Here is a 70481-nt window from a genome sequence, read left to right as displayed (position 1 = left end):
CAAAATAAGCATGGCAATGGAATTTAAAAAACCTGCTATTTCATAGACTATTTCCTCCGGGCTTTCTTTCTCCGAGCACTACTCTTCTCAAATGGCGTTGAACCTTCCGTACATCGTCGTTCACGTCTTGTTTTTTCTCAACCTTTTCTTCTTCTCGGACGCCATTGTTGAACAGCTCAACGTCCGGGAAGAGGAATCGGTAGCGCTTCTCTCTTTCAAGGCATCTCTTGCTAACCCTAGCGTTCTTTCCTCATGGAAGAACTCGACTCAACACTGCTCTTCGAAATGGCTTGGAGTCTCGTGCCGGTTCGGCCGAGTCGACTCGCTCGCGCTCCCAAGTCGCTCCTTGACCGGTCGGCTATCTCGCGCCTTGTTTTCTCTCTCCTCCCTCACCGTCCTCGACCTCTCGGGAAACTTTTTCGCTGGAAATATTCCACCCGAGATTGGAAACCTCAAGAGCCTCGTCTGCTTGGACTTGAGCAACAATCTTCTCTCAGGTTCTGTTCCGTTGTCTCTCTTTGAAAAGTTACAGTCTTTGAGTTCCCTAGATTTGTCGAACAACTCGTTCTCTGGTCCTATTCCGTCCGAAATACGAAACTTGAAGAACTTAACGGAGCTTTACATTGGCATGAACCGTTTCTCTGGCCCTTTGCCTAGAGAAATCGGAGAGCTCTCTCTGCTTGAGACGTTGTACGGACCTTCGTGTTTCATCTCAGGGCCTTTGCCTGTGGAATTGTTTGGTCTTAGACAGCTTCGGAAGCTTGATCTCTCTTATAACCCTCTCAAGAGTTCCATACCGAAGAGTATTGGGAAGTTGCAGAGCTTGAATATTTTGATTCTGGCCTCCACTGGGCTGACCGGTTCTGTACCTCCTGAGCTGGGAAATTGCAGAAGCTTGATTATTCTGATGCTTTCGTTCAATTCACTATCCGGGTCCTTGCCAGAAGAGCTCTCTCAGCTTCCAGTGGTGTCGTTTTCTGCGGAAGAGAATCAGCTTTCGGGGCCATTGCCGTCCTGGTTCGGGAAGTTGAAACAGGTGGAATCGATTCTAGTGGCGAGTAACCGGTTTTCGGGGGAAATCCCGGTTGAAATTGGAGAGTGTTCTACGCTCAAACAGCTGAGCTTGAGCCATAACTTGTTGTCCGGTCAAATCCCAAAGGAGCTCTGCGAGGCTGTTTCGCTTCAGGAGATTGATCTTTCGGGGAACTTCCTTGCCGGGACAATGGAGGGTACTTTTGTCAAGTGTGCTAATCTCACTCAAATGGTGCTGGCGAATAACCAGATTGGTGGTCCGATACCCGACTACTTCTCGGAGCTCAATCTGATGGTGATCAACCTTGATTCAAACAACTTAACGGGTACGATTCCTCTGGACTTTTGGAGGTCGCCGGCTCTGATGGAATTCTCAGCCGCAAACAATCATTTGGGAGGCTCTCTTTCCAAAGATATCGGCAGAGCAGTTCAGTTGGTTCGGCTTGTTCTGAGTAACAATCGGTTGGAAGGAAATGTCCCTGAAGAGATTGGGTCTCTCTCCAATCTTTCGGTCCTCAACTTGAATTCGAATCTTCTCGAAGGAGCTATTCCGGCGGAGCTTGGAACGTGTGTGTCTCTTACCACATTGGACTTGGGATTCAACAATCTCAGCGGCTCTATCCCAGATAGTCTCTCTGGCTTGGCTCAGCTGCAATGTCTGGTTCTCTCTCACAATGATCTGTCCGGTCCGATTCCTTCGAGCCCGTCTCTCTACTTTCGCCAAGCTACTATTCCTGATCTGAGCTTTGTGCAACACCGCGGAGTCTTTGACCTCTCTCACAACAGGCTGTCTGGGATTATACCCGAGGAGTTGGGTAACTGTACGGTTGTGGTGGATCTTCTGATGAGCAACAACATGCTCTCCGGTGAGATTCCGAGAACGCTCTCTCGCATGGCCAATATCACAATTCTTGACTTGTCGGGCAATTTGCTTACTGGCTCTATTCCTCCCGAGCTCGGTGGTTTGCATGAACTTCAAGGGCTTTATCTTGGGAACAACAAGCTCAATGGCAGCCTCCCTGAAAGTTTGGGGGGTTTGAGGAGTTTGGTAAAGCTGAATTTGACCGGGAACGAGCTTACTGGCTCAGTCCCAGCGAGTTTCGGGAGCCTGAGAGAGCTGACACACTTGGATCTGAGCTCTAACGAGCTCGACGGCGAGCTTCCTCGGTCACTTTTGAGCATGTTGAGCCTCGTCGGGCTTTACGCTCAGCAGAACAGGCTTTCAGGGAAGATCGACAAGCTCTTCTCGAATCCTATATCGTGGAAGATCGAAGCGATGAACTTGAGCTGCAATGCGTTGGAAGGGGAATTGCCTGAATCTCTGGGCAACCTCTCGTACTTGACCGTCTTGGATCTTCACGGGAACAAGTTCACGGGCGAAATCCCCGTCGAGCTCGGGAATCTGGTGGAGCTGGAATACTTCGACATCTCGGGGAACAATCTGTCGGGACCCATCCCGGGCAACATCTGCGGGCTGCACAATCTGCTCTACCTGAACTTAGCCGACAACGGATTCGAAGGAGCCACTCCCACAACCGGGATCTGCCATAGGCTCTCGGAAGCTCCGCTCTCCAAAAACAAGAAAGAGGCCTTCCTCAACTCCTGGGGGCTCATAGCGATCGCGGTGACGAGCATTCTGGTCGCACTGTTCGCGGCCTTCACGCCGCTGGTGAGACGCGCCGCCGCCAGACGAAGCGACGACGAGCTGAGCAGCGACTTCCTGGAGCCGAAGAGCCTCTTCTTAGTGAGCAGCAGCGAGAGGCGGTCGAAGGAGCCGCTGAGCATCAACGTGGCGACGTTCGAGCAGCCCCTCCTGAAGCTGACTCTGGCGGACATCGTGCGGGCCACCGACAACTTCTGCAAGAGCAACATCATCGGGGACGGCGGGTTCGGGACGGTGTTCATGGCGAGGCTGGCGGACCAAAAGACGGTAGCGGTGAAGAAGCTGAGCGCGGCCAAGACCCAGGGCCAGAGGGAGTTTGTGGCGGAGATGGAGACTCTCGGGAAGGTGAAGCACCCAAACCTGGTGCCTCTGCTGGGCTACTGCTCCGTCGGCGAGGAGAAGCTTCTGGTGTACGAGTACATGCCCAACGGGAGCCTCGACATGTGGCTCCGCAACCGCAGCGGGGCCCTCGAGCCTCTCCGGTGGGAGAGGCGGCTCGGGATAGCGCGCGGGGCGGCGCGCGGCCTAGCGTTCCTCCACCACGGGTTCACGCCGCACGTGATCCACCGCGACGTCAAGGCCAGCAACATCCTCCTGGACGAGGCCTTCGAGGCGCGCGTGGCGGACTTCGGCCTCGCGCGCCTCATCAGCGCCTGCGAGAGCCACGTCAGCACGGACATCGCCGGCACGTTCGGGTACATCCCGCCGGAGTACGGGCAGAGCGGGCGCGCCACCGCGAAGGGGGACGTGTACGGCTTCGGGGTCATCCTCCTCGAGCTCGTCACCGGAAAGGAGCCCACGGGGCCCCACTTCAAGGACGCCGAGGGAGGCAACCTCGTCGGCTGGGCCCTCCGCAAAGTCGCCGACGGGCGCGCCCTCGACGCCCTCGACCCCTTTGCGGCAGGCTCCCAGGCAGCCATGCTGGCCGTGCTCGACCTCGCCTGCCTCTGCGTCGCCGACAATCCCGCCAACCGCCCCACTATGTGCCAAGTGCTGCTCAAGCTCTTCCAGGGGGATCTAAGATATGCGGGCGAGCCTTGAAATCACCACTTCTAATTTTAATTTTTATAACCTCTGTACTACTACTAATGTGACGTTACTTCTAGGCAGCTGAGATCCCTTTGTATATTATTATCTAAGAAAGAATGAGCTTGTAGGAGGAGAGGACTGGACTACTGTTTTAGTCATTATTATATAATCAAAATCAAGTCTTTTAGTTTACTCGCTGTTTGAGAGACCATCAACAATTTACTCACGGGCGTATGATTTGTAGCCAATAACTAGTCGTGCTTTTAGAATCATTTCAATTCATGGAGTGAATACAAGTTTTTTCGCAATCTTTGATTAATCAAACCATACGTTAGACTCTTTAGAGCGTTCGCAATGCATCTTCAAAATGAAGATACAGATAGATAGAGATGGTGATGCACTCCATTTTCAAACTCATCTTCATTCTCCATATTTGAATATGATTTGAATAGTGTATTATCTTCATATTTCATATTTGAAGATCCACTATTTTATCTCTATAATTTATTTTAATATCCAAAATTTTTAAAAATTATAAAATTAGTCCCAAATTTAATTTTAACTATAATTTAATATTTTATATGTATTATGTACTTATTTATAAATTAGTGCATTCTAAAAGACAAATTAGTGTTTTATGTTTTTCTGCATAATTACTTGTTAATTTAAACAAAATAAGTCTGAAATTCAATAAACAAAAAAGCTAAAAAGTTTGAAATTCAACAAACAAAAGAGCTAAAAATTTTGAAATTCAATAATCAAAACATATAAGAATTCCAAAATTCAACAAACAAAAGAGCTAAAAGGTCTGAAATTCAATAAACCAAACATATAAGAAGTTTGAAATCCAGTAAACAAAAGAGCTTAAAAAGTCTAAAATTCAATAAACAAAACATATAAAAAGTCTGAAATTCAGTAACTAGAAGAGCTAAAATGGTCATAAATTTAATTAAAAAAAAAACACAGCTAAAAAGTCTGAAATCCTCAATTTCGAGGGATCATAATTCTCTAACATAAATGCCGTCACAATAGCATCCGATGCGAAAGTGAGAGAATTCATTAGTCTTCCAGCCCATACGTACGCAGCTTCAAGTATCAAATCATATAACAATTCATTAATACAAAAAGCTTCGTACATAGGGATTGTTGAAGTTTAGAGAGAGAAGATAAAGAAAGAGAGAATCGGAGAAGAGAGAGAGTGTTCCGAGACTTTGAATATTTCTTGTATTTAATATTAATTTGTATCACCTATTTATACATAAGGTGGGTACAAGAGAGAGTGTAATAAATACATGTGTAAAAACTACTTCTAGGAAAGAGAGAATAATAAATATACACAGAGAGCAAGACATCGGAAATAGCATGAGAAATAAATGCGACGATTTCCCATGAGGAATGAGTTCCAAGGAGAGGACTTCCGAGGCAAGCTCGACGTGGAAGGGCGAGCTGACAAGCTCGACGCGGAAGGGTGAGCTGATGAGTTCGACGCGGAAGGGCGAGCTGACGAGCTCGATTTCAACACTCCCCCTCAAGCTTGACTGTATATGTTGAGGAGGTCAAGCTTGCTACATAGCTCGGAAAAGGTTGCTCGCGGAAGGGCTTTGGTGAGAATGTCGGCGAGCTGATGACCTGACGGAATGTATTCCATATCGATTATTTTTTCTTCAATCTTTTCACTGATGAAGTATCGGTCGATCTCGATATGTTTTGTTCTGTCATGATGGACTGGATTTTTGGCTATGCTGAGAGCAGCTTGATTATCGCAAAAGAGCTTGATTGGACCTTCGGTGATGATCTTGAGATCGTCGAGAACTCTCTTCAGCCAGATGCCTTCACATACTCCACTTGCTAAGGACCTGAGCTCGGCTTCAGCACTACTTCTTGAGACAACAGACTGCTTCTTGCTTCGCCATGTAACAAGATTTCCCCAGACGTATGTGCACATGCCTGAAGTTGATCGTCTGTCTGGAACATGTCCGGCCCAGTCTGCATCTGTGAACACTTCGACACCTCGACTTCGTCTTTTCTTGAAGGAGAGACCAGTACCTGGGGCAGATTTGAGGTATCAGAGAATCCTCATGACTGCGTCCATGTGAGTTTCCGAGGGATTACTCATGAATCGACTTACCATACTCACTGCGAATCCAATATCTGGTCTCGTGTGAGTTAGGTAGATGAGTTTTCCTACGAGCTGCTGAAATCTTTCTTTGTCGGTGGCGGCCTCGTTGGTGCGAGCTAGAAGTTTCACATTGGCATCCATCGGAGTGTCAACTGGTTTGCAGCCAAGCATGCCAGTTTCTTTGAGGAGATCCAACGTGTACTTGCGCTGGGAAACAGAGATGCCCTTTTCTGATCGAGCTACCTCCATGCCGAGGAAGTATCGTAGGCTGCCGAGGTCCTTGACTTCGAACTCAGATGACAAAGTTTGCTTCAGCCTCCTGATCTCTTCCAGGTCGTCTCCGGTGATGACTATATCGTCCACATACACACTAAGAATGGTGTGCTTGCCGTGTGTGGAGATTTTTTAGAAGAGTGTTGGATCGGCTTGACTCTGCTCGTAGTCACAACGTTTGAGCACGTTGGTGAATTTTCCGAACCATGCTCGAGGGGACTGTTTTAGTCCATATAGTGACTTCTTGAGTTTGCAGACTTTGTTGGCTCCTTGATCTTTGTCAAATCCTGGTGGGAGTTGCATGTAAAATTCCTCTTCCAGTTCGCCGTTTAGAAAAGCATTCTTCACATCGAGCTGGATGAGAGGCCAATCTAAGTTGGCTGCTAGTGAAAGGAGGATTCTGATGGTATTGAACTTTGCAACTGGAGTGAATGTTTCTTGATAGTCAATGCCATACGCCTGCGTGTATCCTTTTGCGACAAGTCGGGCTTTGTATCTCTCCACTGTCCCATCTGGATTGTGTTTGATGGTGAATAGCCATCTACATCCAACAGTTCGCTTGCCTGGTGGTAGCTCGACGATATCCCACGTATCATTCATTTCGAGGGCTTGGATCTCAGCATGACTTGCGTCTCGCCACTCGGAACTTTGAAGGGCTTCCTCGATGGAGTTCGGTACTTTTCCTTCATCTAACTTCGCCACATAGGCTTGGTAGCTCGTAGATAAATTCTCATAGTACACGTAATCTGCCATAATGTATTGAGCACACGACCGAGGAGGTTTTCTCAATGCAATGGGTAAGTCTGGAGATTCGATGTTACCTTGTTCAATAGTGTCGTGGTTCAGGTTCGGAGAGACATCTTGGTCGCGAGCTTGTACCGGACTCTGGGTGATATTTAGTTCGCATGGAGAGGGTTCAGAGGCTTGCGAGCTGGGAATTTCTTGAACAGGTGAGCTAGGACTTTCTGGAATATGTGAGGTCGGATTTTGAGGCGAGCTGGGCGAGCTGGGAATTTCTGAGACAGGTGAGGTCGGATTTTGAGAGGTCGAATTTTGAGGCGAGCTGAATTCTGGGTTTATGATGAGCCAATTTGGGAAGTCATTTTCGTCATTCTCCCCCTGACGAGCTGAATTGGCGAAGTAAGGACTGAACTCATAAAAAGATACATCCATTGAGACTATGAATTTTTGTGATCGGGGTTCATAGCATTTGTAGCCTTTCTGGGTTGCTGAATAGCCAAGGAAGATGCATTTGAGCGATTTTGGTTCAAGTTTACCTTGGCCATAAGAATGGGTGAAGACTGAACAGCCGAACACTTTTGCAGGTAGGGTTGAGATGAGTCGACAGTGAGGGTATGTCTTTAGAAGGACTTGAGATGAGATTTTATAGCCAAGGACACGAGATGACATTCTGTTTATGAGGTAGGTGGCTGTGAGGACAGCTTCTCCCAAAAAATGAGATGGGACGTTTGAGGAGAACATGATGGCTCGGGCGACCTCGAGAATGTGTCGATTTTTCCGCTCGGCTACCCCATTTTGTTGCGGGGTATGAACGCACGAGCTGGAGTGAATTATGCCATGTGTTTTGAAGAAATCGCCGAGCTCAGAATTAAAGTAATCTCGAGCGTTGTCAGTGTAGATAATTTGAATGGATGTGTCGAACTGTGTTTGGATCATTTTGTGAAAGGTTTTGAATAGATTGGATGTTTCAGATTTTTGTTTCATCATGTATATACAACTGAGTCTAGTGTGGTCGTCAACAAAGAGAAGGAACCATCGAACTCCAGTGATATTGGGAACTTTTGAGGGCCCCCATATATCACTGTGAATTGTGGCAAAAGTGCGAGATGGTTTGTACGAGGTGGGGTGATACGAGCTTCGAGAATGTTTGGCGAACTCACACATGTCACACTGAATGGTATTGATATTTTTATTGATAAACAAAGAAGGAAACATTCGTTTGAGATACATGAAATTTGGATGCCCTAGTCTAAGGTGATTGAGCATGATCTCTTTGTACTGGGGTGAATGTTGGGCGAGCTGACACATGGCGGGCTGATCTGGCTTGATGACATAGAGTCCGGTGCTTAGCTCGGCATTACCAATCTGTCTCCCCGTGACCTGTTCCTGAAACACACATGAACTTCCATCAAAAATAGTTCGGCACTTGTAGTCTTGGTTGATCTTATGCACAGATAATAGATTGCATTGTAGTTGAGACACAAAGAACACCGAGTCTAGCCTCATGGACTTCGTCAAGACAACGGTACCAATACCAGTGACTTGAGTTTTGGCTCCGTTGGCGATGGTGACTGATATGCTTTTATTGCAAGCGGAGTAAGTTGTGAACAGATTTCTATTACCAGTCATGTGATCAGTAGCACCGGAGTCGACAATCCATGCTGTGGGATTCTCTGAGCTTACATTGAGGGCTCTAGGAGAGTTACCTAGAGGGCCAATGCCCGAGTGTTCTCCACTGAGTTGGACTTGTAGAAGAAGCTTCTGGAGAATAGCGAGCTGGTCGTTGCTGAATGGAGATGTCGAGGTCGAGGTCGAGGCAGCGGACGAGGTGGATACTGTTGGAATTGATCTAGGGTTTAAGAAAAAGATTAAACGCTTCGGGAAGCGGCGGAATTTTAAAAAATTTCTTTTCAAGTAAAAACAGTTTTTACTAACCTAGACAAAGAAGCAAGTACATGTAATTAAAAATCAATATGAGCTAAGAGTTTACTAACCTTTCTTGAAGCTTGAACTTTGAAGAAGCTTTTGGAAAGTTCGCAACGCTCGTCTCCCCTCGCAGCACGTCTCTCTTTCTTTCCTCGGCACCTCGAGCAACCACGAAAGTTTCTATCACTAAATCACTCGAAAAGAAGGAATCAGTGAGTGGGCACTTTTAAACGCTACGACTTAAGAACGAGTCTCGAAGTCGCAGAGCTAAACACTAGGTCGAGTGAGGACCTAGGTGCCAAGACAAGAAAAAATCGAAAATAAACTAGAGAGAGAGAGAGAGGATTTTCGGCCACAAGTTCTAGAGAGAGAGTCTCTCAAATCTCTTAAACTTGGATGAATGAAAAGTGAGGAAATGAGGCTCCTATTTATAGGAGAGGTCTCACCTTCAATAAGGTAGTTTCCTCTTCTATAGAATATCACATATTCATGAGCAATTTCCACTTTTTTCCCTTTGAGACACTCGGCCAACTCAAGTCTTCTAGAAGCCTTGATTTGTTTCCTATTTTGTTCAAGGCTTGCCTTTTCTCTCATGTGGCCGATTCCTTATGCATCCCATATGCAAAATTTGTTTCCTCTTTTTCTTTTGGCAAGTATCTTGATATATTTATGCACAAAATATTCTCTTTCTCTTGGGTATTTTGGGCGCCCATCTCTCATCTAGAAGGAGCTTCTAGAAGCTTCTTCATTTATTCATGACAACATGAGAAAAGCCCATTAAGAATTTTCAATAAAATTCTTACGAAATGAAATTAATTCACAAGGCCCAATAATCAAGTTATGGCCGAGTGACATTAAGTCACCAAATGAACTTGTCAAAAAATTTATTGACATTCATTTCATCCTTTGTCTCAAAAGACAAAAATACCCTTTTGACTATTTTCGTTCTTGTTTTGACTTAGCTTCCAGTTTAACTATTCCTATCGATGTGATTCGTGACAGTGACCTCATGGACCCAAATGAACAAAGCTTGAGCTAAACACTTGGACTCAAAAGTTCACAAACCTTTTCCAAGTTTAGCTTAATGCCAACTGACTCCACTAAAGAGCTGACACTGAAAATCTCTCGGTTCAAATGAATTTATTTTCTACTCAAGAATTCACCTAATTGTAATGAGCGGATCCACTGAATTATCTATGTTTACCCTTCATGAATGTCATCAGCTAGTCGGGATTTACTAAATTACCATTTTACCCTTCTAGCTGTTATTTCCTCAACTCCTTTGTCGCTTGTGAATAAGTTAGAAACAATGTATTGACGAGGAGCTAACAAGTCACATTGTTTCATCCAAAAGAGTCAGGACTCAATTTGGACACTGGCCAGTTCATTTATTCACACTCCAAGGAACAAAGCATGAGGTGACATACATTGCATTTCAGCAATCTTGTACATGAATTCCATATCTATGAGAACTTCACAAAGTTACTCATGACAGACTCACAACTTAGTACTTCACCAATAGGCCTTGTTCGGAATCACATAGTGAGTCCGAACTTTGACTTTCTCAAATGAGAATACTAAGGTGTGAAATGGCATGTCTCATTTCAGGATTAAGGTAAGCATGATGCAATTCATACATAGTGACTTCGAGACATAAGAGGTTAAATGGTTTGTTCTTATATTGTCTCTAGAAGTGCACTGGTCAATTCAGTACCTTCGGAAGATACCTAGAAGAACTATAGAGTCCCCAACTCTCAATGCCTTATAACCAGACATCATAGATTCTTCTAACAATCATACTGAGGTCAATAGTCCTTTGACCCTAAGATTGCGAATATATCGTTTTAAGCAAACTACGAAGAGTTTGTTCATGCAAATCTACATTTGTCTCTTCGTAAGTTGTTAAGTTTGTTTATGGACTAAAAGACTAAGGTTTTATCATAAAGCTTCAAACAAAGAAAGAATGAATGAACGTTTCAACTTTATTAATGAATAAGCAATTACAAGCAAGAGTCTTCGTAAGACTATATGACATCAAATGTACATAAATAGACACTACTACTCTTCTTGTGGGCACCATTGACAACAGATACTAAGTTTCCGACTGAGTTAGGATCCTTAGTATCTTGGGTAGACTTCGATCTCGGTGGTTTCCCATGCAGTTTCCAGCAGGTTTCTCGGAGGTGTCCAGGTCGTCTGCAATGATCGCAGTAGGGGCGAGGTTTGCGAGGTTTCTTTGTTGAGACGCGGGCTGCAAGAACTTTGTCTCCATGTGTGGTGAGGGCGGACGAGTCTGAGGATGAGCCCGGAAGTGAGCTCGATTTGATAACTCCCAGCATGAGTTTCCTCCTGCTTTCCTCATGTCTGACCGCGGAGAAGGCTTCACGGAGAGATGGTAGTGGTTTTGTACTAAGTATCCGACCTCTGACCTCATCAAGGTCTTGGTTGAGGCCGGATAGTAGTTTAAACACACGTTTGGTCTCCACTATCCTGCAGTAGATTTTTGAGTCTTCGGAGCTGGTCCACTGGTGCTGTTCGTAGAGATCGATCTTCTGCCACAGATGTGTGAGCGAGCTGAAGAACTGAGTAACAGACATCTCTCCTTGACGTAGGTCGTGGAGAGTGTTCTCAGTTTCAAACAGCTCAGACATATCTTTTGAGTTGGAGAAGATTTCTCTAGCTGCTTGCCAGATTTCTGCTGTCGTTCGGTAAATGAGGAAGGTTTCTCCGATTTCGGGGAGCATAGAGTTTATGAGCCAGGACATCACCATGCTGTTTTCGGCCTTCCAACTCTTGAACGTCGGATCTTCGATCACAGGAGATGTGGCCACGCCTGTGAGGTAGTCATCTTTACCTCGTCCCGATATGAACAGGAGCACAGATTGGGACCACTGTAGGAAGTTGTGGCCATTGAGTTTGTGGCTCGTGATATGTTGGGAGAAGGATTCAGATTGCGACTGAGTGGGCGTGGTCTGAGTGGTGTTCATGATGGTTGATTTTCCCTGCTCTGATACCATGTTGAAGTTTAGAGAGAGAAGATAAAGAAAGAGAGAATCGGAGAAGAGAGAGAGAGAGTGTTCCTAGACTTTGAATATTTCTTGTATTTAATATTAATTTGTATCACCTATTTATACATAAGGTGGGTACAAGAGAGAGTGTAATAAATACATGTGTAAAAACTACTTCTAGGAAAGAGAGAATAATAAATATAAACAGAGAGCAAGACATCGGAAATAGCATGAGAAATAAATGCGACAATTTCCCATGAGGAATGAGTTCCAAGGAGAGGACTTCCGAGGCAAGCTCGACGCGGAATGGCGAGCTAACGAGTTCGACGCGGAAGGGCGAGCTGATGAGTTCGACGCGGAAGGGCGAGCTGACGAGCTCGATTTCAACAGGGATTAATAGCTCTGATCGAGTTATGTGTTTCAATAGTGCCCGACGTTCGAAACATGATTCATTAGCATATTTTCATTTTGTACCTTTGTTCACCAGAATATTGTCAAATAAACAGCATAGATTCAGGCTTGAACCTGTTAAGAAATTAGACAATTTAAATTGGATCAAAATATGTAAAATCTGTGCGAGACAAGATATAAGTTCGAAATGGTATTCAAAAGTTCAAAATTGTAAGATATTAAGTTTAAAATGTTAACAACTACTTCGGAGTTAAAAGTTCGAAGTAAAAGTTCGAAATGTTTGAGATTACTACTAAAATCTTCGAAGCTAAAGATCGAGACTTCGAAGTTTTTTTCTGAGAAAATTTGACGAACAAAAAAAAATTATCATTTTTTTAAAATTAAAGCGTAGAAATGATTGAAACGTACCAATTTTTCTCTCTCAAACGCCAAACAGCGTCGTAAGGTTCTACTTGATACAAGAACTAACATAAGAAGCTTTATACTTTAGAGCAAGAGCAGAGAAAGATGAAGTAGGACAACGGAGAGATTGGGACGCCGTGGGACAAGGAAGACGAAGTGGGTTGAACAAGAAACTTTCTAATTTTCGAGGTTTTGTGCCTTTGATTTTCAGAATGGGTTTGGGAGAGAAGAAGCGTGAGATTGGGTGTAGGAGAGAATAAGAGAGAAAGAGAAAAAAAAGTTTCAAGAAGAGAATAAATAAGTAAGTGTATTTTTGACAATTCAGAGGTCCTAAGTCTTGGTTTTCCTAATGAGTCCAAAGTATAACTTCGTTTCCAAATGTGTTACATGAAGCTTGGAAACTCAAGTTTCCCTTTCAAAAATCTATTGCCTAAGTTTTTTATTCTAAAAATATTAATTTTATTCGTTTTCTGACGTTGAGCGATTTTTTAATATTATTTATGTATCATGAGTCTTTTTTACATACTTATTGATTTATAAAAATTATTTGCCGGTTGACCCATTTGATTTAATGAAATGTGCACCCACTTCATGCTTTTATTGAGCCTCCATAGTTACTTCGATGACTGACTTTACAAACCACCACGAGTCTTTGGAAAACTTTTTAGGCGGTACTCATTTGATAAAAACTATATACCAAACACACTTAACACTTTGAAATTCTCAATACGAGCTTCCGAAAAGAAGATGCATCTTATTAGTATATGTAGTTTTCGATAAATGTATTTAAAACTCTTTTCAACTGCATAGTCTCATACCTACATATCCTCGAAATCATTAAATCTAACATTTTTCTAATGATGTGGGATTGAACAATTTACCCAAAATTTTCATTGTGGATCACGAGGCTGTGACATATTAATACTAGGATTTATCTAAAATGAGAAGAAATAGTTACTACACACACGCACTTAATTTTCAATTTAGTGTACGGTATAATTTCATGTTTATCATTTAAATTTCAAAATATTTCCATCAACAAAATTAATCATATAAAATTATTGGATTTATCTAAACCTTTCCATAAAGTAAGTCTTTTGTTTAATAGATTTTTGCAATTTAAACTTTTGAAACTTTTTTTTAATACTTTGTATTTTTAAAACATAGGGCTCGAGAATCCCTTCCTTCCCACCCATATCAGCATTTCTAATCCGTTCATTTTTATTTTAAACTTTTTTTTAAACAATATCAATAACATAATATTGCTCAAACTCAGTACAAAATCGTCAGGAGCAGCCTTCTCAGCACATGGGGAAACAAACTCCGACCATGTAAACCTTCTTTTTAAATTGACACATGCAAGGATTCAATTACCGCATCTTTTTCACGCGTATATCACGCTGGTATCCACAACCTTCAAGCCCGAGGTAGAGGTTTTAACATAATTTGGAAATGTCTTAACTTTTCGTAAATTTTGCAAATATTACCAAAAAAAAAAAAAAATCGCAAGTACCTTCATTATTTTTGAAAATGCCGCCAATACTGCAATCATTTTAGCAAATACCAAAAATACAACAATGATCTTAACAAATATCGCATGTATTATTCATATTAATTAATTTTTTATGTAATATTTCGCAATATACATTTGTCAAATACCACGGTACATCACGAAAATAAGAGGTAAATCAATAAAATGGAAGCCACGGTATGGTAACAACTAACTATTTATTACGTGACATAATTTTATTTTGATATATTTATATATTTAGTTGTGTATCTTGATTGATTTCAAGACATTGAATTAGACTAATATAGCAGTTAACACATCTATAAATTAATCATTCATTATTTTAGAAACATAAAAAATATTATATCAAATAAAGGGCTGGCTAGGTATCTAGTCCAAATTGATCACCTCTTTTAAAATTCTAGCCCTACTATCACTTAAATTAGGTGACTAACCCAATCCACTAACAAACAATAGTATATTTCTATCTTACCCATCATCAAATACACACGAAACACACGCCAAACACAATTTCTTTACGCACACGAATACTCAAAACCTCTCCGTCTTCTACATGAGAAACTGAAAAACCAAATTCCATCCTATCCGTCGATTTCGAATCCTTAATCTCTCCGATATTACCTCCGACCTCTTTTTCTGCCACCAAATTTATGATTTCGCCACTTCCGAAGCCGATGAAGACGTCTCTGTTCTCAGACTCGGAAAAATGATAAGTAAATATTATTAACAATTCGATTAACCCATAGAACACCATAACCGAAACCCTAGCCCCATCTCCGATCAATTCTCTGTTAGATTAATCATAAAATATGTTATATCAATATTGCTGAAATAATGTTTGTCCTTGATTGTTCACTCAAATAAGTAGTAAATCATATTTACTGTTAGGTTAACTAGTCCTCATCTTTGATATTTTTCCTGTTAGATTAACTAGAAAATGTGCTAGCAATTCTGTTGAAAGTGTTTGTCCTGGAATTTTTTTAACAAATATGTAGTAAATCGGATTTACTGTTATATTTATCATAGAAACGAATTATTTACTCAATGGTTAATATGATTTACATCTATTCCAAATAAAAACCCGTCGTCGAATATCCTGGTTGCAAATCGCAAGGTAATCATGAAAGACGAATCGATTAAAAAAAGATGATTCAAACGTCTGGAAGAAATTGGAAATCGCAAATCGCCGGAAGAAATTGGAAATCGCCGCCGTGAGATTGCAAATCGTCTCTTGTCTTCTCGTGCCGAGCTCTGGAAGAAAAATCCAATGAAATGGAATGATCAGAGGAACTGAGCGAGCTGAGCAGAGGAGTTAGTTAAAACAGTTTATATGAAGGGCAATTTTGAAGGTATGAGAAATATGAGCTATTTCCCTAAATAAATAGATAGTGTAACTATAATTTAGAAATCCCCTCTATAATTAGGCTAGTTGTTTACAAATCTAATAAAAAAAAAGACTTAAAAACGTAAAACAAAATGTATATGTTTTTTTTCCCTAAGTATAAATAAGGGTGTTCTAGAAATATGGTCAAAAGAAAACTTTCTTTTTTGATTTTAGTCTATGTTTGCCAAACTTTATGAATATAGCCAAACAGACTGATAAACAAAAAAAAAAAAATATCTGATTTGCCCTTATCTATTAACAAATTCGTCACTTTCTCTCTCCTAATTTGATAAATTTTTTTTTCATCAAACACAATGGGTCAATTTTTAAAGATCTCGGCGCCACGAATCTGTAGGATTTGGAATCACTAAATTTTGAGTTCGTATGAGATAGATATGAATTTTTGAAATTTTGATTAAAAAAAAATGTTTGAAAAAAAGTATGAATGAGAGAGAAATGACGAATTAAAAAATAAGAGAGATAAAATGATGAATCTAAAAAAAACGTTATATTTATTTAAGGACAAAATATGTAATTTTAACTCATTTTACCTTTAGTGCCATCTAATATATTAACTATTTTTTTAAAACTTTACAAACGTGGGCTAAATCCCAAAACTTAATTTAAGGTGGTCTAGTTAGCTACAAAATTCTATAAATAATTTCAATAATGGATGAAAATAAAATTATATAAAGAACCAAATTTCTCGTTAAATTTAAATTCATTCTGTCAACTTTTCGCTCCATTTCCCTCTCACCGAACAAAGGCCGAAGAATTCACCATAAGAAAACAGTTCGCCATTTTGGCGTCCAGAACTCTAGTCTTATAATCTTTAGCCCTCTTCTAATCTCTGTATTCCGATCTCAACATTTTGGGTCTTTATAGTGTTTGCTTCCAACAGGTATTTCTTCTCGTCACGATTTCCCGACTATGTTCTTTATTACATTCTTGATTTTATGTTTCGTGGCCTCTATGGAAAAAGAGCCGAACTCTGAGACGTCAAAAGAAAGTACTGCGAGTCATCTTAAACCTCGGAAATAGACGCAGTGAAATTAGTTTATTCGAAAAATCTCATCTGGGTATTAGATTAATTTTTTAAAAGGAAATCTGGGGTTTATTTAGATACAAAGGTGATAACAGCACAAAAATGCCTTTGGGAAAAGGGTTTTTAGTTCAATTAATCAGTATGTTACCGGTTGTTTCGTTTTTATTTTCAGATCGTGACGCTTTTTACTCTACTGAATAATAAACTCTTATTTGAGATATTACCGAACATAAATCCAATCATTTACGGACTTGTGTTCTTCGTTGTCATGGTTCAATTGCTCGTATCATAGGTAATTTACGGACTTCGTATATGCTACATTTGATTGTGACAGTAAAGAAGTGAAGCGCATAAACAACTAACAATGTCAAGCCGCGTGAGTCGGGCTCAACTAGCTGTTGCAAATGAGAATCTTCACATCCACCATAAAAGTATTTCCGCTGTTTTTTTTTTCTTTTCGTTTATTCAAAATTTCTATGGTCGATATCAATTTATGTGAAATTATCGTCTGTTTTACATTGACCTAAAGTGTTTTCAATTTTCTTAGAGCCAGCCATTGATTTAGATATCAAAAGCTTGAAAACTGCGACGAAGAAAAGCGGAGCGGGTCGTAAAGCTCTCGGCGACATTACAAACAAATCATCCGTACGTCAAAGTGTTTCTTCTTCGAAGAAGAATTTTGTGCTGAAGGAAGAATTTAATTTGGCCGAGGAAAGGTTTTTGCACGATCACAACAAGTGCATCGAGGAACGACGAACAGCTATGAATAGTTTTATGTTGGACTTGGTGCTTCCTGGACGAGGTATAGTCACTAGTTTCTTAATCGGTACTGTCAATTATGATGGTTGGTTCAATGCTTGAGTTTATAAGGGTTCTTTCTCTGAATCAATAAGATGGTGTAATTTGGGTGCAAGAAGATGCTAATCGAGATAAAATGAGCCTGGTATATATTTCAATATGACAATGACATGAACTACATTAAATCAATTATGTTCAGTAACTCGAATCCAAAATGTTTGAAATTGATTTTTCTCTTCTATGGTATTTCTTATACCTAGATGGATCTTGTCTTCTTACTGTTATGCGTGTAGTATCTCTCATTTTTTTTTCTTCTGATAAATTACAGATGATGTATCTCTGGCTCCAAATCCTGGATTCAATGAAGTACGGTGATTCTTTCTATACAAACAAGTGAAGTTAATGCAAAAGATTATTTGCACACTGTGTCTAATTTCCATGACACTCTTTTCTCGAATTTTATAAGTTAATGCAAAAGATTATTTGCACACTGTGTCTAATTTCCATGACACTCTTTTCTCGAATTTTATGGTATAAATTGTATGTTATCCCTGGTACAGGTCGATCTTGATGGATATCCGGAACCAGAAGAGGTGGTCCTCTCCGAGATCTTTGCCTCCTCAGAATCTTTTTGGGACTCCCCATTTCTCTTGGATTCTCCACCATCCTCTCCCTCTGCATGGCAGTTTGAGGAACCAGATTTTACATTGAGGCTAATCGAAGAAGATGATGACAATCTTGCCTAATCATGTAAGGGAATACAACTGTGGTACTATTCTAGTTGATTACGTTTTGTATAGCCTTTCTTTTTGTTGGATATTGTAGGAGGATTTCATGGAATAATTCGATCCATGTTTGTTTGAGCGAATTTGTATATCAGTGTATGACGATACTAACGTTGATTATATTCTGTTCAACTTCATATTTTCTATCCCCTTGTTACATCTTATTATTTGCGTTACAGGCATTGTTCCAGGACTCACAAGACCAATTTGTATGTCCATAATTAATGTTGATAAGTTTGATGATCATCAGTGTTGCTCTCTAGTCTCTGCTGGTGGCCAAACCGTTGACATGTGAATACGCTAGTCTGAACTAACTAGGGTAAAAATGAGCCAATTTGTAGAATTTTAATTCAATAGGATATACATGAAAACGACCCTTTTGGAGGTTCCTTCATTTTTAAGCTGCACCTGAACCTCTTTTCACATTTTCTGCATTGTTAGTTTCGAAAATTTACCAACTTTTTTTACTTCCCTCGTTTTTTTTTTCACTATCAACAAAACACACTGATATACTCGTGACTTGATCAACTATCTCATGAGGATTCACATAGTACGTCTTATCATTATGTTTTTTTTTTCCAATGTGAACGCAGTTCCGTTGAAAAGTTTGGCATGTTTTTTAGTCTTGCGCCACCAACAATATAATGATGTTGCAACTTGCAAGGAAAATGGTCGGTTGGTAAGTATAAATTTTATGTGTTTTTATAATTTAATAATCACATGGACTTCTGTAACGTGTCTATTAACGAATTATATTTATAATTTTCAGATTGAGATGCACCTATCTATTTCGTAACAAATTGTAACTTTAATTGTTCAGCAAAAATGCAAAACACTTAAATTTAGTCCTGGATTAGGCAGATCAAAGTATTTGGAGAAGAATCAAAGAGAGACTGAACTTACCCTTCAATTCAACTGGTTGGACATTAAAAAAAGGGTCCAGTGACTATCTAGCCATATCAAATGTTATAAATTTTGAAATAGCCAACGTTTCGTTAATTTTTTGTAAATAGCCACGTAAATCTATTTACGCTATAAAAATAAAAAAAAACGCAGAGTAAATATCTAATAAATATGACTATTTACGAAATATTTACAATAGATTTTGGCTATTTACGAAAAATTTACAAAACGTTGGCTAAAACGCAAACGTTTATGTGGCTTATATCGCTAAATTTTTGTTAAAAAAAGGCAACTTTTCCAGTGGTAACAGACCCACTGAATCCACTATGTGCAAGTATAGACACAGATAGGTTATAATATGCGTCACTTTGGAAGATGACAACACATTCAGAAATGGGCTTTTGAATTATATCTTGACAAATCTAACCACCTCCATATAGAAACAGGTTTACATTATTTGCTTTTGAGTGCTTTAGAACACCACCAATGTCATCAGTTCATGCTATTGTGACCTTACAAAAATTAAGCTTTAGTGTTACCAGTCATAATCTTGAAGCTGTTTTGTTTCTGTTACCAGTAGGAAGAAAAGCCTTAATTGGAAATCAAAATACAAAGGAAACCACATTCTCATAAACTCTGCAGAACTTATGATACTTAATTCACATTAGCAATTGTGTAAGTAAAAATGTAAATACTACGAAGCCGGCACAAGAAGCTTACTTAGTTAAGGATAAATTAGGAAGTGTTATGTAGTGCTGAAATTGGATTAAATTACTTGCCTTCAAGTTGAATTAGCAGTGAATCAGAAGAATGCCCGGCTACCGTAGAACACCCTTGATCCATCCTTCTTCTTCTCAATCTCTAATTTGTTGCTGTTGTCGTTGTTAACCATGTCATTGTTATTGGAATCTTTGCTTGCCTCTGATTGATTGAGCTCCATTGGAAGCTTCATCTTCGCCAGAGACTCGGTGAACTGTTGCATACTTCTCATGTACATGTCCACTATTTGCTGCTGCATCGCCGACTGTTCGGCCTCGAGCTGAGCTGAGAAGACTTGGCCGAACTGTGCCGACCCGTCTCTGCTCTCGTTGCTTCTTTCTTTGTCGCTCTCGTCTTTCTTATTGCTCGAGGAACCCGAGTCCCTTTGCTCTCTGCTGCCTTCTCTCCCCTTCTTTGAAGTCGGGGTGTCGGTTTCGGCCGTGTTCGAGAAGGACTCCGTGGCCGCACGGTTCTTCTCGACGGAATCGGCCGAGTTTCTGTCCTCGGTTGTGGTGGAGCTAAAGAAGCCGGAATTCTGAGGGGAGACGGTTTGATCACCACCGTGGGTCTCGTCAGAGGAGTTGGCAGTCATTTCGCAGTCGTAAAAAGGGTTCGGAAGGGAGCCTAGACGAAGGAACGAGGCCACTCCCTCGGAACCGGCCTCTGACATGCCAAAGTACTCGGAAACCATTTTCCGATTCTCACTCACTGTGCTGATATCCGGGAACTCGATCCTCGAGTACTCGACCGGGTCCAAACTCGCCTCCGAAGCCTTGCGATCCAGCAGCACGACCTCCGAGGTGATCGACGAGCTGGCGGGCGAGTCTGACGAGGGATCGAGGGGGAGTGATGACGTGGCCAGAGAGAGGGTCAAGTGGACCGTCCCGGCCGGGGAATGGAAGAGATCGGTGGAAGAGAGAGTGTAATCTTGGGTCAACTTTGGTTTCCCGGCCAATTGGAGAACCGGGACGAGAGCGAAGCCCAAGAGCTGGTCCTCCATGTAGTTTCTGACCCTGCTAAGCATCCAGATTTCGCACTTGAGGACTGAGTCGGGGTGAGTGATCTTCATCCTCAGATTCTGGTTGAAGTCGGGGTTTTTGCCGCCGCCGTTGACGATCCTGGTCGAGAGAGCCTCGTCCGGATCGCAGGTCAGAGAGAACTTTGCGTACACGTCTTGGTTCTCGTAGATGCAAATGTTGTGTATGTTCCGAGCGTGATGGACATAAATATCAAGAACCCCCGAGAACTCGTTCGAGTCTCCGTCGCTTATCGTGTCTGAGCTGAGATTGTAGCGGAACCGCCGGTCCATTGCTTGGGGGGTTTTAGATAGCCTGCAAGATGAAGAAACTTGATGTGAGTGAGTTAGAATGCCTTTAAGTTAGAGGAAATCATACTGAGAATAAGAGTATAGCAACACACGAGATCAATCTAAGCTATCTATTATTGGTAACAGTGTTAAGAACTGATGCTTTGTATACAAGATATAAGGCAAGAGATTAAGGTAGAAAGAATTACAAAGGGAAAAATAACGGAGATTACTTTGTGGAAGGTCAAGAGTTGGTATTATGATGGTGATGATGATGATGGTTATAGTTTATTTTTTGACGACTTTCTATTGGCTTCTTGCTCTGCTTTTGGGGGTGGTTGGAGAGAGTAGTGGTGTTTGATCAAGTTTTATATATTGCTTCTCTGCTTTGCTTTGCTTTCACTTCTCAATTCTCTCTAAAAGGGTCACTGATTTCTCTCCACTCAGAAAAGACGAATTGGAGGGACCTATTTTTGGACCCACCCATCTCCGTCAATTATCATCACTCGTCTCTCACTCTTACTAAGCTGTTCGCACAAAACAAACGCAAATAGCCTTAATAAACACAATTTCACACACACCCACTTAAGGGCTATAAAAGTCTCCAACACAGTGACGTCCATATGTTCATTACTTTACCAAGCATTAGTCAGCTTAATTCGGATTAAGATAAAACCTCTTGAGTACGTACGTATTATTCCATCTTAACTTCTTTTCAAAATTTCCGACTTATTTCATATAACGCGAATGTTGCATTTTATATATATGATGTGATGGTTTTTTTTTCTTCATATTTACTATGCTCGCGCGGGCAAATATTAAGTAGAATTATTGTTTCAAAGTCCAAACGGAGTAAAAAGATAAGATGAAATCCACGTGTTTTTTAAGTTTCAGATGTTTTTTTTTTTTTTTCCCTGAAGGTAAGATCTACGTAGACGGTGAACCTATAACGGCGATGAAAAATAAAAACGTTCTATATTCCTAAGTTAAACCACCCACAATTCGTGTTCTTTTGGATGATTGGAATTTACCGTCTGGTAAGCTCACTAGTGGTTGTCTAAATGAGTAATTAACAACACATATCCTTTAACAGAACTTTGACGTTAATTGGTATCCCCCATTAGCTAAAATACTAGCCGGGATTAGACGGTCTTATCATAGATTCCGCCTGTCATATAGATGGGGTTCAACTAATCCCGACCTCAGAGGAAGTGATTTCTATTTGACTATGTTGAATTTTGGGTGGCATAGTTTAATTTGACAAAATAATATGGTTAAAGTTGTTCAAGATAAGTTGCAAGAAGTTGTTAAAGACTCGAGCCACTTAAAATCACATGTCCTCCCACGTAAATATAACTGGAAATATTTTTTTTTTCAGTTCTGAATTTTATGGTGAGATATTTTCAGATATTTGATTTTCGAGAATATCAAATTCGCGAGAGATTTAATGTTAACCTAATAAAGCTCATTGTGGATCAAATTAGGTTAATCACTTTTTTTCTTTTCTTTTCTGTTTGATCAGTTCACGCCGACCTTAGCCTTGAAACCAGTATGTCTGCCTTGGAGATCTTCATCGACAGCTAGTTTTAGGTACTTGCTACTGCTTTATTTTATTTGTGTAGAGTTTGTGAGTGCGTGTTTTGCATTGACGTGCTGTGTCAATGTTCGGGAAAGGATTGCGTGGAAAAGAGTGGAATTTAGATTGTCATCCATTGGAGAGATCAAATGAGTAGGTGTTCGAGAGAGAGAGTATGCAAATCTATATCATGCACCTTTGATTATTGAGATAATTGATTGCTTTTCACACGGATGTATCAGTCCATCTGAGTAGGTGTTTTATCACCAAACATAGTTACCAAATCGATGTCTCATTTGTTGCTTTCTGATTGATTGTTTGTTTTATTGTTGTTTTAATTAATCGTATTAAAAACAATCAGTTGTCCAACAAGTTGTTTAATGCTCTAGTTTAATAACCATCTTAAAACATGTTTAGTAATTTCAAACTCTTCCCATGAAACAAAGAGGTAAAATTAAAAATGGTGAAAGAATCTCACTTGCTCAACTAGAGCCTTGAGAGTCGTCACCCCTCATTATTTTCACGAGAATTTGCTTATTAAGTTGTTGAGTGAAAACTAGTGTTTCAGCTTATACTTTGGCAAAACACCTTGACTAACTAGAGTTTGTGTAGTTAGATAGGAAATTAAATATAAGAAACACGACGTGTAAGTTCATTAGATATGAGCATTATGTGAAGATAGCTTTTAAATGATCGAGACAAACTTCGATTAGATGTGATGTTTAAGGAACCGTTACGACACAAAGATGATCATATGAGGGTTGATCTAAATACTAAAGTGATCATGAACTTCAAGGTCATATCCTTGAGCTATTTGATTAATTCGTTTATAGCTAGCGAAAGCGTAAATACTTCTATTTTTAGAGTTCGAGGTATGATCGATATAGAAAGAAACTCACATATACAGAATTATGCTCTACTGAAAGAACGTTAATATTCTCTCACCCAATAGTTGAGTACATATTTAATTGGTTGTTGACACTTTCATAATAATATTAGCGAAATAATTTTTTGCTAAGAATCAATGGTACTTAGGGCTATGTAACTCGAATGGTATAAAGATAATGTACACTGTTGAGCCGATTTCTCGTCCCAACAATCTATACTAAGTTTATTTAAATTACCTTGTATATTTATTTTTATGAGGGAATGGTCTCAGAATCCGATTATGAAGATCGAATCGAGATCCGAATGGAAATTACGAATAATGTAAATTTATAGAAGAAATGAACGAAAGAAAATTTCTTTATTGAATATCGAATACAAACCTTCGAAAATAAATGAGAATGAGCAAGAAATCTAACGAATCGAAATATAATTAAATGGCACTCTTTCAAAAAATCCAGTCGTCGTAAAATGAAGATGGAGTGAGCTTTTATAGCTAGCTCGCTGATTCTCCTATTTCTTCAGATCGATACACGTGTACGAGCAGAACCGGTCTTCGATCCTCCAATCTCGCGTACATCCCCATCTTTAGGCAATTTGACCGTTTCTTAGGAGATCAATCATTCGAATTACTTGGCGGGACCGTCTAGGAACATTTATGGGCCCGGGTCGAGTCAGGATTCGGTCTTCAGTGTAGAATCCCTCGCTATTGTCTTGGGCCGATCTCGCCTGCGCCTGGGATTTTTAGGCCGAATTGGGCTTTGGGCCGAACTAGCGATCATCTTGAGCCGATTTGGGCCAAACTTGCTTTGGGCCTAGTTGGTCCAACTCGCCTGGTGGAAGGGGACGATATCCACTCCCACAATCAGTCCCCTAGTATTTTTTATATTATAAGATTGCATAATTGTTGATGTCGAAATCTGTTCCTCAACAATCACGAAACTATATATATTATATTAAGTATATCGTTTTATTTGTATGATGTGGATCTCATGAATTCGTCGTAATTAGAATTGAATTTCAAAAGAATTATGATGAGTAGTGAGAGTAAAAACGGAAAATAACTTCTTTTATTATTGATTTCAATCGAGTACAAAGCAATACAATAATGTTTTTTGGGAATACAAAATATTAAATATATATATCTCCAAAATATAGAATCACCTCCCTGCGAAATCTGCTTCGTCCTTTATTTATAGGTGAGATCGTTGCTCTTCTGCCATTGATCTGGTGGACACGTGGTCGGTCTGGAGCATTCTGCGATGCTACGTGCGGAGTGGTTTGGCCTGTTCTCACGAAGATTCAGTATGAAGACCGCTTCTTCCGGGCTCATGAGGTGGTCAGCTTGGAGACCGCTTCTTCCGGACTCATGAGGTGGTCAGCTTGAAGACCGCTTCTTCCGAGCTGACGGGGTGGATGCTGAGGGCTGGTTCTGTCCGTGTGATCCAGATCCGAGCGGGCCGGGCCTGGTTAGATCTTATTAATCAATCGAGACCCAAAATTTAAATCGGGCTTCTGGGGAGAGGCCCAAATTATAGGGTTATATTCTGGTACCCACAATAAGTCTCCCAAAGTATATTTAATTTATGTGAATATTAAGTATACTTTAAATTTCTAAGCCAGGGTTAATAGAATATATATTTTTTATGATCTGAACTGAATTCCGAACTCGTATGTCCACGTGTTGTAGTCATAACGTTCATAATGGGAGGTGTCAAACTGACTTTCACTTTTCCAGGCTGAGTCAGTTAAGATTCCTACTTGAGTTGAATTTGAAACGAAATTGACACTCCATTATTATTAATAAATAGGGCTTTTCGCATTCCAATCGATTCATTCGTTTTTAATCCCCCGAAGATTCAAAATCAGGTATCTTTCGTTTCATTTCTCTCTCTTTATTTTTTCTTATTTTCGTCAGAGCTTATCTCTCTAGGCGTTCTCCTTACCAGTTTACCTCGGCTTTCGACCGGGTTACTCAAGAATTTTGTTAGACCCATTTCTTAGATGTCTGTACAAAGCACTCCAGAGAAACTCGATGAAATTTCAAAGGACCTCAGAGGACCTACCACGGTTTCTAAGGACGAACTCGTCAAGTTTTTCGACGAATACGATATCCCTCATAAGGTGGCCTTGGCTCTCCCTAGCCCTGAATTTACAGCCTCCGACACTTCTGCAGGCTATTGTTGCGTGTATGAAATATTTTTCAAGGATTGCGGGCTTAGGTTTCCTGTGGACCCTTTGCTTTTAGAATACCTAGAAGCCTTAAAAATATCCATTCCCCAAATGTGCCCCAATTTCCTTAGGAAAATCTCTGGATTGATTACCTTAGCCAAGGAGAACGAGGTCGAGCTCACGGTGGCCGACCTGGTTCGTTTGGGTCATATTAAACGTAACTCCAAACTCACCCCGGTTACATTTTATCTTGCTAATGCTGTGGGTCGAGGTATTTTAGAAGGGTTACCTGAGAAAGACACTCACTGGGGTCGGAGAAGATTTTTCTTCGAGATAAATGAGCATTCGGTCGGCTCGTTTCATCAAAGGTTGCGCCTTGAGTGGGCTACTACTCCGGGTAGAATTAGGATTTTCCACTCGCTATTGATCCCTTTATGATACGTCAAAAAGTTTTTTTTTAATTTTTTTTTTACTTGTGTATGTTTTCTGTGCATTTTTGCTTTTTTTTTATAGCGAAAATCACAGCGCCCAAGGTCGATGCCGAGTTCCTGGAAAAACTCGAGGTATTGCGAACTGGAAGTTTGGATTGGAAATACTTCAGCTCGGATCGCTTCGTCGAGTCGGGTTATTAGACCCGTTCTAGGATTGATCGAGGTGTCCCTGGTGAGTACAAACTCATGCTTGATCAGACTTGCAGAAAATGTTACATTGGAATGCTTCATTTATTTTTATTTTTATAGGCGGGGATCGTGAAGAGGGTGACATGGATGCCGAGGTTGATTACGTGGCCGAGAAGAAAAGACTTCGTCAGGCCAAGAAGGATGCTCAGAAGGGCGAGGTGTTCCAAACCACCGAAAGTTCGGCCGTTCTAGAGCGAACGATGGAGAAGGATGATACTCGTAGGGCGAGCTCACCTGGTCTGTCTGATAGCGTTGAAGTTGAGGGGAGCATTGAAAAGAGTCCTTAACCTGTCCGGGCTGAGTCTGAGGTGGCGTTGCGATCGCCTGTGAGTGTCGTGAAGAGGAAAGCCGGATGGGTTAAACCGACTCCCAAAGTCGAGGTCGTGGCCAAGAAGAGCAAGGGAAAGAAGCATTCGAAGGAAGGTGTTTTCATCTCGGCCGACGAGGTAGAGAAAGAAGAGAGGCGGGTTGCAAAAAAGAAGAAGGAGAAGGTTGGTTTTGTGGGAAGTGGTGGCGAGGCGACTGCCCAATTGCCAGAATCGGCTGTTCCAATCGAATCCGCCAGGAGTGCCGGGGTAGTGGATACTGAAGGGAGCTCGCCCTCCAAGGATGCTGCTCCAAAGGAGAAGGGCGCGGTGACTGGTCCCAGTGAGCTGACTTCTTCGGGTCCCACATCCCCTGACGAGGTGCCCAGATCCGACTCGAGGCTGAACAAGGTGGTGATTCACTTTGAGCGCAACCATCCCATCTATGAGGATGGCAGTTCGTCAGCCTTCTTGATGAGGCAGATCAGGTACCCTACCGCGCCTTTGGGCAAAGTAAGGGCTCTGAGGGGTGCCAACATCTATAGGGGGATGTCCATGGCGGCCACGAAGGTATCAATTCTTTTTGAGTTGTTATATATTATCCCCCCCCCCCTTTTGTTTTTTTACCATTGTTGATTTTATCTGGTGTTTGTCTTAACGAAGTATCAAGCCGAGATCACAAGGGGGTTTATGCTTATGAGCACAAAATCCGAGTGGGCTTTGAGGCTTCGAGGGGGCGGAGTGCCGAGGTGAAAGCTCTGGTAGAAGAGGTGACCGGGCTCAAGGGCGAACTGGCGAAGAAAGAAGACGAGCTGAAGCACGCTCGGCTTGATCAAAAGATGCTCCGCGACCTTGGAGTTGAGGCCCAGACAGCTCGTTCAGAGTTGACAGAAAAGGAGCGGCAGCTTAGCATTGCTCAATCGCAGATCGAGGAGTACCAGGACCGGGTCGCCTCGCTGGAATCGAGCAACAAGGATTTAAGTGCCTTTGCCAATCGAGCTGCTGCTGACTTCAAGCGGGCTAATGCTCATATCGCCCAGTTGCAGAAGAGCGCCAAAATGATCAAGGTTCAGGCTACTCGATCTGGCCGGAAGGCAGCCTCTGGAAAGTACCGGAGCGTTATCTCCAAATACCAGGCTCACCTCGCAGCTCGTGAAAAGAAGGCTGTGATCGTGCGGAAGCTCGATCAATGCCGTGCTGCGGCCGGGGTGCTGGAAGATGTGGTGGCTGGCGAGCTCGACGATGCCCCCGAGGTTCTTCAGGAGGCGAAGGACGATATTGCCACCGTGGATTTGTCCGCCGAGCCTCTCCCCGACCTCGCAGGTACGGAAGATGTGACTTTCACCCCGTACTCGGAGCGGGTTTCTCCCGAAGGCGGCCTTGAGGATGTCTCGGTTGCGATGGACATCGATCAGTACGGCTCGAACGCTGGCCTGACTATGGCCGAAATTCCTGAGGAGCCTGAGGGGGTTCTTAGTAAATTTCCATTGTTTTGTTTTTTGTTTTGAATAATTATGGGCCCATTTGTTTTTGGGCAAGACTACTACGCTTTTTCCTCTTTTTTTTTTTGTAATAATTATTAGCTCTGATGATTTTGACCGTGGGGTCGTTTTCACTGAGCTGTACTTTTCTTTGACTCCGGGGTCGGAGTTTAATTTGACTTTTACGCATGTTTATGATTTCTCAAACTTTTGCTAAGTCTTTTCATTCCGACTGCCATTATGTAGGATTGGACAATTTCTTCCGAGCTGGATGATAGTATGTTTTATGAGGTTCGGTAGGAGTAGTCTGGATCCATTCGTTATATATGAGGAACTCCTCCCAATTTGTGTGTATTAATTAAGTTCACTGAAGGCGAGCTTTCAGTTCGCTCAATATACTGCCGAACGGATTGAATGGTCTGCTGCTTAGTCGTTTAAAAGGTAAAGCTAAGCCTTTTAGCTCCTTCGAGCTGAATGACTTATTGTATGAATTCAACTCGATCAACTCTTGTTTGTTTTATCCAATGAACTATTTCGCTGATTATGAATCGTGTGAGAACTGCTAAGTGTTTTTAGCTCGGTCCTTGTGGTCTTGTCATAGGGTAAATTACGAATTGGGTAATCAATCCTATGACGAGAATGGTTCGGGTTCGCTATCAAAGAAACTGTTTTGGTTTGTAGTCGTTTCCATTTTTTTAACCCTTTTCCGGTGATGCGTTGTGAAAATTCGCGTCCCGATTGTGCTTTATGTGTGTTAAATTTATGAAGTATGATGCCTTTATCTCAGCCCGCTGCTCGATGTTCACCAGACTGAAATGTATTCTGATCATACTCTCGATTTGTTATGTAACGTATTGTTTTGGAATTCGGTTTTCAAGAGTGTGTGAATGATCCTTTAATGAGGTATTCAGATGCTTTGATGGCCTCGATGCCTATGGGAGACGTTTGTGTTTTATTTTTATCCCATCTTAATTTTCAGTAATTCAAAGGGATCCCATCTTAGTGTTACCCAATCATACTGAGAGCCTCGATGCTGTGAGGATGTCAAGGGTCCGTCCTTGATCCTGTGAAGGTTGATGACTCGGTTGGTGGTTTGTTTGAAGGAGCACCATGCGGAGTCAAGAGTCCGTTACTCGTTGTTTGTCGCGTTACAAACCTTGTGTTTAAAAGTTTGGATGGGGCTGAGCCTTGGAATCAAGGTTGCCTACGTACCCAATGAATGGGATCAAGCCGTGACGTAGTTCGATTGAGGGTTCTACGTGGTTTAGACGTAGTATTTTTTAAGGTTTATGATATTCCAAGACCTTAGAACGGGTATTCCATTCAGAGTTTCTAGTTCGTAAACTCCTGGGTGAACCATTTTCGTTATGCGATAGGGTCCTTCCCAATTTGCTCCCAATTTTCCAGCGTTAGGTTCTGCCGTGTTCTGGAATGTTTTCCTAAGAACGAGATCCCCTACTAGGAAGTGGTGGAAGCGCAAGTTTTTGTTGTAATGCCTGGCGATGCTCTGCTGGTATTGCAACATTCTGACCATAGCTTGATCTCTTTTTTCCTCGATGAAGTCGAGGGAATCAGAGAGTGCCAGGTTGTTGGCGTCTTCATTCTCGTGTGCACACATTGTCCTTATGGTTTGGATTTCGTGTTCTACGGGAATGAATGATTCAACACCGTGCACTAGAGAGAACGGGGTTTCTCCAGTGGGGTGCCTAGGACTGGATCGATAGGCCCAAAGGGCTCCTGGGAGTTCGTCAGCCCATCGACCTTTCTTAGCGTCAAGCCTTTTCTTTAAAGAGTTTACAATAGTTTTATTGGCGGCCTCGGCATGGCCATTGCCTTGTGGATATCTAGGTGTAGACATTCTTAATTCTATTATGTGGTTTAAACAGAATTGTCTAAACCTTTTTGATATGAATTGAGAACCATTGTCGGTAACAATTTCTTGTGGGGCCCCATGTCGACATATGCTGTTCTTCCATATGAAGGTTTGAACGTCGATGTCTTTGACTAGGGGTAGGGTTTTGACCTCCATCCACTTAGAGAAATAGTCGGTGAGGACTAATAAAAACTTTAATCCCCCGGGGGCGGTAGGCATTGGTCCGACGATGTCCATTGACCGTTTCATGAATGTGTATGGGGACGAGATTGAAGACAGCACCTCGGCGGGCTGCTTTATGTTCGGGGCATGCCTTTGACACCTATCACAACGTCGGGAGTGCTTTTCGCAATCTTCTACCATCGTTGGCCAGTAGTATCCTTGCCTTTTAATCTTTACGGCCAGGGCTCTTCCCCCGGCGTGGCTCCCACAATCCCCTTCATGGATCTCGGAGATAATGCGGGCTGATTCGCTCTTGGACACACATATAAGATATGGTCCAGCGAAGCTCATTTTAAAAAGAACATTGTTGATGATGCAAAACCTTGCGCAAATTTGTTTTAGTTTCCGCCTTTTTGACTTATCGTCAGGTGCATTTCCCTCCTTGATGTATTTCAAGATGTCGTCTCTCCAGTCCCCCACTTCTATTGTCATTATTGTGTTAATGCTAATGGCAATAGAAGGTTGTTTGATTGATTTGACCGGGATGATTCTAGTGAGTCCGGGGTCCGACGTTGAGGCCAGAGCTGCTAAAGCGTCGGCGGACGTATTATCTCTTCTCGGGATTCTTGTGAGCTCGAAGGCTTCGAAGTTCTTTATAAGATCCCATACTACCTTCACGTAAGCTTCCATACGTTCGTCTCTCGTTTCGAATTCTCCACTGAATTGGTTAGCAACGAGTTGAGAGTCGCAATATGCGCTTACTTTTTTTGCCCCGCAGGCTTTAGCTAGTTGCATACCTGCGATTAGAGCCTCGTACTCAGCTTCATTGTTTGATGCAACGAAGTCAAGTTGGAATGATTGTTCAATTACCTCGCCATGGGGTGACACCAGGTGTATCCCCACGCCATAACCTTGTTTTGATGAAGCGCCATCTACGTTCAAAGTCCAAACACCATCGTCGGGGTTGGTCTCGGTCACATCTCTTGGCAATTCTACAAGGAAATCGGCAAGAACTTGTGATTTCGCACATGTCCTTGCTCGGAATTCGATGTCATATTCGCTTAACTCAACTGCCCATTTAGTCAATCTTCCGGATTGATTTGGACTGTGAAGGAAAGTTCGCAGCGGCTGGGTTGTCATTACGATAATCGTATGTGACTGGAAATACAGCCTTAATTTCCTGGCTGAAGTAACGATAGCTAGTGCGAGCTTTTCCATAGCAGTATACCTTGTTTCGGCGTCGACAAGAGATTTGCTAATGTAGAATACTGGTTTTTGATCTCCTCGATCTTCTCGAACCAGAACGCCGCTTATGGCAGCGTGTGACACGACCACGTAGAGATAGAGTGGTTCTCCAACTGCGGGCTTTGCGAGGACTGGGGGCTTGGCCAAGTATTCTTTCAGCTCACGAAATGCTTTCTCGCATTCATCGTTCCATTTTGACTCCTTGTTTGATTTCAAGAGCTGGTAGAAGGGTAAACATTTATCCGTCGACCGGGAAATGAAGCGATTAAGGGCAGCGATACGGCCTGTGAGCCTTTGCACCTCTCTCTTACTTCGGGGAGACGACATTTCGCGCAATGCGTGGATTTGGTAAGGATTCGCCTCGATTCCTCGTTGCGTGACCAAGTATCCTAGGAATTTTCCGGAAGATACTCCAAACGAGCATTTCTCGAGGTTCAGTTTCATTTGATATTTATTTAATACCTCAAAACATTCTTCCAAATGTTCAACGTGATCATCCTCTCAGAGTGATTTAACTAACATATCATCGATGCATACTTCCATATTCTTACCAATTTTCTCAGAGAACATTTCGTTTACGAGTCGTTGATACGTAGCCCCGGTATTTTTTAGGCCAAAGGGCATTACTTTGTTGCAATAAGTCCATCTGTCTGTAATGAATTCCGTTTTTTCCTGATCGTCTGGATGCATAAGGATTTGGTTATATCCTGAGAACGCATCCATGAAGGAGAGCATTTTGTGCCCAGCTGTGGCTTCGACTAGCTGATCGATGTGTGGTAAAGGGAAGCTGTCCTTGGGACAAGCTTTATTGAGGTCAGTGAAGTCGATACATACTCGCCATTTACCGTTTTTCTTCTTTACTACTACGGTATTAGCTAACGAGTCCGGGTATTTTACCTCTCGAATTGACCCGGCTTTTAGTAGTCGTTCCACTTCGTCGTTGATCACCTTGGCCCTGTCGGGGCCGAGTTTTCGACGTTTTTGTTTGATGGGTTTGAAGCTGGGGTCAACATTGAGTTGGTGAGACACAACGTCGATGCTTATGCCTGGCATGTCTTCGGTGGACCATGCGAATGTATTTTTGTTTCTTTTCAGGAAGGTTATTATATCCCTTCTTATTTTTCCTTTGAGCTCGGATCCGATCCCAATACGGTGGTTTGGGTTAGATCCATCGAGCTGCACCTGGGTTGTTAGCTCGGGACGAGGGGAATCTTGTTCTTCCAAACGTTCATCTCCTTCCTTTGTATCTTGCAGAGTGGAAATAGTGGTTCCGATAGTCATTAATTGCTATGGGGTACCGTTCAACAATTCTGTCTTTATTTTGTGGTTGCTCATGTAACACATTCCCGACGCTTCTTGGCTTCCACGGATTTCCGCGACCCCTTTTGGAGTAGGGAAGCAGACACATTGGTGGTATGTGGACGGGACGGCTTTCATACCGTGAATCCATGGTCTCCCAAGTATTATATTGAACGAAGATGGACAGTCGAGAACCACGAACTCGACGAGCTTATTAATTCCGGCTGCTCGGACAGGGAGTTTGATTACTCCCACAGGCCATTAAAACCGGTCAGCTCGGTTGGTTCCCTTTCGATGTCGGTTTCATCGATGTTCATCCTATTCAGAGTACTTCTGAAGATCGCGTCCACTGAGCTTCCTCCATCGATCAGGATCCGGGACACAATGCAGTTTGATATATCTAGTTCGACTACCAGAGCATCGTCATGTGGTGCGACCAGCCCTCTTACCTCACTTTCCTTGAAAGGGATTAACAGTTCGTCTTCACCTTCTGGTTTAAGACTAATAGGGGTGTTCTTTAGCTAACACTGATAAGCCTTTATGGAGTTGATCGATTCTCTACAAAACTTTGAACCTCCGATAATACAGTCGATTCTAGGTTTTGTTTGTGAATCGGGTTGAGTGTCTTGTTCATCACTTCTTCCCCTTTTACCGGGAGAAGGGTTTCCTCGGGGTTGCGAGTTGAAAGTCTTTTTCTTAGGAGGGGGTCCCAAGTCAATTCCTTTCAGCTCCCCTTTAGTGAATTTTTCTGCCAGGACTTTTCTCATTGTTTCACAATTGAGCGTACTATGGCCATTGCTTTTGTGGAATTCGCAATAAGCATTCGGGTCTCTAGTCCATTTCTTATTAGTGCCTTCGCTGCGATTTTCGTCGTTCACATTAAACGCGAAGCCTGGCGGGGCCTCCGCTTTCCTTGGGATCGTATTCCCTTTCCTGTTGGGTCCTACTCCCTGCGAGTTTCCGGGGATTAGATTTCCCTGTGGACTTTTCTTGATACCATGCTTCTTAGCCAGGAAACTACTTTCTTCTTCGGCTCTTGCGAAGTTTGATGCGCGGTGAATCGCATCTTCAATGGTAGGTGGCCTGTTGACTATCATCTCTTCTCGGAAACGAGAATCATGCCATAGTCCGTTTTTCAGGGCGGTCAAAGCCGAATCGTTATCGATGTTCAGGATTTTTTCCATGATGCTTTTGAAGCGAGTCATATAGCCTTTGAGGGACTCAGAGCTGGTTTGCTGGGTATTCCATAGGTCAGCCATGGTGGCCTCGTCTTCGACGAGCATAGAGTAGTGCTTAAGGAATTCGGTAGATAATTTTTGAAAACTACCGATTGAACCTTCCTCAAGCCTGGAGAACCAATCCAAGGCGGCCCCGGTTAGGTTCTCAGCAAACAATTGACAATATCCTGCTTCGAGTTCGTGTTCATAAAGATGAGCTCAACCCATGGCAATTCGGAAAACTGTCATGTGAGACTTAGGATTGGTCGTACCGGAGTACTTAGGGAGTCGGACCTTTCCTGCATCTCCAATCTTGATTCTAAATGTCTTTTGAAAAGGGCGTTCGTCCCATTTCAGCCACTAGACGGTCAATTTCGGGAGCCGAGCTGGTGGCAGAGTGCATCTTGGAGTGAACAGCGCGAAATCTGTCATCTACCATTTTGCGAAACAGCTCTATTTCGGTCAGCTCGGGCCTGGTGGTCACGAGCTCGGATCCTTCTGGGGTCACGAAAGTGACGGCAGCGGCATTACTAGTGACCGGCTGATTTTGCGCTGGAGCTTTGTCTGAGCTTGTAGGAGGATCAATTGGTGCGGGAAGTCGGGCTGATGGGACTACCCTCTCATCAGCACCAAGTGGACGAGGTGCGGGCTAAGGTGGCGATCCTCCCGGGGGAGGAGGAATCCTGCTGGAGCACGGCAAGGAGGTTGTTGTGATCATCCCGGGATGTGAATACATCCCTGGTTGAAACACTGGGTAAGAAGATCCTATCCCTGACAGGGTGACCGGGATCCTAGAGAAATCCAAACTAGTCACTGTCGGGAGAGCTCTATCTCCTACCTCCAAGCCGACATGACGAGCTGATGAACTCGCGATTTCAGCTGCAGCCTTATCGGCGCGTACGCGGCTCTGAACGCGGCCTGTTCGGCAGCCAGTGATTCCAAGGCAGTCCGGGTAGATTGCTGGAACTCTCTATTCTCGGTCGACCCAGCGACCAGAGTTTCCAGAAGAGATTTGATCTCGGAGGTAACCTCTCGATTCATCTCATTCTGTTCATTTTCGTTAGCCATACTGTTGGAATCGATCTAGGGTTTGAGAAAATAATTAACGCTTCGGTTAAGCGGCGGAATTTTAAAAATTTTCTTTTACAAGTAAAAACAGTTTTTACTAACCTAGACAAGAGAGCAGGTACATGTAATTAAAAACTATCATAAGCTAAGAAGTTTACTAACCTTTCTTGAAGCTTGATCTTTGAGAAGCTCTTAGAAAGTTGGCAACGCTCGTCTCCCCTCGCAGCACGTCTCTCTTTCTTTCCTCGGCACCTCGAGCAACCACGAAAGTTTCTATCACTAAATCACTCGAAAAGAAGGAATTAGTGAGTGGGCACTTTTAAACACTACGACTTAAGAACAAGTCTCGAAGTCGCAGAGCTAAACACTAGGTCGAGTGAGGACCTAGGTGCCAAGACAAGAAAAATCGAAAATAAACTAGAGAGAGAGAGAAGAGGGGCGGCAACCACAAGTTCTAGAGAGAGAAGCTCTCAATCTCTAACTTATGTGGAATGAGAAAAATGAGAAGAATGAGGCTCCTATTTATAGGAGAGGTCTCACCTTCAATAAGGTAGTTTCCTCTTCTATAGAATATCACATATTCATGAGCCAATTTCCTCTTTTCCTCTATGATGCACTCGGCCAAGGTAGGCTTCATTAAGCCTTGGATTTGTTTCCTTTTTTGTTCCTTGCCTTGCTTCTTTCTCAACTTGGGCGCCTACCTCTTGTTTCCCTTAGAGGAAATTTGTTTCCTCTTTTTCTTTTGGCAAGTATCTTCATACATTTATGCACAAAATATTCTCTCTATCTCTTGGGTATGTTGGGCGCCTATAGCCTTCTAGAAAAGGCTTCTAGAAGCTTTTCCATTTGTTCATGACAACATGAAAAAGGCCCAATAAGAATTTTCAATAAAATTCTTATGAAATGAAATTAATTCACAAGGCCCAATGATCAAGTCATGGCCGAGTGAAACATGTCATAAAATGACCTTGTCAAAAATTTATTGACATTCATTTCATCCTTTGTCTCAAAAGACAAAAATACCCTTTCGACAATTTTCGTTCTTGTTTTGACTTAGCTTCCAGTTTAACAATTCCTATCGATGTGATTCGTGACAGTGACCTCATGGACCCAAATGAACAAAGCTTGAGCTAAACACTTGGACTCAAAAGTTCACAAACCTTTTCCAAGTTTAGCTTAATGCCAACTGACTCCACTAAAGAGCTGACACTGAAAATCTCTCGCTTCAAATGAATTTATTTTCTACTCAAGAATTCGACCTAATTATGATGAGCGGATCCACTGAATATTATCTATGTTTACCCTTCATGAATGTCATCAGCTAGTCGGGATTTACTAAATTACCATTTTACCCTTCTAGCTGTTATTTCCTCAACTCCTTTGTCGCTCGTGAATAAGTTAGAAACAATGTATTGACGAGGAGCTAACAAGTCACATTGTTTCATCCAAAAGAGTCAGGACTCAATTTGGACACTGGCCAGTTCATTTATTCACACTCCAAGGAACAAAGCATGAGGTGACATACATTGCATTTCAGCAATCTTGTACATGAATTCCATATCTATGAGAACTTCACAAAGTTACTCATGACAGACTCACAACTTAGTACTTCACCAATAGGCCTTGTTCGGAATCACATAGTGAGTCCGAACTTTGACTTTCTCAAATGAGAATACTAAGGTGTGAAATGGCATGTCTCATTTCAGGATTAAGGTAAGCATGATGCAATTCATACATAGTGACTTCGAGACAAAGGAGGTTAAATGGTTTGTTCTTATATTGTCTCTAGAAGTGCACTGGTCAATTCAGTACCTTCGGAAGATACCTAGAAGAACTATAGAGTCCCCAACTCTCAATGCCTCATAACCAGACATCATAGATTCTTCTAACAATCATACTGAGGTCAATAGTCCTTTGACCCTAAGATTGCGAATATATCGTTTTAAGCAAACTACGAAGAGTTTGTTCATGCAAATCTACATTTGTCTCTTCGTAAGTTGTTAAGTTTGTTTATGGACTAAAAGACTAAGGTTTTATCATAAAGCTTCAAACAAAGAAAGAATGAATGAACGTTTCAACTTTTTATTAATGAATAAGCAATTACAAACAAGAGTCTTCGTAAGACTATATGACATCAAATGTACATAAATAGACACTACTACTCTTCTTGTGGGCACCATTGACAACAAACTCCCACTTGACTCAAAGAAGATGTGAGTAGTCCTACATCCCTAATCCCTCTAGAAGTTGGTCGAAGACCATGTTCGCTAGGGCCTTGGTGAATAGATCTACCAGAGATCTACTTCACCTCCACGTCTCCGCGTTGCGCGATCTCTCGAATCAAATGGTATTTCCTCTCAATATGCTTGGAGTGCTTATGGCTTCTAGGTTCCTTTGAGTTAGCGACAGCCCCACTATTATCACAATAAAGGTTCATGGGCTCGTCGACGTTTGGAACAACTTCCAAATACTTAAGGAACTTTCTAAGCCATACAGCCTCTTCGGATGCTTCACAAGCAGCCACATATTCTGCTTCCATTGTGGAGTCAGCAATGCAAGATTGCTTAATACTTCTCCACACAACAGCTCCACCATTAAGGATGAACACAGATCCTGAAGTGGATTTCCTGGAATCCTTATCCGCTTGAAAATCGGAGTCGGTATATCCCGTCATAGTCAGGTCAGTACCTGAGTATGTAAGCATCAAGTTCCTAGTTCTCCGAAGATACTTAAGAACATGCTTAACAGCAATCCAGTGCTCGGGTCCAGGGTTGGATTGGAAACGGCTAACTACGCCAACGGCGAAACATATATCAGGTCTAGTGCAAAGCATAGCATACTGTTGGAATCGATCTAGGGTTTGAGAAAATAATTAACGCTTCGGTAAGCGGCAGAATTTTAAAAATTTTCTTTTACAAGTAAAACAGTTTTTACTAACCTAGACAAGTGCAAGTACATGTAATTAAAAACCAATATGAGCTAGGAATTTACTAACCTTTCTCGAAGCTGAAGAAGCTTGTGGAAAGTTTGCAACGCTCGTCTCCCCTCGCAGCACGTCTCTCTTTCTTTCCTCGGCACCTCGAGCAACCACGAAAGTTTCTATCACTAAATCACTCGAAAAGAAGGAATCAGTGAGTGGGCACTTTTAAACACTACGACTTAAGAACGAGTCTCGAAGTCGCAGAGCTAAACACTAGGTTGAGTGAGGACCTAGGTGCCAAGACAAGAAAAATCGAAAATATAAACTAGAGAGAGAGAGAGGAAGGGGCGGCCAAGTCTAGAGAGAGAAGCTCTCAATCTCTAAAACTTTGGATGAATGAAAAATGAGGAATGAGGCTCATATTTATAGGAGAGGTCTCACCTTCAATAAGGTAGTTTCCTCTTCTATAGAATATCACATATTCATGAGCCAATTTCCCTTTTCCTTCAAAGAGACACACGGCCAAGACTAAGCAAGTAAGTCCTTGGATTTGTTTCCTCTTTTATTTGCTTCTCTCTTGACTCTTTTGGGCGCCTACCTTGCTTTCCCCTTAGGGGAAATTTGTTTCCTCTTTTTCTTTTGGCAAGTATCTTCATACATTCATGCACAAAATATTCTCTCTTTCCTTGGGTGTGTTGGGCGCCTATCCCTATTCTAGAAAGGCCTTCTAGAAGCTTTTCCACTTCTTCATGACAATATGAAAAAGGCCCATTAAGAATTTTCATTAAAATTCTCATGAAATGAAATTAATCCACAAGGCCCAATTAATCATATTATGGCCGAGTGACATTAAGTCATCAAATGAACTTGTCAAAATTTATTGACATTCATTTCATCATTTGTCTCAAAAGACAAAAATACCCTTTTAACTATTTTCGTTCTTGTTTTGACTTAGCTTCCAGTTTAACTATTCCTATCGATGTGATTCGTGACAGTGACCTCATGGACCCAAATGAACAAAGCTTGAGCTAAACACTTGGACTCAAAAGTTCACAAACCTTTTCCAAGTTTAGCTTAATGCCAACTGACTCCACTAAAGAGCTGACACTGAAAATCTCTCGGTTCAAATGAATTTATTTTCTACTCAAGAATTCGACCTAATTATGATGAGCGGATCCACTGAATATTATCTATGTTTACCCTTCATGAATGTCATCAGCTAGTCGGGATTTACTAAATTACCATTTTACCCTTCTAGCTGTTATTTCCTCAACTCCTTTGTCGCTTGTGAATAAGTTAGAAACAATGTATTGATGAGGAGCTAACAAGTCACATTGTTTCATCCAAAAGAGTCAGGACTCAATTTGGACACTGGCCAGTTCATTTATTCACACTCCAAGGAACAAAGCATGAGGTGACATACATTGCATTTCAGCAATCTTGTACATGAATTCCATATCTATGAGAACTTCACAAAGTTACTCATGACAGACTCACAACTTAGTACTTCACCAATAGGCCTTGTTCGGAATCACATAGTGAGTCCGAACTTTGACTTTCTCAAATGAGAATACTAAGGTGTGAAATGGCATGTCTCATTTCAGGATTAAGGTAAGCATGATGCAATTCATACATAGTGACTTCGAGACATAATAGGTTAAATGGTTTGTTCTTATATTGTCTCTAGAAGTGCACTGGTCAATTCAGTACCTTCGGAAGATACCTAGAAGAACTATAGAGTCCCCAACTCTCAATGCCTCATAACCAGACATCATAGATTCTTCTAACAATCATACTGAGGTCAATAGTCCTTTGACCCTAAGATTGCGAATATATCGTTTTACGCAAACTAAGAAGAGTTTGTTCATGCAAATCTACATTTGTCTCTTCATAAGTTGTTAGGTTTGTTTATGGACTAAAAGACTAGGGTTTTATCATAAAGCTTCAGACAAAGAAGATTGAATGAACGTTTCAACTTTTTATTAATGAATAAGCAATTACAAGCAAGAGTCTTCGTAAGACTATATGACATCAAATGTACATAAATAGACACTACTACTCTTCTTGTGGGCACCATTGACAACACATACATGAGGCTTCCTACGGCAGAGGCGTAAGGAATCTTCCTTATGTCTTCAATCTCTTGTGCAGTCTTGGGAGACTGGTCCTTAGAGAGTGAAACTCCATGCCTAAAGGGTGTTTGACCCCTCTTGCAGTCTTGCATCGAGAAGCGATCCATCACCTTATCAATATAAGATGCTTGAGAGAGCGACATGGTCCGGTTTTTCCTATCTTGAAAGATTTGGATCCCCAGAATGTATGCGGCTTCTCCTAGATCCTTCATATCGAATTGCTTTGCCAGCCAGACCTTAACCTCAGATAACTTACCCACGTCATTACCAATGAGTAGTATATCATCGACATATAGTACCAGAAACACAACTTTGCCTTCGTGTATTAACTTGTAAACACAAGGCTCATCTATTGACTGTTCAAAGCCAAAGCTCTTTACAGTTTCATCGAATCTAATATTCCATGACCTAGATGCTTGCTTTAGTCCATAAATGGATTTAAGCAACTCACAAACCTTGGTCTCTTGACCTTTATCCACGAAACCGTCTGGTTAAGCCATGTAAATGCGCTCGTCAAGATTGCCATTCAGAAAGGCTGTCTTGACATCCATTTGCCAGATCTCATAGTCGAGAGCTGCAGCTATGGATAGGAGTATGCGGATGGATTTAAGCATCGCGACTGGCGAGAAGGTTTCTTCATAGTCAATCCCTTCTTGTTGGGTATAACCCTTCGCCACAAGTCGTGCTTTGAACGTCTCGACGTTCCCATCAGGACCCCTTTTCTTCTTGTATATCCACTTACACCCTACGAGTTTAATCCCTTCAGGAAGGTCTACAAGTTTCCAGACTTTGTTGACATGCATCGAGTGCATTTCAACTTTCATGGCGTCAAGCCAAAGGTTTGATTCAGAACAAGCCATCGCTTGGCTATAGGAAACAGGGTCATCCATGTCGGAGACGGCTACAAGAGAGTCTCCATAAGACATGTACCTGTCAGGCTTTTGAGTAGCCCTCCCACTACGTCTAAGTACTACTTGACAAGATTCTGATGAGTTAGGTTGTGTTTCAGTTGGGGTAAGAACAGTTCTTACAGATGAGGTAGAAGCTTCCTCACCCAACTTTTCTTCAAGCACAATTTTGCTTCTAGGTTTTGCATCCTTCATAAAGTCCTCCTCAAGGAAACGAGCATTTGTGCTAACGAAAGTCTTATCGTCCTCAGGACTATAGAAAGTAAAACCTTTGGTTTCCTTCGGATATCCTACAAACAGGCACAATTCTGACCTACTAGCCAACTTGCTAGTCTTTTGCCTCAGCACGTGTGCAGGGCAACCCAAAATTCGGATGCGGCCAAGATTCACTTTACGGCCAGTCCATCTCTCATAAGGAGTACCAGGAACCGTTTTAGACGGAACTTGGTTCAGAATGTAGGCGGCTGTTTCGAGGGCATATCCCCAAAAGGAAAGCGGGAGTGATGAGTAACTCATCATCGATCTAACCATCTCCATAAGAGTTCGGTTTCTTCTCTCTGACACTCCGTTTTGTTGAGGTGTGCCAGGTGCGGTAAGCTGAGAAGCGATACCTTCTTCTTTAAGAAAGTCATCGAACTCTCCAGACATATACTCACCACCTCGATCGGATCGAAGGGTTTTGATCACTTTGCCAGTTTGCTTTTCCACTAAAGCCCTAAAGACCTTAAATACGTTAAAGGTCTCGGATTTGTGTTTGAGCAAATAGACAAACCCATATCTTGAGTAATCATCAGTGAAGGTAACGAAGTATTCGTATCCTCCACGTGCCTGTTGGTTGAGCGGACCACATACATCAGAATGTATTAGTTCCAGCAACTCAGTGGCTCTTCGACCCTTATCGGAGAAAGGTCGCTTAGTTATTTTTCCTTCTATACAGGATTCACAAGTAGGTAGTGAACCTATTGCAGAGGCTTGGAGTGGACCATCCCTCACAAGTCTCTTAATCCTATCTAGACTGATATAACCAAGTCTTAAGTGCCATAGGTGTGTTGAATTTGTTAGATCGGAGGATTCAGAAAGTTTGATCCTCTTTGGCTCCCTAATTAGATCATTATCTATTTCGGTGTCTAAAAGAGAAGGTTGAGTGGGATAGATGTAGAAAAGAGCATTCTTCATACATGCATCAGTGACAAAAGAATTATCAGGAAACGAAATACGAATTCCATTCTTAATGAACTTTAAACAATAATCTTGCTCACGAAGACGAGCAACGGATATTAAGTTCTTCCCAAAGGTAGGAACAAAATAAACATTATTCAAGTTTAAAGTGCGGTCTTCAAAAGACAGCGTCACGGATCCCACAGCCTTTGCAGACACCAGGCTCCCATCACCCCATTTGAAACAGAACTCGCCTTCCTCTAAGCTTTTGGTTTTCTTGAAACCATTCAAGGAACAACAAATATGGTTAGTAGCAGCGGAGTCAACAATCCACGTTGATACATTATCAGCTACTAAGCATGCTTCGGTAACTAGTACAATACTATGTTCCTTTGCTTTGAGATTGGCAGGACAGTTCTTTTTATCGGCCTTGTAAGGTCTCTTCACAGTTCCAGAGGCGGAGGTTTTTGCTCAGTATGTGCCTCTCCTTGATTCCTCTTTCTCTTAGTGAAACCTACAGCAGTGTGAAGTTCCTCCATAAGCTTGGTAACAGTGTACTCTAGCTTGTTAATGGAGTAGTTTATCTTGAAGGTATCAAGAGATGCGGGGAGAGTTTCTAAGATCACATCTATGACATTCTTCCCATCAATCTCAGATCCTAGGATTTCCATTTTACTCAGATGACTAATGATCAATATCATAAAGTCTCCAATAGGAGTCCTAGCCTGCATATGACAGTTCATAAACTGTCGGACTGCTTGTAGCCTTGTTTGACGCCTTTGCCCTCCAAACATCTCAAGGAGATTGTAGAGCATGTCAGCGGCAGTCTCGAAGTCATGATGTTGCTCTTTCAGCATATTGTTCATAGATGCCAAGATATAGCACCTCACAATCTCATCGGATCGAAGCCAGGCCGCTAAGGCGTCATTGTCCTCTTGAGTTGAATCATTATTCGTCAGAGGAGGACATGGGGTCGTGAGTACCCATTTGTGCTTGTTAACGGTAGGTATTATGTCGAGGTTACGTTTCGAGTCTATGTAGTTTTCGTTTTCGAGTTTGTTCGAGGAAAGAATGAAAGAGAGAGAGTTGGGAGACATATTGCCTAGAAAAGTTGAAACAAGTTTATGATTAGTCTTTGGTTTATGATTTAAGTTTGTTTAAGACTTTATAAAATCCAAAGGTGTTATAAACCAAACGATAATTTACTCCTTCGAGGGAAGGCCGCAAAAAATCTCCATTTATAAGTAAATGACACATCATTAATGCTTAGCCAAGATGTCAATACATCAACATTGACTAGCCACATTGTAAATTGGTTTGATCACTCACATCCTTTCGCAGGGCCTCGAGGGAGGATTACTAGGGATTGAGTCTAAGTGTGTAACCAACCACTTAGTCCAAGAGATCGACTTTGAAAAACAATCCACCGAGGGGAGGCCTTGCCATCATCGTCTCACTCTCGGACGTAGCTCATTGAGCAATGATCAGAGCAAAGCGCCCTTGAGTACTCTCATTTAAGAGAGGGCCACGAGGGTGACTCTTAGTCCGGCGACACTTGCACTTTTCATTAGTGTTGGGGATCGTGGGTTACAAACAACGAATATAACCCTCCCACTTAGTTTTTGGAGTTGGTTCATCGACTCTTATAAGTTCGGAAACAAATTTCCTAGTTAGAGAGCGACAGAGCGGACAACTAGAAGAGAATCCTAGATTGACATGTTCAGAGCAGTATTAGTGCATAAAGGCACAAGGTACATACTCGATCTTTTCCTATTTTCTATTTCGGGAAAGTGCGTGAGGGAAGTGTGAACTTCAACTCACTCGAACACTTGAAAGTTTGAGATTACACATCTTTTTACTTTTCGGCTTGTCTACAAGGAGACCTCCCACTCAAATTTTCAAGAGCATATAGATTTTGAACATATGTGATATAGATATAGTTTTGAAAACATTTTGAAAATTTATTTGATTTGGATGACAAAATATTTTAGAGTTTGAAAGTGAAAACGGTTTTTCAAAATTCAAACTAGTTTTGTAAAAATTCAATTTCAATTAAACTTTCAAAAATCAAAACATTTTAATCTTACACATCATGTTTATAATCATATGAAAAACATTTTTGCTCAAGAAAATTTTCTCATTAGAGTTCTATAACTCATGGTAGTGGGGTTTGAAAATCCGGATTTCTAAAAAACTGGAGTTTCAGACAGCCGCGCACCTCGGAGTAAAATCGCCATATCTGGCGGCTCCGATGTCCTTTTGAGCCAAAACCGGTGGCATTGGACAGAGGACAGACAGAGATTTAATTTGATTCAAGAATCATTAAATTTAGATTTCTGAGAAGAGAGTTATGCCACTTTTAATGCGGGTTTACTCTAGCTCAAGGAAAAAGAAATAATTAAAGCTTGGTCCTTTTTAGGTGCGAAAAAGAATCGAGTGTAACGGAACGTTTTAAGATGTTGTTTAAAGCTTTTATTTATGTTTTATTAGCAGGGTAATAACATAGAATAAAAGAAATAACAACATGCATAAAAAGATTCAAGTAAAAATAAGAAACTAGCAAGATATCAAAACTAGTCACAAAATTTTACTCGAAATTTCTCAAACCTTTAAAACACGTTTTTCAATATAAAAAATTAAAAACTTTTAGAACTGATTCTAATGTGTTTTAAAAAAATCCCAAACTCATAGAAAATTAACATGCTTTTTAATTTAAAGACAAGAGCAATAAATTAAAAAAAATCTAAGATAACAATTCTAACTTGTCACAAAATTAGTAAACTTTCGAAAACGATTTTCAAGCTCATAATTTTAAAAATATGTACATGCTAATATTTGACCATAGCTCTGATACCATTTGTTGGAATCGATCTAGGGTTTGAGAAAATAACTAACGCTTCGGTTAAGCGGCGGAATTTTAAAAATTTTCTTTTACAAGTAAAAACAGTTTTTACTAACCTAGACAAGAGAGCAAGTACATGTAATTAAAAACTATTATAAGCTAAGAAGTTTACTAACCTTTCTTGAAGCTTGATCTTTGAGAAGCTCTTAGAAAGTTGGCAACGCTCGTCTCCCCTCGCAGCACGTGTCTCTTTCTTTCCTCGGCACCTCGAGCAACCACGAAAGTTTCTATCACTAAATCACTCGAAAAGAAGGAATTAGTGAGTGGGCACTTTTAAACACTACGACTTAAGAACACGTCTCGAAGTCGCAGAGCTAAACACTAGGTCGAGTGAGGACCTAGGTGCCAAGACAAGAAAAATCAAAAATAAACTAGAGAGAGAGAGAAGAGGGGCGGCAACCACAAGTTCTAGAGAGAGAAGCTCTCAATCTCTAACTTATGTGGAATGAGAAAAATGAGAAGAATGAGGCTCCTATTTATAGGAGATGTCTCACCTTCAATAAGGTAGTTTCCTCTTCTATAGAATATCACATATTCATGAGCCAATTTCCTCTTTTCCTCTATGATGCACTCGGCCAAGGTAGGCTTCATTAAGCCTTGGATTTGTTTCCTTTTTTGTTCCTTGCCTTGCTTCTTTCTCAACTTGGGCGCCTACCTCTTGTTTCCCTTAGAGGAAATTTGTTTCCTCTTTTTCTTTTGGCAAGTATCTTCATACATTTATGCACAAAATATTCTCTCTATCTCTTGGGTATGTTGGGCGCCTATAGCCTTCTAGAAAAGGCTTCTAGAAGCTTTTCCATTTGTTCATGACAACATGAAAAAGGCCCAATAAGAATTTTCAATAAAATTCTTATGAAATGAAATTAATTCACAAGGCCCAATGATCAAGTCATGGCCGAGTGAAACATGTCATAAAATGACCTTGTCAAAAATTTATTGACATTCATTTCATCCTTTGTCTCAAAAGACAAAAATACCCTTTCGACAATTTTCGTTCTTGTTTTGACTTAGCTTCCAGTTTAACAATTCCTATCGATGTGATTCGTGACAGTGACCTCATGGACCCAAATGAACAAAGCTTGAGCTAAACACTTGGACTCAAAAGTTCACAAACCTTTTCCAAGTTTAGCTTAATGCCAACTGACTCCACTAAAGAGCTGACACTGAAAATCTCTCGCTTCAAATGAATTTATTTTCTACTCAAGAATTCGACCTAATTATGATGAGCGGATCCACTGAATATTATCTATGTTTACCCTTCATGAATGTCATCAGCTAGTCGGGATTTACTAAATTACCATTTTACCCTTCTAGCTGTTATTTCCTCAACTCCTTTGTCGCTCGTGAATAAGTTAGAAACAATGTATTGACGAGGAGCTAACAAGTCACATTGTTTCATCCAAAAGAGTCAGGACTCAATTTGGACACTGGCCAGTTCATTTATTCACACTCCAAGGAACAAAGCATGAGGTGACATACATTGCATTTCAGCAATCTTGTACATGAATTCCATATCTATGAGAACTTCACAAAGTTACTCATGACAGACTCACAACTTAGTACTTCACCAATAGGCCTTGTTCGGAATCACATAGTGAGTCCGAACTTTGACTTTCTCAAATGAGAATACTAAGGTGTGAAATGGCATGTCTCATTTCAGGATTAAGGTAAGCATGATGCAATTCATACATAGTGACTTCGAGACAAAGGAGGTTAAATGGTTTGTTCTTATATTGTCTCTAGAAGTGCACTGGTCAATTCAGTACCTTCGGAAGATACCTAGAAGAACTATAGAGTCCCCAACTCTCAATGCCTCATAACCAGACATCATAGATTCTTCTAACAATCATACTGAGGTCAATAGTCCTTTGACCCTAAGATTGCGAATATATCGTTTTAAGCAAACTACGAAGAGTTTGTTCATGCAAATCTACATTTGTCTCTTCGTAAGTTGTTAAGTTTGTTTATGGACTAAAAGACTAAGGTTTTATCATAAAGCTTCAAACAAAGAAAGAATGAATGAACGTTTCAACTTTTTATTAATGAATAAGCAATTACAAACAAGAGTCTTCGTAAGACTATATGACATCAAATGTACATAAATAGACACTACTACTCTTCTTGTGGGCACCATTGACAACACAACTTCCCGATTTGAGCTTAACTCAATTCTTCGAGGTTAGAATTCTTGATTTCGAACTTTCCCATAGACGGCGCCAAATTGTTGATGTCGAAATCTGTTCCTCAACAATCACGAAACTATATATATATTATATTAAATATATCATTTTATTTGTATGATGTGGATCTCTAGAAATTCGTCGTAATTAGAATTGAATTTCAAAAGAATTATGATGAGTAGTGAGAGTAATAATGGAAAATAAACTGGAAAATAACTTCTTTTATTATTGATTTCAATCGAGTACAAAGCAATATAATAATGTTTTTTTTGGGAATACAGAATATTAAATATATATATCCAAAATATAGAATCACCTCCCTGCGAAATCTGCTTCGTCCTTTATTTATAGGTAAGATCGTTGCTCTTCTGCCATTGATCTGGTGGACACGTGGTCGGTCTAGAGCATTCTGCGATGCTACATGCGGAGTGGTTTGGCCTGTTCTCATGAAGATTCAGTATGAAGACCGCTTCTTCCGGACTCATGAGGTGGTCAGCTTGGAGACCGCTTCTTCCAGACTCATGAGGTGGTTAGCTTGAAGACCGCTTCTTCCGAGCTGACGGGGTGGATGCTAAGGGCTGGTTCTGTCCGTGTGATCCAGATCCGAGCGGGCCGGGCCTGGTTAGATCTTATTAATCAATCGAGACCCAAAATTTAAATCGGGCTTCTGGGGAGAGGCCCAAATTATAGGGTTATATTCTGGTACCCACAATAATATATAAGATACTGTTAGGTGAACCGAGATTTCTCTTAAGGACGTTGAAATCTAACGAAATATTCGAGTATTTCTACTTTTTTGGTTGTTTCGGGGCACACGCCAAGGACACGTGTCGTCACGTCCGTGCATCGGGAACCCCAAGATTTCCATGATCATTGCGATTCTTTCGGGGTTCTCAACCGTCGATTTGACGCTTAAATAAAACCCTGACTCTTTGATTTTCTTCATTAATATCAACCCATACGTCGCCCAGAGGTAAAAATTGCGACTCTTCTCTCCTTCTTCTTCTTTCTCTCTTCTTGAGTTTCCGGTTTCTGCCATTGCTTTTGCGGCGAAATCTTGAATTTTTTCTTTTTCTTCTTTCCTGTATTAGCGAATTTTTAGGTTTTCCTAAGCTTAATCGACCCTTATCCCGGGTTCTTGTTCTTCATTTTTCCCTTCTTTGAAACCAACCTTCCTGTAAAGAGAAATGTCGACATCCAACAAGAAGAGCGAGAATCCCAACAGTGAGTTGTCGTTGCCGTCGTCATTGACGAAGCGCGACATCGCCGACATGGGGGAGTGATACAATTTCCCTGATGGATTGAGGGTGAAAGTAGGAGGCCAGTCCGCCGATCGAATTATCCGTGGGTATGTTTGTGCATACCAGGTATTTTTCGAAGAGTGCGGGCTGCGTTTCCCTATCCCCCGACTGCTCATTGAGTTTTGCGACCGTCTGGGTCTACAGTTCGCCCAAATGTGTCCGAACTTTGTGCGTCAAGTGATGGCGCTACTGCTATTGTCTAAAGAGGCTGGAATCTCTTTAGACGTTAATGATCTCGGCCGCCTGTTGGTCGCGAAACGTAACTCGAAGCACCATCCGGTGTGCTTCTACTTGGCGAACCGACCTCGTCAAGGGATCATTACCGACCTCCCAGGCAAGGACAAGAACTGGGGCTCGAAATACTTCTATTTCGAGATCAGTGAAAAGACGGTCGAGGTGGTGAAGAACTGTCTGTCTGTCCAGTGGAAGACGGACTGTGGTAATTAGGGGAGGGTTTTGCTGGTGATCTGCGAACTGTCTAGTGTCCGCCTAACGTGAACTGACGCCTTTCCATTTGTTTTGTAGAGAAGATCGTCCTTTACGCGTCGGATTCGTTCGATCTTAAAGTCCAGAAACTGCGCGCCGGCGAGGTCTGTTGGAAGTCCTTCTCCGAGGCTCGATTCGTAACGGCCGGTCTTTGGCATGTTGCTTCTTCAGGTCGGTCTTTATTTCCGAATTCGTATTTTCTTCTATTTTTGTATTATTAATTTATATATATATTTTTTATTTATCTCCTTTCAGACGACTCTTCAGACGATCTCTCTTCCTCGTCCGAGATGAACAACGAGGACGTTGACTGGCGAGCTAAGAAGAAGGCCCTTAGGGCGTCCAGTAGGCCGGGGCCACGTCCGGATCGGCCGAGAAGGCCAACCCATCTGCTCTGGCGGCGCCGGTCTCTACTCCCGACTTCCAGGAGCTTTCGGTCGTGGTTCCTCCGGCCACGCTGCTCGTCGAGCTCGACGGCGAGCCCGAGACCGCCAAGACCGCCAAGACCCCCTCTGCCGGGGTCATGAAGGCTTCTGGCGCCGAGGTCGCAACGGCTTCGACCGCTGTGGCTAAATCCACGGCGGCTCTGTCCTCTCAGGCCAAGAGGAAGGAGGTGGAAGGCGTCCCCCAACAGCAGAGCGACCCAAAGAAAGGTCGAGCTGATGACCGCGAGAAGGCTGTGAAGGGATCCGGCCAGCCACCCCGCCAGCCGACCCCGCAGTCCGGCCAATCGCAGGGGTCATCGCCTGGTTCCTGTAAGTTGGCGTTTAACTGGAACCTCAACAAGCTGATCTGCGATGACCCAGCGGCGGCGGCGTGTCTCATGCGTCAATTCAACTTTCCCGAGTACCGACTTTCGATGGTCTCGAGGATGCATAGGGCGAGCTATTATTGTTCCGTCAGCGCGGCGGGTTCTCAAGTACATTTTAACTTCTACGTTTTGGCTTTCATATCATTTTCCAAGGCTAACTCACATTTTCGCAGTTCATGGCCGAGCTGAACAAGGGCTTCCTCGGGTACGAGGTGATGTACGACCGTCTCTCCCTCGCGAACCAAGACTTGCAAACCAAGCTGAAGGCTTCCGAGGACGAGCTCACGAAATGTCAAGGTTCTCTCGGCCAGATGGACCTTCTTATTGCTGAGGCGGAGGCATATGCCCGTTGTCAGAAGGATTTTGAAGATCGCCTCCAAGATTCTGAGAGGACATGGGTCGAGCTAAAGAAGGAGCTCGACTTGGCCAAGGCCTCCCATCGTAACCTTGGGTCCGAACTGGATCGGGTGAAGGCCGAACTGGCGAGAGAAGGCGGGAAACCGTTCATTGTACCGAGCTTATCGGTCGGCTAAGGACGATGGCATTCGTTCGGGCAGGAAGGCCGCAGGGGCGAAGTACAAGGGGGCGCTGGTGGCCTACCGCCAGTTTGTCACGGCCGGGAGGAAGAGGATGACCATCATGCGTAACCTCGACCAGGCCAAGGCGGCATCGTCGATCTTCCAGGAGGTCGACAACAAGGAGATCACCGATGCCCCTGCCAAGCTACAGGAGGCTAAAGACGAGCTGGTGAAGCTTCAAGCTGAGCTCGACGGTGTGCCTTTGCCTTCTCTCGCTGGGGCCGAAGATCTCGAGTTCATTCCTTATGAGGATCGCTCGCCTCCCGACGCGCCAGCGCCCAGGACTTCTGAGGTCGCGGATCAGTTCGGCTCGATGCTTGACAGCTCGGAGGCCGTGGTCGCATCGATCAACGAAGCTGGGGAGAACTCGAAGGAAGCCGAGCCCGTCAAGGACAAGTCAACCTAGATTTGCCTTGACTATTTTCGTTTTTAAGTTTAAATAATCGGTTTTTTGGCCCCTGCGTGGGCATATTTCTTTTGGCCCGACATTTGGGCAAGTTTGTTGGACCCTTTTATTATTATTATTATTATTATTATTATTGTTTTCTTCTCTATTTTTTTTGAACATATCCCATGACTTTACTTTTCCCTTATTAAATGCCATTGATGTTTTTGTTATATTTGTTTACGCTTCCCTTAGATAATAATTACTTATAAATAGTAACTAATTATCTTTGACCAACGTTTTAATGCTTGTGTGTCTGAATAAACGTGCTTATTGATTAAGGCGCTTATTCTTCACAGCTTATTTGTATGATGTGTTTCGGCCATCGAAAGTCGAACCCCTAGTCGTATCGGGATTATGTATATGGCATGCCTCTAGGTGACGCCTCTTACATGATATGTTTTTCGAACAGAAACTCTAAGTCTTTCTTTGTTCTTGAGTCAGGCTTAGAGTGGTTTATCGTACACTACGCATGAACAAAGCCTTAGGCATTTTCACTTGCGGGTGTAGGTCGAATCTACCATGCTTGGTAAATTGATTTGAATTGAACTTGTTTGTTCCAAGTTTCTCTCGTTTATATGAGGCGGAGGCTGAACCTTGTCACAAGGTTGCTTACGTACCCATGTTTGGGATCAAGCCGTTGCGTAGTTCGATTGTCATGATATTACTCTTAGTAGTAATATTTTTTTAGATTCATGATATTCCAATAGCTCAGTACTGGGATACCATCGAGCGTTTCAAGCTTGTAAACACCTGTTCGTGGGATTTCCGTGACTCGGTATGGTCCTTCCCAGTTTGTTCCCAATTTTCCGGCGTTTTCTTCAGCCCTGTTCTGATACACTTTTCTCAACACGAGATCTCCGGTGTTAAATTCCCGGAAGTTGACTCCTTTGTTGTAGTATCAGGCGATGGATCGTTGGTATAAATTCATGCGTTTCAATGCTTGGTTTCTCATCTCGTCTGTTAAGTCGAGGGAATCGCACAACATTTTGTTGTTAGTTTCTTCGTGATCATTCGCGTAAATGGTGCGAATTGTTCGAATCTCGTGTTCGATGGGCAATATTGCTTCAACCCCGTAGACCAGAGAATATGGGGTTTCCCCGGTGGGCCTTCGTGGACTCGAGCGGTAGGCCCACAACACTCTAGGGAGTTCGTCGGCTCATCGCCCTTTTTTTGGCTAAAAGCTTCTTTTTTAGGTTACTAACAATTGTTTTGTTGGTAGCCTCAGCGTGTCCATTCCCTTGTGGGTATCGAGGTGTTGAGAATCGTAAGGTGATTCCTTCTGCTGCACAGAAGCGTCGGAACTCCTTTGATATGAATTGTGAGCCGTTGTCTGTGATTATCTCTTGTGGCGTTCCATGTCGACAGAATATATTTTTCCAAATAAATTTTTTTACGTCCACATCCCTTACTGAGACGAATGCTTCGGCTTCACCCCACTTGGAAAAATAATTTGTTGTGAGAAGCAGGAATTTCAGTCCTCCCGGCGCATTGGGTAGGGGGCCGACGATATCCATGGACCATTTCAGAAATGGGTACGGAGCGGATATGGAGGATAGTTCCTCAGCTGGTTGCTTGATATTTGGGGCGTGCTTTTGGTACTGGTCACATTTCCGTGAGTGTTGTTCACATTCGGCGACCATGGTTGGCCAAAAGTACCCTTGATTTTTTAATTTAACAGTTAGGGCCCGTCCGGCCGCGTGGTTCCCATATTCTCCTTCGTGTATTACGGAAATGATGTGCTTGGACTCCTCTTTTCCTATGCATCGTAAGTATATTCCGGAGAAACTTCTTTTAAAAAGCACTCTGTCTATTATGGAGAATCTTGCGCTTTGGCTAATTAGCTTTCGGCGCAATTGCTTATCTGTCGGGGTGTGTCCTTCGGAGATACATCTGATTATATCCCTTCTCCAGCCCCTCTCTTCTATTATCACCATTATGCTTGCGCTTTTGGTAGTGATAAAAGATTGTTTTATTGCCTCGACCGGTATGATTCGGCTTACTGTAGGGTCTAACGTTGAAGCTAAGGTGGCGATGGCGTCAGCTGTGGTCTTTTCTCCTCTAGGGATGCGGGTTAATTCGAATTTTTCGAATTAATATGTCATTTCCTTTACTAATTGTACGTATGCCTCCATACGCTCGTCTCTTGTTTCAAACTCTCCGCTAATTTGATTCGCAACGAGCTGCGAGTCGCAGAAAGCGGATATGAATTTTGCTCCCACAGCCTTTGCTAGGCGCAATCCTGCGATTAGTGCCTCATATTCGGCTTCGTGTTTGAGGCGGTGAAATCCATGCAGAATGATTGTTCAATCACTTCTCCGTGCGGCGATACCAAGTGTATCCCAATCCCAGCCCCTTGTTTTGTGGAGGAACCATCGACTTTGAGGGTCCAAATTCCGGCGGTCGTCGTGGTCTCGCTTTCATTCGCGGGGAGCTCGATAAGGAAATCGGCTAGAACTTGTGACTTCGCGCAGGTTCTAATGCGATATTCGATATCGTATTCACTTAACTCGACGGCCCATTTGGTTAATCTACCCGATTCATTAGGGCTGTGGAGAAATGAGCGCAAAGGTTGAGTGGTCATCACCACTATCGAGTGGGATTGAAAGTACGGTCGCAGGTTTCGAGCCGCTGTGACGATGGCCAGAGCTAATTTTTCCATTGCTGGATATCTTGTCTCGGCGTCAACGAGTGACCTGCTTATCTAGAACACTGGTTTTTGGTCTCCTCGTTCTTCTCTGACGAGTACTCCGCTAACCGCGGTGTGCGATACGACGACATACAAGTAGAGGAGCTCTCCCACATCGGGTTTGGCTAAGATCGGAGGCTCGGCCAGGTATTGTTTTAGTTGCTCAAACGCTTCTTCGCACTTTTCGGTCCATTCGAACTTCTGGTTTCCTCTTAAGAGCTTATAGAAAGGCAAACATTTATCAGTCGATCGAGAAATGAATCGGCTAAGGGCTGCCACGCGTCCCGTTAGTCTCTGGATTTCTCTTTTGTTCCTGGGGGAAGGCAAACTTCGGAGTGCTTGTATTTGGTCTGGGTTTGCCTAAATCCCTCTTTGAGTTACCATGTATCCAAGGAACTTCCCGGAAGATACTCCGAAGGTACATTTGGATGAGTTTAACTTCATTTGGTATTTGTTCAGGACTTTGAAACATTCTTCCAAATGTGAGACGTGATCTGTTTCTCGTAATGATTTTACTAACATATCGTCGATGTAGACTTCCATCGTCGTTCCTATTTTGTCGGCGAACATTTTGTTCACTAATCGTTGATATGTGGCTCCCGCATTTTTGAGCCCGAAAGGCATCACCTTATAACAATAGATGCATTTGTCAGTTGTGAAAGCAGTCTTCTCTTGATGATTTGGATGCATAGGGATTTGGTTATACCCTGAGAATGCATCCATAAATGACAATATTTTATGGCCAGCAGTGGCTTCCACCAAGCATTCGATGTGTGGTAGCGGAAAGGTGTCTTTAGGACAAGCTTTGTTTAGATCGGTGTAGTCGACGCATACGCGCCATTTACCGTTCTTTTTCAACGACAACGGTGTTGGCGAGCCAATCGGGGTATTTTACTTCGCGTATTAAACCGGATTTTAAGAGTCGTTCCACCTATTCGTTGACCACCTTAGCCCTCTCTGGGCCGAGTTTTCTACGCTTTTGTTTTACGGGCTTATAACTAGGGTCGACGTTGAGTTGATGTGCTGCGATTTCGAGGTCTATACCTGGCATGTCCTCTGTCGTCCACGCAAACGTCTTCTTGTTTTTCTTCAAGAATGCTATTAATTCTCGGCGTATTCTTCCTTTCAACTTGGCCCCGATGCCCACGCATCTCTCGGGGTCAGTTCCGTCGACCTGAATTTGTACTATCGACTCTACACTAGGCTCGTCTTTCCCCTCTGAATTTTCCATCGGAGAGGGATGGGTGATCTCGTTTCCGATGGCCATTTATTGCTATTGGCCTCCGTTGGTTTCTTCGCCGGATGGACCTTCCGAATCTTTCTCTTTTGGTTGGTGCTTTTCGACGATCCTTTTATGATTATTCATATAGAAAATTCGGGATGCCTTTTGGCTCCCTCTGATTTCTTGTATCCCGTTGGGAGTCGGGAAACGTACGCATAGGTGGTAGGTTGATGGTACCGCCATCATCCCGTGTATCCAGGGTCTTCCGATGATAGCGTTGAACGGGGATGGGCAGTCAAGTACGGTAAATTCGACCATCCGGTTTACGTCTCCGGCCCGCACGGGGAGTTCAATGATTCCTATAGAGTGTGTCACGTCCCCATTGAACCCGGTTAGCTGGTTGTGTTTGTGTTCGATTTCAGCTTCCTTGATGTTCATCCTATTCAAAGTGGTTTTGAATATAACATCTACAGAGCTCCCTCTGTCAACCAAGATCCTGGCTACTACGCAGTTACCCACTTCGAGTTCGATGATTAAAGCGTCGTCGTGGGGTCCGTATAGCCTTTTGGTGTCGTCCTTGTTGAACGAGATCGTGGTATCTTCTACCTTCTGGTACCCAAGTGACCTCGGTGTACCTTTAAGTTGGCATTGGTATGCCTTAATCGAATTCACGCTATCCCTGCAAAACTTTGAACCTCCCATGATATAGTTGATTCGGAGTTTCGCTTGGGGCACGTCGTTATCTTCCTCCTTTGCCCTTCCCCTTTTTGGGGAGGGATTTCCTAGGGCTCTGGAATTGTTAAATTCCTTTTTCTGGGGCGGTGGTCCCAGATCGACATTTTTTAGTTCTCCATTTTTTGTACTTTTCGATAAGTACTTTCCGAACCACGACACAATCTAGAGTGTCATGTCCGTAGTTCTTGTGGAAATCGCAGTACTTTTTCTTATCACGCGGCCATTTCGGGGTGCCTCCTTCGGAAGTTCCCTCGTCATTTACGTTAAAGGCGTGTTCTGGAGCACCTGAAGGCTTCCTCCATTCATTGTTTCGGTAAGGTCTCATGCCAGGTGTCCTGGCCATGGCTGAAACAGGTGTCATAGAAGGGGCCTTCCTTGGATTGTGTTTTTTGGACAGGAGGGCCCTTTCTTCCTCGGCCTTCGCGTAGTTTGAGGTGCGATGAATCGCATCCTCGATGGTGGGTGGCCTGTTGTCGGTAGTTTTCGGAAAATTCGAAACATCGGAAAGGTACGTCGCTCAAAGGGCCGATGGTCAGGCCGGAGGTCCTGAGGAGCGGCAAGCCTTCAAGCCCTCGCCCAAACTCTTGACTTCTTGAGTCGAGCTTAGCTCTTCGAGTTGAGCCTTGAGTCGGTTTCCTCGGGTCGAGCTTCGCTCCTTGAGTTGAGCCTCGAGTCGGTCTCCTCGAGTCGAGCTTCGCTCCTCGAGTCGAGCACCAACTCGAGTCCTATCCGTCAAACAAACATTTGTGTCGTAACCCAAAATACCATGCCCACAATAGTTCAACGGGCCCGGAAGCGAGACGGTCGCAAAAAGCCCACAGAAACGAAGCCCAGCGCGCGCCGCGGGTTCTGCACCGCGCGCCGCGCGCCAAGGCTCGCGCGCCGCGCGTCGCGCAGGTCGTGCGCCGCAGGTTGTGCGCCGCGGGTTTTGGCACCGCGCGCCACGCGCCAAGAGTCGCGCGCCGCGCAGGTCGTACGCCGCGGGTTTTGGCACCGCGCGCCGCGCGGTGTGCGCCGCGGGTTGTGCGCCTCTTCTTGAAAAGAGACGCGTTCCTAGTCCCAAATGGACGCCGAATGACCCCCTTAGGTTTCTCAAACACCTATATAAACCCCCTCCCATTGAGGGGAAAATCATCCCTTCATCTCTTATCGACACGCTCGATTTCTTACTCTTTTCTGCTTCTCTGGATGCCATATTTGGCCTGAAGCAGTTTCTTTTCTCTCTCCCCCGTTCTCAGAGGTTTTGAAGCACTCACGGGGACTTCCCGGACGTCGCTCCCTCTGACCGAACGTTCTCCGGTGCTCAAGCACGCCCCTAGGGTTCTCGACGAGAGTTCCCCTCGCGCGTCTAAGACGCTAGACGCGTACGCGATCTCCGAGGTTCTGAGACGCTGCCGAGGACTCCTCGTGCCCCGTCTCCTTCGTCGAGCACGCTTCTCCGCCGAGGTTCTACGCCTTATACTGCGTCTTTCACGCTTGAACTACGTTCTGACTTGATCCCACACACGGGTACGTAGGCAGCCGACACCCAAGGCACGGTCACTCCTCCTCCTCACCCTCTACCTCTCCCGAGGGGCGGGTTGATTGGAGAAAACCCTAGCTCGAGACTATCGAGTTCACACTCTTGGCCCGAGTGCGATCACTTGGTCCGGCATTGGATCGAACCGCCCGAGGTTTTCAATAGTTGTTCATTTTCGTGCGACAACATTTTGGCGCTAGAAGGAGGGGACTTCCCGACCTATTCAGCCCGAAATCCCTTCTGTTCATCTTCTTCTTTTCTTCTGCGAACTCAACCTTCTCGAACTTGAGAAACGATGAGTAGCCAACCACCCGTACGTTTTGAGGGCGTGAACAACCCCGAAAACGTCACTTGGACCAAGAAATACTTCTTGCACTCCCGAGCGCATGGTGACGAAGAGTCGCTCCATGAAGAGAGCTCAACCCGCTCACCATCTCCATCTCCTGATAGCAGGGACGACCGCATCATGGAGTTAGAGGAGAGTATCCGCCGACAGAAGGCGAGGAACACAAGGTTGTCACGCCCCGGGAAAAGTGGGGTGTGATTAGAATATAATCTGAACAGTAATAAAATTTACATAACTATCCCACGGTGCATACTCAGTTATTTACTTTACAAGTCCAAAGATAAAAGAAAGAAAACGAAAATAAAACCAACCTTCGACACTTGATAGACTATCCAGCGGAAACCTTCAAACTCTCGACCACACTTAATCCCGAGGTCTTCCTAACCCTTCTCCTTCTCACATCCTGATTATAAGAAAAATTTGAGGAAATAGGGGTGAGCCTGAGGCTCAGTAGGTGCTATAGTAATGGTTTGATTTTTTAAAAAAATTTCGAAAATAATACTTACCGTATAATAATAATATTCTTGTCACGTGTAAATCACCATACACGTACAAGTATACCTTGCAGAAATGTAAATTGCAGAAATATAAATGACAGAAATTTAAATGTGTCCCTAGATACTTCTAAAACGTGTACAATCTCCTGAGCCGCCTGCCAACTTAACCCGTGGCAGTCCTCTGATCAGAGCAAGGTGCACTCTCCGCACCGTATACATGTGTGTGAAACCGGCTTGTCCAGGATATACGAAACATTTCCTTTCGTAAATACGGGATATATGTATAATATCGAAAATATTCTCAACTTCATAATCGGATATACCGAATTGAAGTTCCGCCACATTTTCTAAAAACGGTTCTAGGTTACGTGGCACGTTCACAAACATTTTCATTTCGAAAATAATATATACTTGAGGCCAAACCATAAAATCAGGAGAGAAGGGTTATAATAACCTACCTCGAGAGTAAGCGTCAATGTCGCTCTTCCACGAGACGTTCGTTCGTCCTGTGAACCTGAACGTTCACTAATACCGAGAATCCATACGTTCACTTACTCCGTGAACCCTCTAAACGACTTTCAATCTTGAGTCCTATCACGGTAAATCAAACCGATCCTGAATCAGAATTCTATGAGTAATTCACGATACTCAAATTCAAACGTACGATTTAAAAGAATCGTAGAACCCAAAGACATATCCTCGGAACAAAACTTCAAACGATACGAGAACGTGTAAATTCGAACGAAAAACTACGATCAATCTCAAAACCGAGAAATAATTATAATAAGCAAGCTCGTTCTCCTTTGAACGAATCTAATCTCATTTCTATAACGAAAACTGAGAATAACTCTAGCAAGCAAGTATCGTTCTTTTCTTTTCCGAATTCCAAAGAAATATCAAATTTTATTATTACTAAGCTCAAGTAACCGAAAAATCCAACCTTAACTCACAACCGAGTCTTAAACTCTTAAAATCCATAAACGAGCTTAATAATAATAACGAGATAATATTTTTTTTTCTTTTTTATCTTTTACATCATAAACGACTTTTACAATAATTCAAAACTTCATAAATAACTTGAGGCGAGACTCGGAAATTCTTGACTCGCAAAACTCTAATTGGACACTCGCGAGTCTCCGGCCAAAATCGAAACGCCGCTATCCATTCGACGTTCCCTCGGCCTCGCCTCGTCGACACTTGCGCGGTGGCTCCGTCATTCCTCGGGCCGCGTCCTCGTCGTCCCGAACCGCCGCTGTTTTGGGCTCTGCGTAGCCCGCCTAAACACGTCTAGACCCTCGATAACAAGGCTCACAATCGAAACAAACCTCGTTAACACGTTACAAAATAAATTCCGAGGTATCGCGAACCACAAATTTGATTCCAAAATTGGCAACAACCATACTAACTCATACCCAAAATTTCAGTCAAATTTTCAACAACCAAAATCCCCTGGCCAACAAAACATCACGGCCAAGACTAAAATCAACACCAAACCGTCCAGAATCCAAACACAACAAGTCTCAACCACAATTTCAAACACATAATCAAATCAACAACAACAAAAACTTTCAGAATCCAAAAAGCCCCAATTCACGTTCACATAAACTCTAATCTCTTGTGAAATTCGGCCAAAAATTCAAGGAAAATTCCAATCAATGATTTCAATCTACAATCCGAGTAACATCATCACAAATCAAGCTCAATCAACCATAATAGCAACTCAATTCCACGAAATCAAACAAGAAAACCAAAATCCCAAATTTGCAGTTCAAACCCTAGAATCACCAATCAATTCTGGTTTGATTTCTTTTACCTTGTTTTCGTGGATTTGGACTCTCCGGGGTGTGTTCTCTCTCTCCCGGCGCTCGCTTCCCGGTTGGCCGGCCACGGCGGCTCGCGGCGATTTCCTTTCCCTCGGTCACGGCGGCCGCGCGAGATGGGTTTCGGGTCTCGGTGACTTGCTATCGGCCGAGCTTCCTCTTCCTCCGAGAGCTCAACTCCGTCTCACGCTCTCTCTCTCTCTCATTCGGTCTCTCTCTCGCTCTCTCCCCCGAATTCTCTTTCTTCTTCTTCTTCTTTTTTTTCCTGGTTTGCAAAATGCCTCAGTCGGCCAAGTGATATACATCACTTACAAAAAGTTTCCAAACTCTTAATGACGTGGAAATGCAATACTTATCCTTTTATTTACAATCCAACCCCTTTTTTCCTTGTTTTCTTTCAAATGAGCCCGAAAACATGACAACCACGTCCTTATCACTAACTTTGTGACTAAAATCGTAACTGAAAGAACATTTAATTTAGAGCTTCAAACCGAGAATTTTCTCGTACGTTCTCGATTAATTCAAATATATTCAAGGTTTCTCAGAAATAATTCTCGTCCTTGAGAATTTATTTTCTTAAATTAAATTCCGGAATATCTCCTCGGAAAATAATTTATTCCAGACGAACTCGATAAATCCTTTATTCATTCCGAGATTTTCCATTACCTTAAAATATCTTAAATCACTCGATAAACTTATTACTCCCACCCAAAATGATGGAAACGATGTTGGAATCGATCTAGGGTTTGAGAAAATAATTAACGCTTCGGTAAGCGGCGGAATTTTAAAAATTTTCTTTTACAAGTAAAACAGTTTTTACTAACCTAGACAAGTGCAAGTACATGTAATTAAAAACCAATATGAGCTAGAAGTTTACTAACCTTTCTTGAAGCTTGAACTTTGAAGAAGCTTGTGGAAAGTTTGCAACGCTCGTCTCCCCTCGCAGCACGTCTCTCTTTCTTTCCTCGGCACCTCGAGCAACCACGAAAGTTTCTATCACTAAATCACTCGAAAAGAAGGAATCAATGAGTGGGCACTTTTAAACACTACGACTTAAGAACGAGTCTCGAAGTCGCAGAGCTAAACACTAGGTCGAGTAAGGACCTAGGTGCCAAGACAAGAAAAAATCGAAAATAAACTAGAGAGAGAGAGAGAGGATTTCGGCCACAAGTTGTAGAGAGAGAGTCTCTCAAATCTCTTAAACTTGGATGAATGAAATGTGATGAATGAGGCTCCTATTTATAGGAGGAGGACTACCTTCAAAAGGTAGTTTCCTCTTTTCCTATTGCCTTGCACGTCCAACATGCCTCATGAAGGCTTAGGATTTGTTTCCTCATTTGATTTCCTCTTAGTTGGCCGAAAATGCACTTTCCTTCTTAAGGAAATTTGTTTCCCCTTTTTCTTTTGGCAAGTATCTTCATACATCAATGCACAAAATAAACTCTCTTTCCCACTATGGCATGAACGAAATTCAGCCTTATTTTCCTTGGGTTGGACGAAATTTGAGCTTCTAGAAGGAGCTTCTAGATGTTTCTTCATTTGTTCATGACAACATAAGAAAAGCCCATTAAGAATTTTCAAGTAAAATTCTATGAAATGAAATTAATCCTCAAGGCCCAATTACACTAATATGGCTGAGTAATATTTATTTCATTTGTCATCATATGACAATGTCAAAAAAAAATTTATTGACATTCTTTTCGTCCTATGTCCAAAAAGACAAAAATACCCTTTTGACAATTTTCGTAAAACTGTCTCGTTCTTGTTTTGACTTAGCTTCCAGTTTAACTATTCCTATCGATGTGATTCGTGACAGTGACCTCATGGACCCAAATGAACAAAGCTTGAGCTAAACACTTGGACTCAAAAGTTCACAAACCTTTTCCAAGTTTAGCTTAATGCCAACTGACTCCACTAAAGAGCTGGCACTGAAAATCTCTCGGTTCAAATGAATTTGTTTTCTACTCAAGAATTCGACCTAATTATGATGAGCGGATCCACTGAATATTATCTATGCTTACCCTTCATGAATGTCATCAGCTAGTCGGGATTTACTAAATTACCATTTTACCCTTCTAACTGTTATTTCCTCAACTCCTTTGTCGCTTGTGAATAAGTTAGAAACAATGTATTGACGAGGAGCTAACAAGTCACATTGTTTCATCCAAAAGAGTCAGGACTCAATTTGGACACTGGCCAGTTCATTTATTCACACTCCAAGGAACAAAGCATGAGGTGACATACATTGCATTTCAGCAATCTTGTACATGAATTCCATATCTATGAGAACTTCACAAAGTTACTCATGACAGACTCACAACTTAGTACTTCACCAATAAGCCTTGTTCGGAATCACATAGTGAGTCCGAACTTTGACTTTCTCAAATGAGAATACTAAGGTGTGAAATGGCATGTCTCATTTCAGGATTAAGGTAAGCATGATGCAATTCATACATAGTGACTTCGAGACATAAGAGGTTAAATGGTTTGTTCTTATATTGTCTCTAGAAGTGCACTGGTCAATTCAGTACCTTCGGAAGATACCTAGAAGAACTATAGAGTCCCCAACTCTCAATGCCTCATAACCAGACATCATAGATTCTTCTAACAATCATACTGAGGTTAATAGTCCTTTGACCCTAAGATTGCGAATATATCGTTTTAAGCAAACTACGAAGAGTTTGTTCATGCAAATCTACATTTGTCTCTTCGTAAGTTGTTAAGTTTGTTTATGGACTAAAAGATGAAGGTTTTATCATAAAGCTTCAAACAAAGAAAGAATGAATGAACGTTTCAACTTTTTATTAATGAATAAGCAATTACAAGCAAGAGTCTTCGTAAGACTATATGACATCAAATGTACATAAATAGACACTACTACTCTTCTTGTGGGCAGCATTGACAACAAACGATTCTTAGAAAATTAATTTACATAATTTTCTCGTCCTTTTGAAAAACTTAGTTTACAACATTAAGCTTAAATTTCGAGTCGCTACAGTTCTCCCCTCCTTAGAGAAATTTCATCCCGAAATTTAAGATCTAAGTGGGTACATGGAATAAGTACGGATATTTTTCCATCATATCGCTTTCCAGTTCCCAAGTCGCTTCTTCGCTTCCATGATGAGTCCACAAGACCTTCACCAACGGAATCTCACGGTTACGAAGACTCTTCATCTTTCTATCGACAACCTGGGTTGGAACTTCATCGTAAGTGACATCCTCTTGAATCGGTACATCTTCGAGTTGAACGATAGTTGTAGGATCGGGTTCGCTCTTCCGAAGCATTGACACGTGAAAAACATCGTGCCCAAACGCTAACTCTGGGGGTAGACCAAGTCGATAAGCCACAAGACCTACTCGTGCAGTAATCTGGAAAGGTCCTACGTATGGAGGAGACGATTTCCCTTTCCTTCCAAAACGGGAAATACCTTTACGTGGAGATACCTTTAAGAGCACATAGTCTCCTACTTCAAATTCAAGTGGTCTTCGTCTTTTATCAGCATAGCTCTTTTGTCGACTCTGAGCTGTCTTCAATCGCTGCTGAATGACAGCAATTTTCTCATTAGTTTTTTTTTCGATAATGGTATCTCCTGTTTGAACGCGATCTTCTGGTTCAATCCAACACACAGGAGATCTACACGGTCTCCCATATAAAGCTTTAGAAGGATTCGTGTCGATGCTAGAATCATAACTGTTATTGTACGCAAAGTCAACCAACGAGAGATTTTCTTTCCATTTGTTACCAAAATCCAAAGCATACGCTCTCAACATGTCTTCCATGATTTGAATAACTCTTTCAGATTGCCCATTTGTCTGAGGATGAAAAGCAGTACTAAAATTCAGTATAGTTCCCATGGCTTCCTGGAAACTTCTCCAATAATGAGCAGTGAATCGCGTGTCACGATCTGAAGTAATGCTCATAGGAACACCGTGATACATCACCACGTTTTCAAGATACACCTCTGCTAGTTTCCTCTTGAAGTACGTTACCTTAATGAGAATGAAATGCGCAGACTTTGTGAGTCGATCCACGATTACCCAAATCGTATCAGAACCTTCCTGTGACTTTGGTAGGTTTGTGAGAAAATCCATGGTTATCTCTACCCATTTCCACTCTGGTATGGGCAACGGTTGTAACATTCCTCCTGGCTTCTGTCTCTCACCTTTCACTTTGAGACAATTTTGACAACTCTTGACATAGTCAAGGACGTCTCTTTTCATGTTGCCCCACCAGAATTGTTTCTTCAGATTCTGGTACATCTTCTTGGCTCCAGGATGAATGGTGTAACGAGACTTATGAGTTTCTTCCATAATCGCTTTCTTGATCTCGTCTACTTGTGGAACAGCTAAACGATTCTTGAAATACAAGCTTCCATCCCCTCGAACATTCCAATGTTCTAGCGTCTCATCGTTCTTCAATCTTGTCAGAACGCTCAGAAGATGCTTATCTTGCTGCTGAATCTCTTTAACTTGTTGGACCAGGTACGGTGGATCTACCAGATTATAAATCACCGCTGAATCACGATTCTCGAAGAACTTGAGATCGTAATCCTCAATTACCATTTCTCTCTTCCAATCCAGCAATCCTAGCGTTGCTAAAACACTTGCACATTTCCTACTCAGTACATCAGCTACAACGTTAGCCTTGCCCGGATGATACTCGAGAGTGAAATCGTAATCCTCCATGTACTCAATCCATCGACGTTGTCTCAAGTTCAGATCTCGCTGAGTGAAGAGATATTTCAAACTTTTATGATCAGAAAAGATTTGAAATCTTACACCGTAAAGGTAGCATCTCCATATCTTCAACGCAAAGATTATGGCTACTAACTCCAGATCATGAGTTAGGTAGTTCTTCTCGTGAGCCTTCAATTGACGAGAACCATAAGCGACTACGTGTCCATTTTGCATCCAAACGCATCCCAAACCTTATGTAAACCAAAAATCACATTCCTCCTTCTTGGCATATAACTGATGCTCCCGAAGAGTCTGCCAAACGACTCTAATATGTTGCTCATGCTCTTGTGCATCCTTTAAGTAAATCAAAATGTTATCAATGAAGACAATGACAAACTGATCCAAGAATGGTCGAAAAACTCGATTCATCATATCCATAAAAGCTGCATGAGCGTTCGTTAATCCAGAAGGCATTACCAGAAACTCAAAATGACCATAACGAGTCCTGAAAGCTATTTCCAGAATATCCTTCTCGCGAATCATCAATTGATGATAACCGGATCTCAGATCTATCTTAGAAAAGAATCGAGATCCTCCCAATTGATCAAACAACTCGTCAACCCTTGGCAAGGTATCAAGGATAAGATCAATACATAATTCTATCTCTCAATCAGGCGGCAGACTAGTTAACTCTTCTGGAAAACGTTAAGAAATTCAAACACAACAGAAATAGCTAATCATGTATCAGCGTCTTTTACGTCGACTTCTGATGCCGAAAGAAGTGCATAGCATGAAAACTTTCTTCGTCCTCCAACGTAGGACTTCATGATACAATTCTGCATCCCCTTGGCCTTCCTGATAAGGAACTATCTCCCTAGATTCCATACGTAGCGTAACTCCTTGCCAATGGAAATCTAGCTGAACTCTATACTATGACAACCAAGCTATGTCAAAACATTACCTTTCACGTACATCGTATTTTCCCGATTCAACCAACATTTCTAGGCCATATCCTAGAAGACTTTCGATGTCCAGCTCATCCTTATTCATACGCTTGGCTATCTTTAACAAAAACCTCAAAGCCAACCTCAAACCTTATGCACTTCATGTGCTTGGTTTCGATAGTGAGAGTGCAAAACGCACCCAATCGTAGCCTTGTCCCTTATTGAGATGCTATCATCTTCTTTTATTGAGTCCATCAACTCTCATCCAGAAAGCATTGTACGTAGAACAATCCCTCTATTTGTTCCTACGTCATGAGCATCGTACGTTTTCGTGAACAGTCCTTACGTTAAACTAGCACGAGCTTTGTGCTTAGTTACCATGAACTCTACGCAATACTCTAGTAGAGTTCTTATCATATCCAACTGCATTACAATATTCTGAACCCAATGACCTGCAACTCGCAGAGCCATATATCCTTGAATGCGTGAATATAGAAGTCCTAGAACTTTCAAAGACATCGACTTCTAGACGTACTAGCACGTGCTTTATTCCGAACACGTGTTGTCACCTCCTGAAAAACAATTCATTACTCGGCCATACTCAAGAGGCTCAAGTGAACATAAGGATCCTTATAACAAAGGAACATTCGAAGGACTCGCATCAGGCGACCTTCTAAAACGACTATCGATGGACTATAAGTGTAAAGTAAACCGAGTATGCATTCCCTAGAGATTCATAACCTAGAGCTCTGATACCACCCTGTCACGCCCCGGGAAAAGTGGGGTGTGATTAGAATATAATCTGAACAGTAATAAAATTTACATAACTATCCCACGGTGCATACTCAGTTATTTACTTTACAAGTCCAAAGATAAAAGAAAGAAAACGAAAATAAAACCAACCTTCGACACTTGATAGACTATCCAGCGGAAACCTTCAAACTCTCGACCACACTTAATCCCGAGGTCTTCCTAACCCTTCTCCTTCTCACATCCTGATTATAAGAAAAATTTGAGGAAATAGGGGTGAGCCTGAGGCTCAGTAGGTGCTATAGTAATGGTTTGATTTTTTAAAAAATTTTCGAAAATAATACTTACCGTATAATAATAATATTCTTGTCACGTGTAAATCACCATACACGTACAAGTATACCTTGCAGAAATGTAAATTGCAGAAATATAAATGACAGAAATTTAAATGTGTCCCTAGATACTTCTAAAACGTGTACTATCTCCTGAGCCGCCTGCCAACTTAACCCGTGGCAGTCCTCTGATCAGAGCAAGGTGCACTCTCCGCACCGTATACATGTGTGTGAAACCGGCTTGTCCAGGATATACGAAACATTTCCTTTCGTAAATACGGGATATATGTATAATATCGAAAATATTCTCAACTTCATAATCGGATATACCGAATTGAAGTTCCGCCACATTTTCTAAAAACGGTTCTAGGTTACGTGGCACGTTCACAAACATTTTCATTTCGAAAATAATATATACTTGAGGCCAAACCATAAAATCAGGAGAGAAGGGTTATAATAACCTACCTCGAGAGTAAGCGTCAATGTCGCTCTTCCACGAGACGTTCGTTCGTCCTGTGAACCTGAACGTTCACTAATACCGAGAATCCATACGTTCACTTACTCCGTGAACCCTCTAAACGACTTTCAATCTTGAGTCCTATCACGGTAAATCAAACCGATCCTGAATCAGAATTCTATGAGTAATTCACGATACTCAAATTCAAACGTACGATTTAAAAGAATCGTAGAACCCAAAGACATATCCTCGGAACAAAACTTCAAACGATACGAGAACGTGTAAATTCGAACGAAAAACTACGATCAATCTCAAAACCGAGAAATAATTATAATAAGCAAGCTCGTTCTCCTTTGAACGAATCTAATCTCATTTCTATAACGAAAACTGAGAATAACTCTAGCAAGCAAGTATCGTTCTTTTCTTTTCCGAATTCCAAAGAAATATCAAATTTTATTATTACTAAGCTCAAGTAACCGAAAAATCCAACCTTAACTCACAACCGAGTCTTAAACTCTTAAAATCCATAAACGAGCTTAATAATAATAACGAGATAATATTTTTTTTTCTTTTTTATCTTTTACATCATAAACGACTTTTACAATAATTCAAAACTTCATAAATAACTTGAGGCGAGACTCGGAAATTCTTGACTCGCAAAACTCTAATTGGACACTCGCGAGTCTCCGGCCAAAATCGAAACGCCGCTATCCATTCGACACTTGCGCGGTGGCTCCGTCATTCCTCGGGCCGCGTCCTCGTCGTCCCGAACCGCCGCTGTTTTGGGCTCTGCGTAGCCCGCCTAAACACGTCTAGACCCTCGATAACAAGGCTCACAATCGAAACAAACCTCGTTAACACGTTACAAAATAAATTCCGAGGTATCGCGAACCACAAATTTGATTCCGAAATTGGCAACAACCATACTAACTCATACCCAAAATTCCAATCAAATTTTCAACAACCAAAATCCCATGGCCAACAAAACATCACGGCCAAGACTAAAATCAACACCAAACCGTCCAGAATCCAAACACAACAAGTCTCAACCACAATTTCAAACACATAATCAAATCAACAACAACAAAAACTTTCAGAATCCAAAAAGCCCCAATTCACGTTCACATAAACTCTAATCTCTTGTGAAATTCGGCCAAAAATTCAAGGAAAATTCCAATCAATGATTTCAATCTACAATCCGAGTAACATCATCACAAATCAAGCTCAATCAACCATAATAGCAACTCAATTCCACGAAATCAAACAAGAAAACCAAAATCCCAAATTTGCAGTTCAAACCCTAGAATCACCAATCAATTCGGGTTTGATTTCTTTTACCTTGTTTTCGTGGATTTGGACTCTCCGGGGTGTGTTCTCTCTCTCCCGGCGCTCGCTTCCCGGTTGGCCGGCCACGGCGGCTCGCGGCGATTTCCTTTCCCTCGGTCACGGCGGCCGCGCGAGATGGGTTTCGGGTCTCGGTGACTTGCTATCGGCCGAGCTTCCTCTTCCTCCGAGAGCTCAACTCCGTCTCACGCTCTCTCTCTCTCTCTCATTCGGTCTCTCTCTCGCTCTCTCCCCCGAATTCTCTTTCTTCTTCTTCTTCTTTTTTTTTTCCTGGTTTGCAAAATGCCTCAGTCGGCCAAGGGATATACATCACTTACAAAAAGTTTCCAAACTCTTGATGACGTGGAAATGCAATACTTATCCTTTTATTTACAATCCAACCCCTTTTTTCCTTGTTTTCTTTCAAATGAGCCCGAAAACATGACAACCACGTCCTTATCACTAACTTTGTGACTAAAATCGTAACTGAAAGAACATTTAATTTAGAGCTTCAAACCGAGAATTTTCTCGTACGTTCTCGATTAATTCAAATATATTCAAGGTTTCTCAGAAATAATTCTCGTCCTTGAGAATTTATTTTCTTAAATTAAATTCCGGAATATCTCCTCGGAAAATAATTTATTCCAGACGAACTCGATAAATCCTTTATTCATTCCGAGATTTTCCATTACCTTAAAATATCTTAAATCACTCGATAAACTTATTACTCCAACCCAAAATGATGGAAACGATTCTTAGAAAATTAATTTACATAATTTTCTCGTCCTTTTGAAAAACTTAGTTTACAACATTAAGCTTAAATTTCGAGTCGCTACAGTTCTCCCCTCCTTAGAGAAATTTCATCCCGAAATTTAAGATCTAAGTGGGTACATGGAATAAGTACGGATATTTTTCCATCATATCGCTTTCCAGTTCCCAAGTCGCTTCTTCGCTTCCATGATGAGTCCACAAGACCTTCACCAACGGAATCTCACGGTTACGAAGACTCTTCATCTTTCTATCGACAACCTGGGTTGGAACTTCATCGTAAGTGACATCCTCTTGAATCGGTACATCTTCGAGTTGAACGATAGTTGTAGGATCGGGTTCGCTCTTCCGAAGCATTGACACGTGAAAAACATCGTGCCCAAACGCTAACTCTGGGGGTAGACCAAGTCGATAAGCCACAAGACCTACTCGTGCAGTAATCTGGAAAGGTCCTACGTATCGAGGAGACAATTTCCCTTTCCTTCCAAAACGGGAAATACCTTTACGTGGAGATACCTTTAAGAGCACATAGTCTCCTACTTCAAATTCAAGTGGTCTTCGTCTTTTATCAGCATAGCTCTTTTGTCGACTCTGAGCTGTCTTCAATCGCTGCTGAATGACAGCAATTTTCTCATTAGTTTTTTTTTCGATAATGGTATCTCCTGTTTGAACGCGATCTTCTGGTTCAATCCAACACACAGGAGATCTACACGGTCTCCCATATAAAGCTTTAGAAGGATTCGTGTCGATGCTAGAATCATAACTGTTATTGTACGCAAAGTCAACCAACGAGAGATTTTCTTTCCATTTGTTACCAAAATCCAAAGCATACGCTCTCAACATGTCTTCCATGATTTGAATAACTCTTTCAGATTGCCCATTTGTCTGAGGATGAAAAGCAGTACTAAAATTCAGTATAGTTCCCATGGCTTCCTGGAAACTTCTCCAATAATGAGCAGTGAATCGCGTGTCACGATCTGAAGTAATGCTCTTAGGAACACCGTGATACATCACCACGTTTTCAAGATACACCTATGCTAGTTTCCTCTTGAAGTACGTTACCTTAATGAGAATGAAATGCGCAGACTTTGTGAGTCGATCCACGATTACCCAAATCGTATCAAAACCTTCCTGTGACTTTGGTAGGTTTGTGAGAAAATCCATGGTTATCTCTTCCCATTTCCACTCTGGTATGGGCAACGGTTGTAACATTCCTCCTGGCTTCTGTCTCTCACCTTTCACTTTGAGACAATTTTGACAACTCCTGACATAGTCAAGGACGTCTCTTTTCAAGTTGCGCCACCAGAATTGTTTCTTCAGATTTCTTGGCTCCAGGATGAATGGTGTAACGAGACTTATGAGTTTCTTCCATAATCGCTTTCTTGATCTCGTCTACTTGTGGAACAGCTAAACGATTCTTGAAATACAAGCTTCCATCCCCTCGAACATTCCAATGTTCTAGCGTCTCATCGTTCTTCAATCTTGTCAGAACGCTCAGAAGAT

At 42.2% G+C, this 70481-nt stretch overlaps 5 protein-coding genes and 2 long non-coding RNA genes across 15 annotated transcripts in view; 2 read left to right on the top strand and 5 right to left on the bottom strand.

The window, feature by feature from the left end:
- EMS1 (Leucine-rich repeat transmembrane protein kinase) overlaps positions 1-3916 on the top strand; it is a 3963-nt gene extending 47 nt beyond the window's left edge. Inside the window, exon 1 of the mRNA XM_089629731.1 lies at positions 1-3916. This exon is cut by the window's left edge and continues 47 nt beyond it. Within this exon, the coding sequence (XP_089485857.1) occupies positions 92-3736 (3645 nt within the window). The 5' untranslated portion in view covers positions 1-91 and the 3' untranslated portion in view covers positions 3737-3916.
- A 12341-nt stretch (positions 3917-16257) lies between these two features.
- Positions 16258-18983, top strand: LOC149380875 (protein PATRONUS 1-like). 4 transcript variants are annotated; one of them, XM_089600951.1, is made up of 6 exons: positions 16258-16420; positions 16899-16995; positions 17112-17366; positions 17691-17728; positions 17923-18112; positions 18741-18983. In XM_089600951.1, exons 2-5 carry the CDS (start codon positions 16929-16931, stop codon positions 18106-18108), a joined length of 546 nt encoding a protein of 181 aa, XP_089457077.1. In that variant the 5' UTR covers positions 16258-16420; positions 16899-16928; the 3' UTR covers positions 18109-18112; positions 18741-18983. The 4 variants fall into 4 exon arrangements, with proteins under 4 accessions (XP_089457077.1, XP_089457078.1, XP_089457075.1 ...); XM_089600952.1 differs by lacking the exon at positions 18741-18983 and having other exon boundaries at positions 16904-16995; positions 17923-18293; XM_089600949.1 differs by lacking the exon at positions 18741-18983 and having other exon boundaries at positions 17923-18293.
- LOC149380874 (Calcium-dependent lipid-binding (CaLB domain) family protein) lies at positions 17912-21642 on the bottom strand. 5 transcript variants are annotated; one of them, XM_089600947.1, is made up of 3 exons: positions 21349-21642; positions 19830-21140; positions 17912-18037 (listed from the first exon to the last, which is right to left on the bottom strand). In XM_089600947.1, the coding sequence occupies exon 2, from the start codon at positions 21116-21118 to the stop codon at positions 19853-19855; it is 1266 nt and encodes a 421-aa protein (XP_089457073.1). In that variant the 5' UTR covers positions 21119-21140; positions 21349-21642; the 3' UTR covers positions 17912-18037; positions 19830-19852. The 5 variants fall into 5 exon arrangements, with proteins under 5 accessions (XP_089457073.1, XP_089457074.1, XP_089457072.1 ...); XM_089600948.1 differs by lacking the exon at positions 17912-18037 and adding an exon at positions 19426-19562; XM_089600946.1 differs by lacking the exon at positions 17912-18037 and having other exon boundaries at positions 19628-21140; positions 21325-21642.
- Positions 21643-33038: 11396 nt separating this feature from the next.
- Positions 33039-34076, bottom strand: LOC149380873 (uncharacterized). The gene is made up of 2 exons (XM_089601234.1): positions 33368-34076; positions 33039-33283 (listed from the first exon to the last, which is right to left on the bottom strand). The coding sequence occupies exons 1-2, from the start codon at positions 34074-34076 to the stop codon at positions 33039-33041; spliced, it is 954 nt and encodes a 317-aa protein (XP_089457360.1).
- Positions 34077-54861: 20785 nt separating this feature from the next.
- On the bottom strand, positions 54862-55888 carry LOC149380872 (uncharacterized). Its single transcript, XM_089601233.1, has 2 exons — positions 55688-55888; positions 54862-55623 (listed from the first exon to the last, which is right to left on the bottom strand). Exons 1-2 carry the CDS (start codon positions 55886-55888, stop codon positions 54862-54864), a joined length of 963 nt encoding a protein of 320 aa, XP_089457359.1.
- Positions 55889-57655: 1767 nt separating this feature from the next.
- On the bottom strand, positions 57656-60017 carry LOC149380871 (uncharacterized). 2 transcript variants are annotated; one of them, XR_016293805.1, is made up of 3 exons: positions 59721-60007; positions 58366-58498; positions 57656-57813 (listed from the first exon to the last, which is right to left on the bottom strand). It is a non-coding gene; the product is annotated as an uncharacterized LOC149380871 (long non-coding RNA). The 2 variants fall into 2 exon arrangements; XR_016293804.1 differs by lacking the exons at positions 57656-57813; positions 58366-58498 and adding an exon at positions 58791-59214 and having other exon boundaries at positions 59721-60017.
- Positions 60018-66185: 6168 nt separating this feature from the next.
- LOC149380870 (uncharacterized) lies at positions 66186-68521 on the bottom strand. Its single transcript, XR_016293798.1, has 3 exons — positions 68226-68521; positions 66896-67028; positions 66186-66343 (listed from the first exon to the last, which is right to left on the bottom strand). It is a non-coding gene; the product is annotated as an uncharacterized LOC149380870 (long non-coding RNA).
- Between the last annotated feature and the right edge of the window lie 1960 nt (positions 68522-70481).

Source organism: Urtica dioica, chromosome 11 (genome assembly GCF_054948205.1).
Source record: "Urtica dioica subsp. dioica isolate 48M chromosome 11, U.dioica_male_clone48M_v1_H2, whole genome shotgun sequence".
NCBI classification, from domain to species: Eukaryota; Viridiplantae; Streptophyta; class Magnoliopsida; order Rosales; family Urticaceae; genus Urtica; species Urtica dioica.
The sequence above is the reverse complement of the archived record's forward strand: the minus strand, read 5'-3'. Positions and strand labels throughout refer to the sequence as shown.

Coding starts and splice junctions, on each gene's coding strand:
- LOC149380874 (XM_089600947.1), bottom strand. CDS start 21,118: ATGGACCGGCGGTTCCGCTACAATCTCAGCTCAGACACGATAAGCGAC.
- LOC149380875 (XM_089600951.1), top strand. CDS start 16,929: ATGTCAAGCCGCGTGAGTCGGGCTCAACTAGCTGTTGCAAATGAGAAT. Junction 16,996..17,111: donor TCTTCACATCCACCATAAAA/GTATTTCCGCTG, acceptor CAATTTTCTTAG/AGCCAGCCATTGATTTAGAT. Junction 17,729..17,922: donor CAAATCCTGGATTCAATGAA/GTACGGTGATTC, acceptor TCCCTGGTACAG/GTCGATCTTGATGGATATCC.
- LOC149380872 (XM_089601233.1), bottom strand. CDS start 55,888: ATGGCCAGGACACCTGGCATGAGACCTTACCGAAACAATGAATGGAGG. Junction 55,624..55,687: donor ATTGTGTCGTGGTTCGGAAA/GTACTTATCGAA, acceptor CCACCGCCCCAG/AAAAAGGAATTTAACAATTC.
- LOC149380873 (XM_089601234.1), bottom strand. CDS start 34,076: ATGCTCGTCGAAGACGAGGCCACCATGGCTGACCTATGGAATACCCAG. Junction 33,284..33,367: donor AATCGACTGTATTATCGGAG/GTTCAAAGTTTT, acceptor GTCTTAAACCAG/AAGGTGAAGACGAACTGTTA.